The sequence below is a fragment of the Capricornis sumatraensis genome, chromosome 7 (assembly GCF_032405125.1).
Source record: "Capricornis sumatraensis isolate serow.1 chromosome 7, serow.2, whole genome shotgun sequence".
Classification (NCBI taxonomy): Eukaryota; Metazoa; Chordata; class Mammalia; order Artiodactyla; family Bovidae; genus Capricornis; species Capricornis sumatraensis.
In genome coordinates this window covers 73948572-74020660 of record NC_091075.1, presented here as the reverse complement: position 1 = coordinate 74020660, position 72089 = coordinate 73948572, and the positions used below count along the sequence as shown (strand labels likewise).

At 39.3% G+C, this 72089-nt stretch overlaps 1 protein-coding gene across 2 annotated transcripts; it reads left to right on the top strand.

Annotated features, from left to right (window-relative positions):
• The first annotated feature begins 38731 nt into the window (after positions 1-38731).
• NMU (neuromedin U) lies at positions 38732-64087 on the top strand. 2 transcript variants are annotated; one of them, XM_068975678.1, is made up of 9 exons: positions 38732-38840; positions 46105-46163; positions 52926-52973; positions 56780-56839; positions 58228-58257; positions 58352-58402; positions 60172-60246; positions 63250-63303; positions 64052-64087. In XM_068975678.1, the coding sequence occupies exons 1-9, from the start codon at positions 38732-38734 to the stop codon at positions 64085-64087; spliced, it is 522 nt and encodes a 173-aa protein (XP_068831779.1). The 2 variants fall into 2 exon arrangements, with proteins under 2 accessions (XP_068831779.1, XP_068831780.1); XM_068975679.1 differs by lacking the exon at positions 52926-52973.
• Positions 64088-72089: the final 8002 nt, after the last annotated feature.

Sequence of the window (72089 nt, the reverse complement as noted above, 5' to 3'; positions counted from 1 at the left end):
ATGCACTAAAAAACAATAAACAATTGCCTTACTTGAACATAGGACCTACATTTGGAATTTGGGGCTACATGCTCATGCTCATGGTCATGAAGTAGTTTTAATGTCATCTTCCAATTGGTGGGAGTTTTAGCATCTGTAAAACAACTCAGAAAATGTGTATCAGGTATTGTGAGCTAGGTGCTTCAGAGGGGAGCTACAACCGAGGACACGGGGCGGAGGGTGGAGGAGGGGTCTCTGTCCTGGGAAGGTCCCATAGATCCTGCTCAAGCCTGCACTGGGAACACTTATGAGGTGCTGAAGTGAAGGAGCGGAAAGGTGTTTTCTCTCTCTTATCTGAGTTATAAAGTACAAAGCTCTGGCCTCTCCCTGTTTCCTAAGCTGTCTCCTCCTGGTCCTGTAATGTTCTGCTTCTGCCCCATTAAACGGGTCTGAGCCTCAGTGCCCACCCTTCCCAGTAATATTAGGATGATTAATCTGATATTAACAGTCACGACAGGACTTGAATGTTTAACAGAACATTTGTGAACCCAAGGGGACTGCTGACTGGTAGGATTTCTGACTAGATGATCAGATTAAAATGTAAAGATCCAGGCAGTGAGGGAGAAAGAGTTGGAGGTTTGGCAGACTGCCTTGTTGGCTGTTCCTCACCCTGTCATGGTTTATCATTGCTCCTTCTTTCCTCCCCCTTCAACTGCGTAGTTTATCTGATATCATTAAGATCATCCCCACTGACACAGAAGAGACGTTTGGGTGAGGAGCAGAGGGTGGACATAGCGATATGACCTCTCATGTGCACTGGGAGTCAGAGGTGCCACATTTCTGTGGACTTCCATGCTTTTTAAAGGCTCAAAACTGCTATCTTTAGGAGAAAATTTTTTTACGATCTTATTTTTTAATATTAATTTCCTCAGTAAGTCTTGCCTCCCTCCTCCTTCCCTCCCTTTGTTTCTTTTTTAGTAGATAGGGCTGAGTAAACTTGTACTCAGCAAGTATCTTCATCACAAATTCCAAACTAGTCTGAAATAATGAGCAATCACAAAACATGGGCAAGTAGGACAAAATGAATAAGCAGCAGTTTCTCAGGTGCTTAAGGATTAAATGAAAAAAATGAGTTTGACCACATGGATGAGCAAATACACACACACTCCTCTGTGCCGCTCTGTTGTTCTCATGTTACTTTGCCCTAATCACTCTGAATATCAAGAAAAATAGATTCTGTTGAACAGTTGCATCCATCTCACCCTCTCCACACCCACTGCCTGAGTCAGTCCTGAATGTGCACGGTAGCCCTGATCTCCTGGCCTACTCCTCTCGCATCCAGCCTCCCACACTGCATTAGCATGGTTTATCTAAAACAGAGATCTGACTGTGGCATCTACCATTTGAAGCTCTTGATGTATCCTCACTTCTCTCTGAATAAAGCCTGTACATCTTAGCGCAGTAAACAAAGGCCCTTTCCAACCTCACTAAGCCTATCTCTCCAGGGGCTTAGTGCCTCCATCCACTCTCTGCCACAGTGAGATTTCTCAGTGTCTTTTATCTGACCATGCTGTGTACTTTCCTACCTCTGAAGACTTTTCTCCTGCTTTTCCCTCTGCCTGGACTTCCTCTTTTACTTTGCTTGTCTAAGCTGCCTTCTCAAAGGCAGAAATAATCATTCCCTCCATTCCCTTATACTTTATATTGCAATTTATTGTAACATCTATTGTCATCATTTTGGTTGCTTTTCTGCACTCCAGTGTAAAAAGTGATCTCTATCAAGACAGGGACCTCATTGTTTCTGGAGCTTTAAAAGATGCACAAATGTCAAGATCAAATACTAAGAAATGATGAAAGCAGTATAAACGAAGCAGAACAGGCAGAAGTAGCCATCCAGAAATACCTTACTAAAACCTTAATGAATTAAACTACTTACAACACACACATAAAACTTCTTTCCCCAATCCCACATCTTCTTATTAATTAAAAATAACATCTTGTCTTGTGGTTGCCAGTTTTGAAGTTTCTGGTTTATGTCATGCTCAACTTGCATTTTGACAAAGAACAAGCCTAAAGGAAAAATTTTAAGTCTTGAATAAAAATAAAGAGAACAACTAGAAATTCATGAAATTGGAGAACGTGTCCACTCTCAAAGAAAGATCCCATGATAGAAAACAACATTTTTTAAAGATTTATTTTCTCATTTATTTTTATTGAGTTATTTTCTGCTGCACTGAATCTTGAGTGTTGCATGTGGGCTCTCTCTAGTTGTGGCGAGAGAGAGTTACTCTTCACTGCAATGCACGGGCTTCTCGTTCTGGTGACTTCCCTTCTTGTGGAGCACAGGCTCTAGGAGTGAGGCCTTCGGGAGTAGTGGTGCATGGGCTTAGTTGCCCCGCGGCACGTGGGATCTTTCTGGCCCTTGGATCGAACCCATGTCCCCTCTACTGGCAGGTGGATTCTCAACCATTGAACCACCAAGGAAGCCAGCAATGAAAATGACAAAAGTATGATCTGTATAATACTTGTTCGCCATGACACTTCTTACATGACATAGCATTGACATATGCAACCTATCGTCGAGCTTCCACTATGCAAGAAAACTTGGGTTGGCATTGCCATGTGAAAAGAAATTAATAACCTGTCTTTGCCCTTAATAGACTTAAGCAGGCTCTGATGTGGACAATATCCCCAATATTAGAACTGCTGTGTACCCCCAAATATTGCTGCTAGTAAAAAGACTCCTTGTCCTGACCCAGGTCTTCATTCTTTCATTTTGTCTCTTTTTGAAAGAAACATTGAAAAGATCTACAGAAATATCAGGTCAGATCCCAACTCTGGTGCCAAGTAGTTACTGTTTTTTAGATCCTGACAGTAAAAGTCCAAGAAATAAGCTTTAGTCTATTTGTGAAAAGTTTCCAGTGTAGCAGCATGCATCCTATATCTTTAGCCTGGCAAACCTCCACTGAGCACCTCCTTGCACAAGGGAGAGTGTTGGGAGCTCAAGGGAGGGTGGACCCAGTTCCTGCTCTCCAGGAGATGATAATTAGCAGGGCTGCCAGATGTAATTGCTGCAGGAAAGCAGTGACACACTTAGTGGAAATAGTCATGTCTTTAGGGTGAGGTTTATGCTGGCCTTGGAAAGCCAGAAAAATGGCATTATGGCTTTTTAGGAAGAGTCACAAGCATGAGCAAAATCAAAGGGCATTAAGCTGAATGTCTGAGGAAAAGGAAAAAGTCCAACATGACCAGATCATAAGTTAAAGCAACCAAAAGAGCTAAGGTGAATAACCAGGCTGGAAAGGGAGGCACCAGCATCAAAAAGTAGGTTAATGAAGGCTCTGCGGAACCAGAGAAGTTGTTTATTAAGATAAAGTACATAACTAGAAATGAAGGAACTGGGATAGATACTAAAATTTTGTGCACTGAAGTTAGATTTTCGATCCTTGCTCTATCACTCCTTATGAGTATGAATTTAGGCAAGTTACTTTAACTTTCAAGTTCTCACTTTCCCCATCTATAAACCAGAGAGATATGAGGACCTTATTTTAAGGGTTGTGTAAGTAAAAATTAACATGGTGCCTGATATTCAATAAGTGTTGAATAAAAGTTAGTGATGATGATAATGATGATGATAGTATTTTTGAAAGAATTCTGAGTAGAAAAGGGTGAGAAGGATGGGTTGGAATATTGAAAGAATGACAGCATAGAGAGCAATGAGGAGAATATTGGTGATATCTGGATGAGATATGAGAAGGGCCTGAGTCACACAAATGTATTTTATGTGAGTGGTTTCCGTCCCCCCCGCCCCCCAAACACCCTACCAGGTAAATGGTGTCCCTGAGAATTCAGCCCTTTGGGACAAGCAGAAATGCACCGGCAGATTGCATTTTCTGAGACAAGTGCAACAAGATCTCCCATGCTTCTCTTAGAATGTGAAAGTGATGCCGTTCCATCCAAAGGTGGGGTCTGTGTTCCTTCCCCTACATTCTGGAGGCAGGGAGCGCTGTGAATACCAGAGGTGACATTATGTGACTTCCCAAGCCAGGTCATAAAAGCAGTACAGCTTCTGCCTGGTCCCTTTAGATATTCATTCTTGGAACTAAGTTACGAAGCTGTGAGGAAGAAGACTCGCTACATGGAAGGAGACATATAGGTACTCCAGCTGACAGCCCAGGCTGAGATTCCTACTGACAGCCAGTGTCAGTCACCAGACATGTGATCTACTGATACTCCTGTAGATCAGTTTGATGTTTCTTTCAAAAAGAGACGAAATGAATGGAAGGGTAAAGGATCTGCTGAACCTCAGCCACCATTGTTCACCAGCCATGTAAATGATCAAGCCTTCTGTAGATTCCAGACTTTGCCATCGGGTCACTCCCACCCTTCAAGTCTTCCCAGATAAAACTCCAGACGTCATGGACCAGAGATAAGTAAGTAGTCACCGCTGAGCCTTTACCAAATTCCCGAGTCATGGGAAATTTGAGAGAAAACAAAATGATTGTTGTTTAAAAGACTAAGTTTTGGGGTGATGCAGCAACCAATAACTAGAACAAGTAATGATGCATTTTCAAGATATTTTGTAGGTAGAATTAATGGTGTTTGCTTGGTGAGTGTAAAAGTGAGATTAAATATGACTATGTGGAGAAACCACATAGTTCCTCAGAGAAAGCACATAGTCTTGTATAATCTCACTATTACACCCAACCAAGCAAGTATCATTAATACTATCTACAAAATAGTAGGTTGCAGGTGCAACCAACTCATTGGAAAAGACCCTGATGTTGGGAAAGATTGAGGGCAGAAGGAGAAGGGGGCAAAAGAGGATGAGATGGTTTGATGGCATCACCAATTCAATGGACATGCGTTTGAGCAAACTCCAAGAGATAGCGAAGGACAGGGAAGCCTGGAGTGCTGTAGTTCACAGAGTCGCAAAGAGTCCAACACAACCTATCAATTGAACAATAGGTGGTTTCTGATTGAGATACTGGCTGATAAACTGTCCTATAATTGAATGAAAAACAAAACAAAACCACTGTCCTATAATTGAGTGCAAGGAGGATTAGGTCTGGGTAGAGAGATGAGAGAATAGATTTAGATTTTGACACAGGGTATTTGAAATATCTAAGGACAACTGCATGTAGATGTCCAGCAAGCCAACGACTATCAAATCCAGAAGAGAAATTAGGCCTACAGAGGTTGATTCAAGAGAAAACTCTGTTCATTAATTAACAGAGAAATCCAAATTGAAACCTGGATGAGGTACCACCTCACACCTATCAGAATGGCCATCATCACAAAGAACAAAAATAACAAATGAGGTCAACTCTGCCAATTTTAGTTGTTCTGGTCCCCATTTCTGTATTTCCATGTAGACCACCCTCTCCTGTTGTAACATTCTTTATTAAGAGATGTTACTATCACACAGATGAATTCTCTCTTTCTGTTTTTGAACCAGAATCCTTAAAATAAAAATGTTGGCTACCTTTGACATATGTGTGGATTTTCTCAGTCAAGTCAGTTCTTGATCTTCTTTCCCTACCTACACTGTACTGCTCACACAAACCTGAAAAGGTAACTCACACAGCTCCTTGCAGGAAGTTACTTTTAAAACTTGTGTTTTGCTTACTAAGATAGCTGTTAAAACACTGCTTGGGGAAATTAAAGAAATAACATAATGCTATTCCCCATAAGCTATTATCAGAGATTCTAGCCATTTGTACTTTTCTCTTATATTGGTTTGCTCTCCATAAAATTCCCTTATGAAAACCCAGAGATCTTTGGACCACAAGCCCAATGGCATCATGTGGCTATTCAGGTTCTTAATACATTTTTCTTTTTCCCTTTGAGGTATACTTTCCTAAATCCTATCTGCTGACTTTTTTATTAACTTGATTTTTAAATGTCTTTATATTTATCTGGCTTCTCCATGACTGAAGGCCGTGCTCTTCACGTGACGTTTGTGCTCATCCTCTTTTGACTAGAACATTTAAAAAATTTCTTGATGTATTGTGAATATTCACCTATTCCTTGAAGTTATAGCCTCATCTATAGTGCAAAGTCCTGGTGCCAATTTATACTAGATTTTATCCATGAGTTCAGTCTCATATTACTTTTAGGCTTCCAATCACCTATGTTCTTTAATGCTAAAGACAGGGAATTGGGGTTGTGTTTTAGGCGTTATGAAATTCTACTATCAAGTGAGAATGACTGGAAATCTTCCAAAATTCTAACTCATATTCTTCCTCTACAAGCCTGGGGGATTCTTTTTCTTTTTAATTTTAATACTATTTTTTTCAAGTTATACTCCATTTATAGTTATTGTAAAATATTGGCAATATTCCCCATGATATATAATATATCCTTGTAGCCTATCTTACATCCAATAATTTGCACCTCTCACTTCCCCCTAGTCTAGTAAACACCAGTCTGCTTTCTATATATGTGAGTCTGCTTCTTTTTTGTTATATACACTAAATTGTTTTTTTTTTTTTAGATTCCACATATAAGTGATATATAGACTTTCTGTCTAACTTATTTCACTTAGCATAATGCCCTGCAAGTCCATCCATGTTGCAGCAAACAGAAAATGTATTTTTATTTTAATGGCCAAGTAGTATTCCATTGGGTTTCCCTGGTGGCTCAGATAATAAAGAATCTACCTGCAATTCAGGAGCCCCGGGTTCGATCTCTGGGTCAGGAAGAGCACCTGGAGAAGAAAATAGCTACCCACTCCAGTATTCTTGCCTGGAGAATTCCATGAACAGAGGAGCCTGGCAGGCTACAGTCCATGGGGCCGAGAAGAGTAGGACACCACTGAGCCACTAACACTTTCATTTTCAGTACCATTATATATATAATGGAAGATGGATCTTTATCCATTCATCTATTGATGGACACAGGTTACTTAACATGTCTTAGAACTTGTAAATATTGCTGCTAGGAGCCCTGGGATGCATTTATCTTTTTGAATTTGTTTTTGTTTTGGATATATACCTGGGAGTAGAATTGCTGGGTCATGTGGTACTTCTCCTTTCAGTTTTTTGAGAAACCTTCATACTGTTTTGCACAGTGGCTGTACTGATTTACATTCCTACCAACAGGGTACAAAAGTTCCCGTTTCTCTACATCTCAACCCCAGAGTATTTCAGAGTGGATTCCTAGCGGATGCTGTCAGTGCCTCACCCAGATTCCTTCCTGCCACCCCAGCACGCTCCAGCCCACTTCCAACTGCCAGGATCTGCACCTGCTTGCTTGAGGGCTTTTCCAGAGCCATGGGCTTTCCTTAGACATAAAGGGTGGGCTAGAAGGAAGGAGTGGGGAATTCATATCCCTGAGAACCCTCAACCAAGAACTGATGAGACTGTGTGCTTAGTCACTCAATTGTGTCTGACTCTTAGTGACCCCATGAAATGTAGCCCACCAGGGTGCTCTGTCCATGGGGATTCTCCAGGCCAGAATACTGGAGTGGGTTGCCAGGACTTCCTCCAGGGGATTTTCCCAACACAGGGATGGAACCCGGGTCTCCTGCATTGTGGTAGATACTTTACTATCTGAGCCCCCAGGGAAGCCTGACATGGAATACAAATATCCAGCAACCCTTCCTCGAGTTTGAGATATGTTTTACACCGTTGCCCCACATTTCTAGCACACTAAGCTCCATTTGCCAATATGCCAGCAAATTTGGAAAACTCAGCGGTGGCCACAGGACTGGAAAAGGTCAGTTTTCATTCCAATCCCAAAGAAAGGCAATGACAAAGAATGCTCAAACTACCCCACAATTGCACTCATCTCACACACTAGTAAAGTAATGCTCAAAATTCTCCAAGCCAGGCTTCAGCAATACATGAACCATGAACTTCCAGATGTTCAAGGTGCTTTTGGAAAAGGCAGAGGAACCAGAGATCAAATTGCCAGCATCTGCTGGATCATCGAAAAAGCAAGAGAGTTCCAGAAAAACATCTATTTCTGCTTTATTGACTATGCCAAAGCCTTTGACTGTGTGGATCACAATCAACTGTAGAAAATTCTGAAAGAGATGGAAATACCAGACTACCTGACCTACCTCTTGAGAAACCTGTATGCAGCTCAGGAGGCAACAGTTAGAACTGGACATGGAACAACAGACTGGTTCCAAATAGGAAAAGGAGTACATCAAGGCTGTATATTGTCACCTGCTTATTTACCTTATATGCAGAGTACATCATGAGAAATGCTGGGCTGGAAGAAGCACAAGCTGGAATCAAGATTGCCGGGAGAAACATCAATAATGTCAGATATGCAGATGACACCACTCTTATGGCAGAAAGTGAAGAAGAACTAAAGAGCCTCTTGATGAAAGTGAAAGAGGAGGTGAAAAGGTTGGCTTAAAGCTCAATATTCAGAAAACGAAGATCATGGCATCTGGTCCCATCACTTCATAGCAAATAGATGGGGAAACAGTGGACACAGTGGCTGAGTTAATTTTTCTGGGCTCCAAAATTACTGCAGATGGAGACTGCAGCCATGAAATTAAAAGATGCTTGCTCTTTGGAAGGAAAGTTATGACCAACCTGGTTCAGTTCAGTTCAGTCGCTCAGTCATGTCCATCTCTTTGTGACCCCATGAATTGCAGTATGCCAGGCCTCCCTGTCCATCACCAACTCCCAGAGTTCACTCAGACTCATGTCCATCGAGTTAGTAATGCCATCCAGCCATCCCATCCTCTGTCGTTCCTTTCTCCTCCTGCCTCCAATCCCTCCCAGCAGCAGAGTCTTTTCCAATGAGTCAACTCTTCGCATGAGGTGGCCAAAGTACTGGAGTTTCAGCTTTAGCATCATTCCTTCCAAAGAAATCCCAGGGCTGATCTCCTTCAGAATGGACTGGTTGGATCTCCTTGCAGTCCAAGAGAGTCTCAAGAGACTTCTCCAACACAACAGTTCAAAAGCATCAATTCTTTGGCACTCAGCCTTCTTCACAGTCCAACTCTCACATCCATACATGACCACAGGAAAAACTATAGCCTTAACTAGACGGACCTTAGTCAGCAAAGTAATGTCTACGCTTTTGAATATGCTATCTAGGTTGGTCATAACTTTCCTTCCAAGGAGTAAGCGTCTTTTAATTTCATGGCTGCAGTCACCATCTGCAGTGATTTTGGAGCCCAGAAAAATAAAGTCTGACACTGTTTGCACTGTTTCCCCATCTATTTCCCATGAAGTGATGGGACTAGATGCCATGATCTTCGTTTTCTGAATGTTGAGCTTTAGGCCAACTTTTTCACTCTCCTCTTTCACTTTCATCAAGAAGCTTTTGAGTTCCTCTTCACTTTCTGCCATAAGAGTGGTGTCATCTGCATATCTGAGGTTATTGATATTTCTCCTGGCAATCTTGATTCCAGCTTGTGCTTCTTCCAGCCCAGCGTTTCTTATGATGTACTCTGCATATAAGTTAAATAAGCAGGGTGACAATATACAGCCTTGATGTACTCCTTTTCCTATTTGGAACCAGTCTGTTGTTCCATGTCCAGTTCTAACTGTTGCTTCTTGACCTGCATACAGATTTCTCAAGAGGCAGGTCAGGTGGTCTGGTATTCCCATCTCTTTCAGAATTTTCCACAGTTGATTGTGATCCACACAGTCAAAGGCTTTGGCATAGTCAATAAAGCAGAAATAGATGTTTTCCTGGAACTCTCTTGCTTTTTCCATGACCCAGCAGATGTTGGCAATTTGATCTCTGGTTCCTCTGCCTTTTCTAAAACCAGCTTCAACATCTGGAAGTTCATGGTTCATGTATTGCTGAAGCCTGGCTTGGAGAATTTTGAGCATTACTTTACTACCGTGTTAGATGAGTGCAATTTTGCAGTAGTTTGAGCATTCTTCGGCATTGCCTTTCTTTGGATTGGAATGAAAACTGACCTTTTCCAGTCCTGTGGCCACTGCTGAGTTTTTCAAATTTGCTGGCATATTGAGTGGAGCACTTTCATAGCATCATATTTCAGGATTTTAGACAGCATATTAAAAAGCAGAGACATTACTTTTCCAACAAGGTCCATCTAGTCAAAGATATGGTTTTTCCAGTGGTCATGTATGGATGTGAGAGTTGGACTATAAAGAAGGCTGAGCACGAAAGAATTGATGCGTTTGAACTGTGGTGTTGGAGAAGACTCTTGAGAGTCCCTTGGACTGCATGGAGAACCAACCAGTCCATCCTAAAGGAGATCAGTCCTGGGTGTTCATTAGAGGTACTGATGTTGAAGCTGAAACTCCAATACTTTGGCCACCTGGTGAGAAGAGCTGGAGATGGGGACGACAGAGGATGAGATGGTTAGATGGCATCACCGACTTGATGGACATGAGTCTGGGTGGACTCCAGGAGTTGGTGATGGACAGGAGGCCTGGTGTGCTGTGGTTCATGGGATCGCAAAGAGTCGGACACGACTGAGTGACTGAACTGAACTGAAGCTCCATTTGTCCATGATGATGACTGGCTTGATAACTCACCCTTTATGGCTTTCTTTCTTTCCCTGCCACTTTCTCATCCCCTGCCAGTGCTTCCTATACCTCACAAATAAACTACGTTCATTGCAATCCTTAACTCATTTGTTCCTGCGGCCACATTGAGGTGTGAGATATAATGGTAAAGAGGAAACCTCCTAGCCAAAGGATCAATCAAATCAAGATGCAGAAGTTACAGCCGATGAACTATAATGGACATAGGGCTTGATAATAGTTGTTCTACGAATGCTTTTCAAATAATCATTGCTTGTGGTCCTCCTCTCAAGAAGTGCCCAATCCAATGGGAAAGGCAGGCATATAAAGCATGAGACTCTAGTATTACGTAGTCAGTGGTACAGGGAGATGTGAGAAACTTCCTATGGGAGAAGATGTTAAGTGGTTCCGCAGGATGGGGTAGGAGTGAAGGAGAGGGTTCAGGAGAAGCTTTCTTTATGGGGTGATATGACGTAGGGAAGGTTTATAGGAGCACTTCAAAAGGAGAAGCATGAACACAGAGAGATTTGAAGAAGCCAGAAATACTGCCATGGTGAGGGAACAATGGGCTGGAACATGGGGTGTTGGGGAGCAGTGACTGGGATGAGATGGTGAGAAGATTCAAATGCCAGTCTAAGTAGAGAGTTGGCCTCATCCTACAAGTGATGAGTAACATGATCATATTTATATATTAGAAAATCTTGTTTCCAGATATGTATGGAGTAACTATGGGCTACTTGAGGCTTTCTCCGAGCTCAGTTTACAGAGATGGGGCTATAGAATGTGAACGTGTGGGATGCCTTTATTTGAATCCCAACCCTGCCACTTACTAATTGTGTTATTAAAATAAGTTTCATTTTTAAAATTATTGAAATATAGTTGGCATGGTGGTGGTAATTTAATTGCTAAACCACTGACTCTTGCAGCTCCATGGACTGTAGCCCACCAGGCTCCTCTGTCCGTGGAACTCTCCAGACAAGAATACTGGAGTGGGTTGCCATTTCCTTCTCCAGGGGATCTTCCCAACCCAAGGATTGAGCCTGCCTCCTACATTGCAGGCAGACTCTTTACCAACAAAGCCACCAGGGAAACCCATATTAGGCATACAGTATTATGTTAGTTTCAGCTGTACAACATAATGACATGATGATACAACATTTGTGTACATTGCAAAATGATCATCACAATAAGTCTAGTTTCCATCTGTCACCATACAAAGTTCATACAATATTATTGACCGTATTACCCATGTTGTACATTACATCCCCATGACTTATTTTACAACTGGAAGCTTGTACCTCTTGATCCCTTTCACCCATTTGTCCCCCTCCCCTCCCCTCTGCTCTAGCAATTCGCCAATCTGTGTTCTGTATGAGTCTGCATTATGTTTTGGTTTTCTTTTTAGAATCCACATATAATTGAAATCATGTGGTATTTTTCTTTCTCTGTCTGACCTATTCCCTTAGCATGGTAGCCTCAAGATTTGTTCACATTGTAAATGGCAAGATTTCTTTCTTTTTTTTTTTTGACTGAGTAGAATTTCTCTCTCTCTCTCTCTCCCCACTCTTCCCCCCATATTTTCTTTATCCATTTACCTATCAATGGATACTTAAATTGTTTTCATATCTTGACTGTAGTGCTGTACTAAACATAGGATTGCATATATCTTTTTGAACTAATGTTTTTGTTTTCTCCAAATAGATACCAAGAAATGGAATTGCTGTATTGTACAGTAGTTATGCTTTTAATTTTTTGAGGAAACTTCATGCTCTTCTTCATAGTAGTTGCACCAGTTTACATTCCCACCAACAGTGCATGAAGATTCCCCTTGCTCCACATCCTACCAACATTTGTTATTTTTTGTCTTTTTGATAATATCTATCCTGAAGAACATTCCATGGGCACTTGAAAAGAATGTGTATTCTGCTACTTTTAGATGGAATATTCTACATATATCAATTAAGTTCATTTGACCTCAGTTCAGTTCAGTTCAGTTGCTCAGTCGTGTCCGACTCTTTGCGACCCCATGAATTGCAGCACGCCAGGCCTCCCTGTCCATCACCAACTCCCGGAGTTCACTCAGACTCATGTCCATCGAGTCAGTGATGCCATCCAGCCATCTCATCCTCTGTTGTCCCCTTCTTCTCCTGCCCCCAATCCCTCCCAGCATCAGTCTTTTCCAATGAGTCAACTCTTCACATGAGGTGGCCAAAGTACTGGAGTTTCAGCTTTAGCATCATTCCTTCGAAAGAAATCCCAGGGTTGATCTCCTTCAGAATGGACTGGTTGGATCTCCTTGCAGTTCAAGGGACTATTGTTTAAGGCCAATGTTTTCTTATTGATTTTCTGTCTAGACGATCTATCCATTGATGTAAGTGAGGTGTTAAATTCCCTACTATTATTCCTGTCAATTTATTCCTTTAAATCTGATAATATTTGGTGCTCTCATTTCGGGTGCATGTACGTTTATAAGTATAATATCTTCTTGCTGCATTGATCCCTGTGTCATTATATAATGCCCTTTGTCTTTTATTACAGTCTTTGTTTGAAAGTCTATTTTGTCTGAGATGAATATACCTACCCCAGCTCTCTGTTTATTTGCATGGAACATCTTTCTCCAGCCCGGCTCTTTCAGTCTGTGTGTGTCTTCACTTCTGAAGTCAGTTTCTTGTAGGCAGCATATAGATGTTTTGCTTGTTTGCTTTTATTCATTCAGTCACTCAGTGAATTTTATTGGAGAATTTTATCTAGTTACATGTAAAGTAATTATTGATAGGTATGAACTTATTGCCATTTTATTAATTGTTTTCTGAACGTTTTTATAATTCTTCTCTCTTCCTTCCTTCTTCCTTTCTCCCTTCTCTTGTGCTTTGGTGACTTTCTTTATTGAAAAATAGCTAAGATTTTTTGTCTACTATGTGACTGGCATAGTTTTAAGTGCTTTTTACATGTTCTCAATTATTAAGTCATTTGCCCTGTCATTTTACATCCAGAAGATAGTACTTTGTGACAATATTTTATGTAGCTGCCCTGAAGGATAGTTTGTATAAGCTTCTTGTAATGGTGTCTTATACACAGGAGGTGGCAAGTGCTGGATAAATGCTATTGTTTCCATTATCCTGTCCCTCTGCTTTCAGAAGAGCTCATATAAGGTAGAATCTATGGATTTGCCTAATTTCCGTATATCTGAGTTCAGACATTACTGAACAGCATCTCTGGAAGGTACTTGCCCTTGTTGAAAGACAGATAGGAGCTGATATGGTATAATACTCCATAACCTTCCTTTTCTTTTACAGCCTTAAGAATTTTCATCCACCGAGAAAGCTGCTCAACCGAGACCAGAGCCTGTAGAGAGCTGTCCTTTGGTGGAGGTGCTGAAGGAGTTAGGATAAGTTGTTCAGCTGTCAAAGCACCTGAGCAGTGTTCTTAGAATATAGGAGGACAAAACAAAACAAAGAGCACAAAGCCAGCAGTGAGTGTCAGGATCAGGGTTTGGAGCAGCTCCTGTCTGATGTACCTGGCTCCCAGGAAGTCCCGCCCTCCTACCTGTGGGACTGTCTGCTGAGCCTCCAGTGAGCACAGCACAGGGAGGAGGTTCACGCAGCTTTGGATTGCCTGTGAAAAGGGCTGGGTTTCCTTCCTGAAAGCCCTTCCTCCTGAAGCTTCAAGTGCTAGTTCTGAATGTCGCAAGTAAAGCTATGACAACCTGAGGGACAGTGGGGACTGTGGAGCAAAAAGTTGCTAAGCTTCTTGTCCAGGTATATGATGAAACTGCAGGTTCAGAATTGGGAATGTGGGCTATAGGCATCCATGACAATTTTGGATTAGAATTCAACTTTCATGTTTCTGGAAACAAATGAGTTCTGGAAAGAGCAGTGCACTGATATCATGATTTAAGTTTTACATTAAAAAATTAAAATAATTGTAACTTTTTTCAGGAAAGCTTTGCATGACTGTACTGTTTGCTTCTGTGTATCCTCCCAGATTTTTGTCCTTTTCACTGAGACTTCTACTCTGAGGCAAGCAGAAAAGGTGGAACTCAACTTTTTCAATAAAACACGATGAACTTGAGTCTTAAGAAGCTTCTTGTTCACAAGGAACTGCTGGGCTTTTTTCCAGTTACTTTATAACAGTAGAAGGGAGAAGACTACCTACCATTTGTTGTGCCCATGCCTGACTATTGATAATCTCAGGACACATTCTTGTCTCCTTCTTGTGAGTGTGTGTTTATACATCTGTCTGTACTGTTGACATCAAATTATATATGCTGGCCTGAAAACTACTTTCCTTTCTGAATGATACATCATCTTATAAAAATGCCTTTGACATTTACCTCACTTTAGAATTTAAAAAGATAGGTGGAGATACCATTTTTTCAATTTGTGCTCCCTTGTGCATTGTAGGCACTAAATGACATTTTTGATTTACCTTCTGTAGCCAACTTGTCAAACCCAAGGTTCAGCATCTTTTCAAAATAATATATATAAAACATTTTTATTGGTTGTTTCACTATGGCAGACTGCAATAAAAGAGAATTCACTTGTGTCTACAGTCTGGAAATTAAATTACTATTTTTTACTATCCATTTGGTTAATGTGTTAATTATTTTAGGTAAAATCTGGAACATCAAGCAGGTTAAGTATCAACCAAGGAAATAAGATTAGTAACTGTTATTATCAGTGAGGTAGAAAAACATACTTTAGAATACCTTCATGCTAAACTTATCAGTGATACCAAATTGCAAGAGTAAAAGAAAGTTTCAGATTCTCAGCAGGGAGCATTGGAAAGCATTGACTCTCTGCCCCTCTGGAAGCATGTCTAAGTCCTACAAAGAATTAGATAAGAGTAGCCTCACAGACTTTTAGAGTGAAATGCTTGCTACATAATCTATTTAGCAAGAGGTGAGACTGTGATTTTATGCATTTATATATATAATATTATATATATATATAATTATATATATAATACATATATGTATGGGCTTCCCAGGTGGCACTAGTGGTAAAGAATCCACCTGTCAGTCCAGGAGACATAAGAGAAGTGGGTTTGATCCCCGGGTTGGGAAGATTCCCTGGAGGAGGGCATCACAATCCACTCCAGTATTCTTGCCTGGAGAATTCCATGGACAGAGGAGCCTGGTGGGCTACATAGTCCATGGCGTTGCACAGAGCATAGAATTGAACAAAACTGAAGTGACGTAGCAGCACTTTTTTTTTTTTTCTTTTGCTACTCAAAGTGTGGACCCTGGACTAGCAACGTTGACATTATCTTGGAGCTTGTTAGAAATGCAAAATCTTGGGCCCTACTCTAGATATTCAGAATCAGAATCTGCATTTTAAAAAATATCCTTGACTCATGTTGCATTGGAGAGAGAAAATATTGCTGAAGGAAGATTTTGAAGTCTGCATCTATGTAATCATTTGTAGAACTCAGAAATACTCCCCAAATGAGCAAAAGAATCGAAGCATCTCTTTCCCTTTTTGATTATGTATTGATTCTCCATATAGTGAGGTCTACTGCCTTGTGTTGGAGGCTGCCTTGGTTTGAATCCTGCTTTACCGTTTGCATAACTTCTCTTTATCTTGGTTTCCCCACCTGTACAAAAGGAAAAATAATAGTGTATCAAATAGTTGTGAAGATTAAGTGAATTAATACTTTTCAGGCTCTTAGTGCTTAGCACATAGCATGTGTTCAAAAATGATTCATTACCATTATTATCAAGGTCTGTTTTATAAGCCATTATCTTAAAACCTCAAATCTTCCTCTAAGGCTGCTGCTGGCAGAATGGTCCAGAGACAAGGCTAGTCAACTCAGAGCACCTGGGCTGGATGGATTTGGCTAAAATTCCTTTAAGGCAGGTCTAGGCCTGGCATGCTGCAGTCCATGAGGTCACAAAGAGTCAGACATGACTGGGCGACTGAACAACAGCAAGGCCTGGCATAGGACTGCCATGTAGTAGCTTATTGCCCAAGTGTAATGACCATGGGATCTTAATCGCTGATTTCTCTTTCCCCAAATTCCACTCATTAAAAGTCACAGTAGATTTTTAGCCAATTCCCTGAACCTTATTATCTTTACTTTGTGAAATAAGCCTCTTGAGTATAGTGGAAACCTGCTCTTAATATATCTCCTTTTTACATAAGCTGATATCATTGACGGAGTAGATTCTGCCATCTTCTCATTCTTCTCTTTACCCCCTACTGATAACTGTAAGTAAAGTTAAGATGATAGATTGAGTGATACTGAAATGGAAGGAACCTGTTTCCATCCTTCACCAACTATTCTTCTTCAACCACAGGAAGAAATGTGCCAGACTTCCCAGCTAGAGGTTTCATCTCTGGTTCCAGTGTGGGGCCCTGGGGAACAAGGAGGAGTCTTGTTGCCTAGGTCAGTGCTTCTGAAATTCTAAATATACTTGTGTTACCTATTTTATTAAAATGCAGATTCTGAGTTAATCAAGCTGAGTAGGACCTGAGATTCTGCATTTCTAACAAGCTCGCGGCTAGTATCAATGTTGCTGATCCATAAACCACAATTTTAGTGAGGCCTAGAAGGCAATGGCACCCCACTCCAATACTCTTGCCTGGAAAATCCCATGGATGGAGAAGCCTGGTAGGCTGCAGTCCATGGGGCCTCGAAGAGTTGGACACGACTGAGCGAATACACATTCATTTTTCACTTTCATGCATTGGAGCAGGAAATGGCAACCCACTCCAGTGTTCTTGCCTGGAAAATCCCAGGGACAGGGGAGCCTGGTGGGCTTTCATCTATGGGGTCGCAGAGTCGGACATGACTGAAGCAACTTAGCAGCAGCAGCAGCAGGCTGGAACCAGCCTAAGTAGGTCAGAAAGGATTCTTCTGCATCTGCTTGCCTGAGCCATCACCTGGATCTTGGCACTCTATGCAACTGGTTCTTGGCCCTAGCTTCACGTTACAATTGCCTGGAGCTCCTGGTCCCAAACTCCAGATATTCTGATGTAATTGGTTTGGAGTTTATGGAAAAGAGCCAAAAAGAAAGGATCAGAAAGAAATGATTCTGGGAAGTCTTGGACATTTCACTCCTCTGTATTAGCAATGAAATTCCTTCTTGGCACTGTGATCCAACAAAATAAACTTGCCCTTGATCCTGATCGAGATTTGGAATAGAAAGCCAAAAAGAATGGGGATTCTTGAGCTTTTCATAGTGGCAAATTAAAAAAAAATTATTTATTTATGGCTGCGCTGGGTCTTTGATATGGTGCACAGGCTCCTCGTTGCTGTGAGCAAGCTTTCTCTAGTTTCGGTGAGTGGGAGCTACTCTCTTGTTGTGATGCACAGACTTCTCATCGCAATAGCTTCTCTAGTTGTGGACCATGGGTGTGCAGGCTTCAGTAGTTGTGGCACACAGGCTTAGTTGACCTGTGGCATGTGGGATCCTAGTTCCCAGGCCAGGGATTGAACCTGTGCCCTTTGCATTGGCAGGTGGATCCTTATCCACTGCACTGCCAGGGTAGTACCCATGGTGGTAAATTATAATTGCATGTAATCAACGTGGGGGCTTCCCAGGTGGCGCTAGTGATAAAGAACCTGCCTGCCTGTGCAGGAGACATAAGAGACATGAGTTCGATCCCTGGGTCAGGAAAATCCCCTGGAGAGGGAAATGGCAACCCACTCCAGTATTCTTGCCTGGAGAATCCCATGGACAGAGGAGCCTGGGGTACTACAGTCCATGGGATCACAAAGAGTCAGACACGACTGAAGCAACTGAGCATGCACACATGTGATCAACATGGGTGTCAAAGCATTTTTATAGAGCAATTCCAGAGTATTTTTCAAATGTAATGCTAAAACATGTTCTTAAGGGAAAGCTGAGTTCAGGAATTTTGAAATGCTGATTTCCTCTGACTCTGGCAAAGATATAGTCAAGTGGGTATTGGCTTCAGGTAAAACTGTATAAATATATGATCCTTTTCTTTGAGGACCTTATATTCTCGTTAGGAAGATAAGACCAATACAAGGGTGTGGTAAAAGGTTAACTCAGCAGGTCTGGGGTTCCTAAAACTTGTACATTCCAAAGAGAAGCCTTTCGCTATAGGACTGGTCCATGGCTAGTTCCTAGGAGTTACCTCTGATCCCTTAGAATACCCTGCTTGATAAGAGTATTTTTATATGCTTGAGCCCCAGTCCTACACTGAGTCTAAACATAGCTCTCAAGATGGTGGCTGGCCACAATCTCTACAAAAAACTCATCAGAACAGTTAATGGAACAAGCCACAGTCCCTACTGTTTCAAATGATCTCAAGGTTATGTTGTAGTTATTTAGTCACTAAGTCATGTCAGACTTTGTGATCCCTATGGACTGTATCCCCCCAGGCTTCTTTGTCCATGGGAATTCCCAGGCAAGAATCCTGGAGAAGGTAGCCATCCCTTCTCCAGGGGATCGTCCCGACCCATGGATCGAACCTGTATCTCCCTCATTGCAGGCGGATTCTTTACCACTGAGCCACCTGGGAAGCCTCCTTCAGGCTACAGTTGATTATTTATTATCTAATTCCTTTGTCATCCATTCCAGATTCCCCTCACCCTAGACCTGCTACCTAGGCCAGCAAAATGCAGTCTGTAAGAAATTAGCATCTAGAACATATAAAAATATATGAAATGTGTTGAATGTTTAATAAAACTCAAACTGATACACTGTATGGGTCTGCTGGACTCCAGGTATGGGAATTATTGCTGGCTGTGTAATTGATACTTTGTGGATTGCTGTTGTGGAAGGGAATATGCTGTATTCCTGTGTTTTGAGGCAGAAAAGGAGATTGAAAACTACTGATCTAGAAAACAGCTAATATTTGAAAACTCGATTTAAATTTAAAATTGTCTACAGAGTGAAGAGGTATCTTGATTGAATATGTACAATGATCATCCATAATTTATGAGACAAAGAAACATTTTTTATACTAACATGAGAATTATATCTTGCCATTTCCTTAGCATCTGCTGAAATCCTATTTCACAACACTGGTCACTAAACCTCTTAATTTATTACTGTGGTCAAAAAACAGACAATTAAATAAAAATGTAGTATCATTCCTCTTCAAGTAAAGTCACCAGAGAGGCTTATATTTAAGAAAAGCTTAGAAAAAAGAAACATACACACAGCAGCATTCTCTATTTCTGATTCAAATTAATTTCTGTTTCAAGAAGTCAAAAGTCAGTTTGATGTCAGGTCTCCATTTGACCAAGAGACTTCATGGCATCAAGAGTTTAATCCTGTGTTTTCTTCCCTCTAAAGAGATAATCAGGGCAAAATTTATTCAAAGTAATTAGGAAACTTTTACATTATAATGACAAATGCAATAAATATGTAGGAAATTATTTTATAAAAATTAAAGATGAGATAAAACTATAAAACTCAGCTTTTACTATCATTGTTATTGTTGCTGCTGTTATTCAGATTTCTTATTCCTTGCCTAAATCTCTTGGAGCTGTGTGTCAGAATTCAGGATTTTTTTTGTTTTTGTAAAATAATACCATATGTTTACTATGTATTACAAAACAGCTTCCATTTTGCCTGGGGAAGAACCCTGTAATGAACAGATAAATATTTATACCTCAAAATGTTGAATATTCAAAGTAAATGGTATAAATATGGGCTATGAAAAGTCTTTACATTTTAGGCCAACTTTTGCCATCAGGTTAGTTCAGGTCATGTCAGACTTCACTGCCAAATGAGTTATAAAACCTAGTTTTGGCTTTTGTGATTTAAAACTGCAGTTATGTGTTTGTAGACTCTATTATTATTATCATTACAACATCAAAGTTGGATGAAAAAGGGCAAATATTATCTGTACCCAGAATGTTTGCTCAGTGTCACTGCTTAGAAGGTGCTATTCATGGTGGAAGGAAATAGGCTTTCTTGTTAGACAGACCTGGGTTTGAATAAAACTTGAGAAAATTGCTTACTGTCCTTGAACTTTTTTTTTCTCATCTGTAAAATATGTACAATAACTGTGAACTCTTGGCTTCCTCCCAGGATATATCTTGAGAGCTTATGAAGCTACAAACTTAAGTATCTCTAGATAATACAAATTTTCTCTCAAAGTTTAGTATACTTTTACTAAACCCAGTTGCCTATCCTCTAGTTAATCTGTTGGAACTCACAGTAGTGAGAAGGTCTGGATGGTGGAGCTCCTATGTATGCTGTGTTGCTCAGTCGTGTCTCTCTTTGTGACCATTTGGACTGTAGCCCACCAGATTCCACTGTCCATGGGATTTTTCAGGCAAGAATACTACAATGGGTTGCCATGCCCTCTTCCAGGGGATCTTCCTGACCCAGGAATCGAACCCATGTCTCCTGTGTCTCCTACATTGCAGGCAGATTCTTTACCCACTGAGCCATAGGGAAAGCCCAGGGTGGAGTTCATAAGAAATGATTTTTCAAATAGCAGTTGTAACAAAAATGACTTGTTGGTTTGTTTGGTTGCCTCAAATACAACATCTGTTCGTCACTTATGTGGATACGTACTTTGTTCTTTATGTGCCACTAAATCTTGCCTTGGGCATGACACATCCATGAGAAACATCCAAATATGAAAAGAAAACAAGAGGTTTAGCCTGGACTTTCTTTTATAATCATGAAAGAAAATGCTCTTTCAAGGTCTCTACTTGAAACACATGTGCAAGGAAAGTGTTGAAAAGAGTAGTCATTTACATTGGATAACTCAATAATTTGAACTGGAAGCTTCTCCAAGAGATTGAGGAAAAATAGTAAATGTATTTTTGATAATGGGTGCTAAAGCTAGGGCACTTTAAATACTTACATTGGCAGAAAGTTTGTTCATAAAACAAACTTTTATGAACTTCAAATTTTCACTTTTCTGTTACTTGCATGTCTATACAAAAGAAGACTTTTGGAAACAGACATTTGCTGATGTTGTTTTTAATGCATGAAAGGCATATAATTTTCAGGTACTTTTGTGATGTTTAAGAATCCTTCACTTGGGACTTCCGTGGAGGTCCAGTGGTTGAGACTTTGCCTTCCAGTTCAGAGAGTGTGGGTTTGAAGCCTGGTCAGAGAGCTAGGATCCCACATACCTTGCAGCCAAGGGACCAAAACACAGAAGCAGAAGAAATATTGTAACAGATTCAATAGAGACTTTAAAAACATGGTCCACATGAAAAAAAAAAAATTTAGAAAACAGATTCCTTCACTTGAGGAGACATGGGATTTAGAGCCATTTTACATTTACCATAAGCACTTACAATCCTGTCCAGCTTAAGTATGACTCATGAATCTAGACTCGTACATGATAAAGTTAAATAATTCAGGATGCCTGGAATGTATCCCTTTTTGGTATATAAGATTCAAAAGTGAGTCAAATGAATTTTAAGATTTCACAATTAATAACAAAAAAAATAACACTTCAGTTCTATCTTGGGGAATTAAAGGACTCTCATGAAATCATATCCTCACAGAGTAGAAAGTCACAGAATGAAATCATCAATCAAAACTTAGAGAAGGAAGCAGACGTTATCCACTTGATCTCTTTATAAGTTCTAAATGAGTGCTATGTGTGCTTGGAAATGAAAGTCTGGCTGTCAAAGCTACTGACAGGCAATGGGAGCCTTCTTGCTCTGTCCTGAGAGAATATTAATGCTTAGGGATGATGTTTAGAATGAGCTGTTTTCTCTGAGCTGTCCTTTGACATAGAGTGATCAGTTATTTTGTGTGACTAGATCTAGATGGTACGTTTTTTTGGAATGTCCTTACTGCATTAAAAAAAAATGGCAACCTCTATACATGAGAATGCTAATGTTTGGTGGTTTTTACATCACCAATAAATATAACAACTAACTTTTAACAAATAAGAACAAAAATAGTACATTAGAAATCTATATCCAAAGATAATTTTCTTCAGGGAACTATATCCTATCACCTGGGATAAATCATAAAGGAAAAAATGTTAAAAAAGACTGTATAAAAAATTCATGGATTTGAACATTGATAATCTATGGGAACTAACATTACAAAAAGAGCTGCAGACAGACATTAGAAATAGTCTCACTAAAATGATCTTACCAAGTTTCTTGTTTAACAAGACAGAAATACAAAAGAGGAGTGCTAAAAGGTATCATGAGGCTTAAGTGAGTAAAATTCAGATAATGGTAATAACTACCTGATTTGTTCAACAAAATCTTGCAAGAAAGTAAAAAATCATAGATGAGGCTAAGAATTATAGTCCATAGCATTCATTTTATTGTATGTAAATTATATATTCATTTGAATCATAATTCCCTTAATAGTATAAAATACCCAGTTCTGAATCCTCTTTTTATTTGTGTATACTTGATTTGTTTGCATTAGTATCTAAACAAATTCCATACATTGCCCTTAATTAGTATATTTCTAGATTCTTTCTTCTCTCCTCAAAAAAAAATAAAATTTATAGTGTGTTTTGCATATACATTTCCTTCACACCATTTTCCAGTACTTTTTTGAGAATATATATATATAATAAAATGCAAAGTGTTCAGTATATAGCTTGATGACCTTTTGAATATGAACATGTATTCCTAGTTTAAAAGGGAATTTAACCACATTGTAAAACATGTGAAAATGAGAGAATATGAAAATAATCACAATCACAATTTTGGTATATTTCTTTTTATCTCTTTTTGCAGCTGCCTCAGTGAAACATACCTGTGAATTTATATATTGTTGTTGTTGATCAGTCACTCAGTCATGTCCAATTCTTTGTGACCCCATGGGCTGCAGAAGGCCAGGGTTCCCATCCTTCACCATCTCCCGAAGCTTGTTCAAACTCATGTCCATTGAGTCAGTGATGCCATCCAATTATCTCATCCTCTGTCATCACCTTCTCCTCCTGCCTTCAATCTTTCCCAGCATCAGGGTCTTTTCTAATGAGTCAGCTCTTCACATCAGGTGGCCAGAGTATTGGAGCTTCAGCTTCAGCATCAGTCCTTCCAATGACTATTCAGGGTTGATTTCCTTTAGGATTGACTGGTTGGATCTCCTTGCAGTCCAAGGGAGTCTCAAGAGTCTTCTCCAACACAATTAGAAAGCGTCAATTCTTTGGCACTACGCCTTCTTTATGGCCCAATTCTCACATCCATACATGACTACTGGAAAAACCATAGCCTTGACTAGACAGACTTTAGTTGGCAAAGTGATATCTCTGTTTTTTAATATGCTGTCTAGGTTTGTCATAGCTTTTCTTCCAAGGAGCAAGCATCTTTAAATTTCATGGCTGCAGTCACTATCTGCAGTGATTTTGGAGCCCAAGAAAATAAAGTCTGTCACTGGTTCCACTATTTCCCCATCTATTTGCCATGAAGTGATGGGACTTGAAGCCATGGTCTTCTTTTTTTGAAGGTTGAGTTTTAAGCCAGCTTCTTCACTCTTTTCTTTCACCTTCATCTAGAGGTTCTTTAGTTCCTCTTCACTTTTCTGCCATAAGGGTGGTGTCATCTGCATATCTAAGGTTATTGATATATCTCCCGGCAATCTTGATTCTGGCTTGTGCTTCATCCAGCCCAGTGTTTCTCATCATGTACTCTGCATATAAGTTAAATAAGCAGGGTGACAATATACAGCCTCGATGTATTCCTTTCCCAATTTTGAACCAGCCAGTTGTTCCATGTCTGGTTCTAACCTGTGAATAATTCATGGATTTGAGCATTGATAATCTATGGGCACTAACATTACAAAAACAAAGGAAGACAGACATTAGAAATAGTCTCACTAAAATCATTAAATATGAATCTTACCAAGTATCTTGTTAAACAGGAGAGAAATACAGAGGAAAAATGCTAAAGGATATCATGAGACTTAGGTGAGTAAAATTCAGATAGTGGTAGTAACAACCTGATTTAAATATAATACATGTATAGTGCCATTATTATTATTATTCACAGTTAAATATTGCTAAGGAAGTGGTCAAGTTTGCAGCTGTAAATTTTAGTAAATTGATCATATTGAATTTGAAGCCATAAGCATACTATCGCATGTTATTCTATCATGTTCATATCTAAGCCTGGGTAGGTAAAGGACATATGTGTGTGTAGCTGCTGCTGCTGCTGCTGCTAAGTCACTTCAGTCCGTGTCCGACTCTGTGTGACCCCATAGACAGCAGCCCACCAGGCTCCCCGGTCCCTGGGATTCTCCAGGCAAGAACACTGGAGTGGGTTGCCATTTCCTTCTCCAATGCATGAAAGTGAAAAGTGAAAGGGAAGTCGCTCAGTCGTGTCCGACCCTCAGCAGTAGTGTGTAATTTGCCTGTCTTCTGATGGAGTGGTTTCTTCCCCTAGGGAATTCTGCACAATCCTGCACAAATTTTCCAGAGAACTGTAAATGTTCTTGTGTTGGATACAGGGCAAAAGACAGTATTATTCCATCCATTCACAGACCCATACTCAATTTCCAGTATAGTTTTCAGTTGACAGAAGGGTTACGCAGCACTTTCCTTTGACATTTTCAAGTTCTAAACTGTGTATATTTTCTTGAAAATGAAGTCGTGTCCCGGCATATGTTTGGATCTATACTTACCATAAACTGACTTACTCCTAACTTCCCTGGTGGCTCAAATGGTAAAGAATCTGCCTGCAATGTGGGAGACCTGGGTTTGATCCCTGGATTGGAGATACCCTGGAGAAGGGAAAGGCTACCCACTCCCATACTCTGGCCTGGGGAATTCCATGGACAGAGGAGCCTGGCAGGCTACAGTCCTTGGGGTTGAAAAGAGTCAAACATGACTGAGGGACTTTCACTTTTCAATCCTTACATGGGCTTTCTGAAAACAGTTTTTATGTAATGCTTGAGGTGTTGATTTTTCTTGCAATCTCATTAATTCCCATGTAAATGCCAAATTTTGTTGAGGAAGAAGAAACTATGTTTAATGATGGGAATGTTGGGGCCTGGATATTATTTTTATAAGCAGCATTTTTCTCCAGTCTGGAAAAGGTCACAGCATTTCTGTTTTTTTGGGGAGGGGGGGGCGGTTACTCTTCCCTTTCCTGAGTTGTAATGAGATGCAATGGATCTATTAGCAAAAATGGCTTCCAGAGGCTGCAGATACAGTAAAATCAAGTCAAAGCAAACAGGATTATCCTAAAGTAACTTTTTAAAAAAAATAAAAAGTGGTTATCCCACTTTCTGACTGGCTTTTAAAATAATGCCAATAGGATGAAAATACAATCAAAGATGTTATTACTCTTAAAATTTTTTGAGAGCCTTTTCAAAAAATATTGGGGCTTTCCAGGTGCTGAATGGTAAAGAACCACCTGCCAATGCAGGAGACATAAGAGACCTGGGTTTGATCCCTTGATCAGGAAGATCCTCTGGAGGAGGGCATGAAAACCCACTACAGTATTCTTGCTGCTGGAGCCATCAGACATTCATAGGCAACGAAAACAAATCAAAACAAAGAACCTTGAGTTACACTTTATACTTTGTGTGAAAATTAACTTAAAAATAATCACAGACTTGGTTAAATATAAAATTGCAAACTTTTATATTTGAGAATAAAACTTCAGAAGCCAGGACTGGATGAAAAACTTCCAGATCTTTCACCAAAAGCATGATTCATAAAAGGGAAATTGTGATAAATAGGATTTCATCAAAATTAAAAATTTTGCACCATATAATATCACTTGTATCTAAAGAATAAACTAGTGAATATAGCAATAACAACAACAAGACTAGACTCACAGATAGGACTAACTAGTGGTTACCAGAGTGAAGAGAAGAGGGGAGGGCCAAAGTGGGGTAGAGGATTACGAGGTACAAACTACTATGTATAAAGTACATAGTACACAGATATATGGTACAGCGCAGGGTAGATAGCCAATATTTTATTGCAACTCTAAGTGAAGTATAACCTTTGAAAATTGTGAACCAATAAGTTATATATCTGAAACTTATATAATATTGTCCATCAACTATATGTCAATAAAATTTTTAATAAAAATTAAAGTATTCTGCATGTGTGCTCAATCACTCAGTCATGTCTGACTCTGTGAGACCCCACGGACTGTAGCCTGCCAGGCTCCTCTGTCCATGGGATTCTCCAGGAAAAAAAAAATTTTTTTTGATTTGCTCTTTATGAGAAGGATGAAAAGCCAAGCTCCAAACAAAGAAAATATTTCTGAATTATGTACTCAATGTATGGCCTTGTATCTAGAATACAGAAAGAGCTCTTAAAACTCAATCTAATTAGAAAATGGTTATATTAAAAAGAGAGAGAGAGAGGAAAAGAAAAAGATCCCTCATGATGCAACAAAGATTCCTGTGCCACAGCTAAGACCCGAAACAGCCAAATAAATAAATATTTTAAAAACCCTAAAAAAAAGGGGGGGTATAAGACATTAACATACATTTAATTGCCAAGAACATACAGATGGCAAATAAGCAAATGAAAAGATCCACAACTTTAATAGCTACTAAGGGAGTGCAAATTAAACCCTCAAGTTATCATCATGCACCCATCAGAAGGGCTAAGATAAAAAAAGTAATGATAACATCAGATGCTGAAAAGAATACACAGAAACTGGATCACTATTTGCTGAAGGGGAAGTAATATAGTACCACCATGCTGGGAAATAGTCAGTCTCTTATAAAATTAAATAAACACTTACCATATGACTCAGCAATTGCACTCCAAGGCATGTATCCCACAGAAGTGAAAACTTCTGTCAACACAAAAACTGTACACAAATAGTCATAAGAGCTTTTTTCACAATAGCCAAAACTTAGATGCTCTTCTGCTGGTGAATGTAATATAACGAAAGGGAACAACCTACTGATGCATATAACAATGTGAGTGGATCTCAAGGAAATTATGCTGAGTGGGAAAAAAAAGTCATTCTCAAAAGGTAACATAGTATATGATTCCATTCATATAACATTCCTAAAATAACAAAAGAGTAGGAAAAACAGATGACTGCTGGGGTTAGAGATGAGGGGGTGAATATGGATAAAAAAGGGTAGAACAGGGAGCTTTGTGATGATGGAATTGTTCTGCGTCTTGACTGTGGTGGTGGTTACAAGATTCTGTGCATTTGATAAAATTGCATAGAACTACACACACAGACATGCACAAATGCATGTAAAACTGATGAAATCTGAATAAGCTCTATGGATCGTACCAATGTCACTTGCCTGATTTTGATATTGATCTATTGGCTTCCCAGGTGGCTCAACAGTAAAGAATCTGCCTGCCAATGCAGGAGATGCAAGAGACATGGGTTCAATCCCTGGGTCAGGAAGATCTCCTGGAGAAGGGAATGACAACTCACTCCAGTATTCTTGCCTGGAAAATTCCATGGACAGAGGAGCCTGGCAGGCTGTAGCCCATGGGGTCACAAAGAGTTGGATACAACTGAGCACACACACACACATATACATACACTCCTACTACAAGGTACTACTTTTGGGAGAAATAAGCAAAGAACACATAGCACTTCTCTGTAAACTGTAAATCATACTTCTGTGAAGCTATAATTATTTCAAAATAAAAATGTTTATGAGAGCTTGAGTTGTATGCTAAGTAAAAAGTCTGGGTGGTAAAAAAAAAATTAAAAATTAAAAAAAAAAACATTGTAATGATAATAATTTGTCCTGTCTCCTCCTTCCACCTTCCTGAAAAATTGGTGGGTCTAGATCTTGGAAGTTTCATGTGTAAATTAGTTCTCATCTTTCTTGTGTCTGTTCTTCCTATTCTAGGCATTGCCACTATTCATTATGGAATACACAAAAATGCAGTAAAACTTGAAAGTTTTCAAAATTGTCTCTTCTATTAAATGGTTTTTGTTTCACCTCCACTTGTCAATCATTGCCAGCATAGTAAAACTTCTTGTGCACTATTTTGTGCCTCTCCTGTTGCAAATGTAAGAATCCCAACTTAAAAGAAAAATGGAAATTTTTGATATACTTAACTCCATCAAAGGCTGGACCCGGCTTCAGGCCTAGCCAAATGTCAATATGTATAACAATTTTCATCTCTCTCTCTGCCCCTGGCTCTCCACTTCTCATCGCTTTTGTTGTCAGTCGCTCAGTCATGTCTGACTCTTTGAGACCCTGTAGCCTGCAGCATGCCAGGCTTCCCTGTCCTTTACTATCTCCCGGAGTTTGCTCAAACTCATGTCCATTGAGTTGGTGATGCCATCCTCTGTCATCCCCTTCTCCTCCTGTTGCCCTCAGTCTTTCCCAGCATCAGAGTTGTTTCCAGTCAGTCAACTCTTTGCATCAGGTTGCCAAAGTATTGGAGCTACAGCTTCAGCATCAGTCCTTTCAGTGAATATTCAGGGTTGATTTCCTTTAGGATTGACTGGTTGGATCTCCTTGCAGTCCAAGGGACTCTCAAGAGTCTTCTCCAACACCACAATTAGAAAGCATCAATTCTTTGGTGCTCCGCCTTCTTTATGGTCCAATTCTCACATCCATGCATGACTACTGGAAAAACCATAGCCTTGACTAGACAGACTTTAGTTGGCAAAGTGATATCTCTGTTTTTTAATATGCTGTCTAGGTTTGTCATAGCTTTTCCTCCAAGGAGCAAGCATCTTTAAATTTCATGGCTGCAGTCACCATCTGCAGTGATTTTGGAGCCCAAGAAAATGAAGTATGTTTCACTGTTTCCATTGTTTCCCCATCTATTTGCCATGAAGTGATGGGACCAGATGCCATGATCTTAGTTTTCTGAATCTTGAGTTTTAAGCACTCTCCTCTTTCATCTTCATCTAGAGGCTCTTTAGTTCCTCTAGGCTTTCTGCCATTAGTGTGGTATCGTCTGCATATCTGAGGTTATTCATATTTCTCCCGGCAATCTTGATTCCAACTTGTGCTTCATCCAGCCCAACATTTCTCATGATGTACTCATAAGTTAAATAGGCAAGGTGACAATAAATAGCCTCGACTCACTTCTTTCCCAATTTGGAACCAGGCCATTGTTTCATGTCTGGTTCTAACTGTTGCTTCTTGATCTGCATACAGGTTTCTCAGGAGGCAGGTAAGATGGTCTGGTGTTCCCATCTCTTGAAGAATTTTCCAGTTTGTTGTGATCTAGTCAAAGGCTTTAGCATAGTCAATGAAGCAAGAGTAGATGTTTTCCTAGAATTTCCTTCCTTTCTCTATGAGACAGCAGAATTTCTCAATTTGATCTCTGGTTCCTCTGCCTTTTCTAAATCCAACTTGTACATCTGGAAGTTCTCAGTTCATGTACTGCTGAAGTCTAACTTGAAGGATTTTGAGCATTACCTTGCTAGCATGTGAAATGAGCACAGTTCTGGGGTAGTTTTTTGGCATTGTCCTTCTTTGGGCTTGGAATGAAAACTGAATAGCTTCTCTGCGTGTGGTAACCCACATGATCCTCATATGCCAGACTCACAGAGAAAGACAGAGCTTTTGCTGTAGCTCTGAGGCAAAGGCAGGGATAAATCCTTGAATCATGTGAGATTCTTACAGCAAAAGGAGTGGTTTTGACATTATGCAGAAAAAAAAATTATACACTCCTATTTTACAAATAGGCTTCCCTTGTGGCTCAGCTGGTAAAGAATCCGCCTGCAATGTGGGAGACCTGGGTTCGATCCCTGGGTTGGGAAGATCCCCTGGAGAAGGGAAAGGCTACCCACTCCAGTATTCTGGCCTGGAGAATTCCATGGACTGCATAGCCTATGGGGTTGCAAAGAGTCAGACACAACTGAGTGACTTTCACCTCACATTTTACAAATAATCAAAACTGAATCTTTCAAAGGTTGATAATTACCCTATCTTTCAGCTAGTAAGTGGTACTCCCTGACTCAGAGCCAGACTGTCCAGCTCCACTGCTCAAGTTCTCAGTCATGAGGTCCTACTACCCCTAAGAACTCTTGCTCTCCTCATTAGATAATACCAGTTTTCAACAGCATTTCTATATTTATTTTTATTTTCTACCATATATTTATTGACTCTTTTCTTTATAAATTCCAGATTCTTGAGTCTCCCACACTAACTAGGACAGAATAGGAAATACAACCCAGGAAGGGTCTAAGCAATGCCTTATGCAGAGAAAGATCGCTTTCTCACTCTGATATTGTTATAAGGGATATCACCGTTTATACCACATCAAGTGTTGGTAGTTAAACCATTAAACATATAGATGTCGTGATGAGAATATCAGGGTTGATTTGCTTGGGAACACACCAAGTTAAGGCAATGATTGCCCTAATTTTGTTTGGCCTAATTTTCAGTTTTCTCTAAACTTAACTTGTCTACTTCTGCGTTTTCCTTTTAAGCTGTTTAGAAGCTCAAATTTGGGCTGAAATTCAAGATTGAAAGTAGCTTACATATTTAATGAGTGAAAATATAGAAAAAAAGACCTGTGATATATTTTTGAGGAAAAGGGTATTTGATCACCTCACAGATGAACAAGGAGAATAAACTACTCAACAATGACTCATTTTATTCTTCTCAGAAATATCTTAAATTTCTCAAAATAATATCATCTAGTATTTAATTTAGAGCAACATGACATACATCCATATACAACTTTGAGAATTTCATATCTCTGTGGTCCACTTAAAAAATCAGAGCTAAAATTATTTGAGACACTAGAGATAAAATGAGTAGTGACTACTCCTTTTATGATACTAACTGAAATGTCACTTGTTTTTATATTCAGAAACCCATTCCAGGCCTCTTTTGATTATTTTATTTTAGCATTTTTCGGAAGATCGAATAATATCAATTTTTCTTTTCATTTTTTCCAATTACCTCTGATGAAATATGGTAAAAAAATAATTTATCTATGTAGAGAAATTCTGTATTTTTCATAAATAAAGATGTCTTTAGAAAATGTAATATTTTGATTCCTTTTAAAATAGATTGAAAAGCCAGTCTATGATAAGAAATGGATGTACAACTTATTGTGTAGAAATAATAAATTTTACTTTAGCTATCCTTATATTTTTATGGCTGTCATTTGTGTTTTCATTTGTATACAGCTTCATATGTCAGGAAGTATTTGTTTGCTGCCAGCTTTGCCATGATGCGATTCATAAACACATCAAGAAAATCTAATAGATCTTTCATTAGTATGTATTAATATCGTAATTGCAATTTAAGGAACAAAGAATGATTCTGCCTTCCACGGACTGGAATTTTTTTTTTTTAACATCATGTTTCAAATTAGCAATAACGGTGCTGCCTTTCTATGATGGCTTTCCCCTCGGAACACCTATCATGTGAAAATCTAGCCTTGTAGGTGTCAATGTAACTGCAAAAAGTTATTGACTTTTTGCTTTTTAAAACATTCTCTTATAACTTTTCTCAAAAGGGATTTATCTCTAAAGGATCTCTGAGAAAAACCTATGCTGCTTTCAGGCTGCACATCAACCTTCTCTGGCCTGTACTGAGAGAATTCACCGACTGTGTCTCCAGCCACATCCTCCTAAATGTAGGAGATAGGAAATATGAAATTGAGCTCCTTTTGCAAAGACATTAGCAAGAATGTCTCTTGGACATACAAAGCTATTATTCACCACTAGTCTACATCACAGTCACTATGTGCATTGGAAGAACCTGAAAAACAACCTTGGGTGAACGGACTTTTATTAATGTTGCCCATTATTTCTATAAACTGTTTAAAATAAATTTTATCAAATAATTTGACAAAAGAAGAAGAGTTTCCCTCCCCTGTAAAGGATCATGTTGTGTTTCTTAAATTTTCTGATCTGCTACATCTTTATCAGGGTAAAGTTAATAATCCTACAACCGAAAGTCTTAAGAAATGTGGATGTATTTGATCTGTGGTCCTCCATTTATTGTATTCATTATTCTTTTGTTATCTTTTGGAAGCATGTTTCTTCTGGGTTGATTTCTCAGTACAGTGTTGTTCATTGAAAAGTAACTCTGAATCAGGAGATTTTCCTGAAAGCAGAGAGGTTGATAGCTACCTAGTTTGAAGACATAGATGGGAAAAAGAATAGTTGGGATTATTGGAGTTACCATAAAATCTATGAAATATTATTGTTCAAAGCGAAGGCAAATGCAGTTGTAAACTGGAAGTTTCATCCAGATACCAAAGCTGTTTGTAGAAAAAGCTGAGAAGTATCCTTGTCACTAAGTAATAGATACTCATCTTCAGAAGCAAACAGATCCCCAATCATTTGGTCTGTTTTCCTGCAGTTGCCACTAATGACTACTCCCTTTGAACCCAAGCTCTGTAGCTCCACAATTGGCTTCTGCCCAGAATTCTACTTAAGAGACCATAGGCTGAACTGAGTCCTTGAAGTCTTAATAGCTTGCTTTTCATACGGACCATTTTAAAAGTCTTTATTGAACTTGTTATAATATCGCTTATGATTTATGTTTTGGTGTTTTGGCCTCAAGGCACGCAAGATCTTAGGTTCCCAACCAGGGATGGAATCAGCACCACCTATGCTGGAGGCGAAGTACTAACCACTGGACCTCCAGGGAAGTCCCTGGAGTAATTTGCTTTTAACCACTATAATCTCAGCAGAACTTTACTTTTCAGATTAGATACCCTTAAGCAAAAACTTTTTTTTAAATTTCAAATTTGGAATCAGGGTGGTATTTCTAAATAGATCATCCTGCATGCACATAAGAAATAAATAACAGAAAATTGGGAAGATGCATGACAGGGTACAGGTGGTCTTAGAAGAGCTAAAACAGGATACAGAATTTTTAATATTTTGTTAGTCTATAAATCTTACAGTGGACACTGGCTTAATAAATACTTGCTGAATGAATGAGTGAGTATCCTGCTAATCACTGAGAACAGGTTATCATTATTTCACAAATAGTATCCACTTGCCATTATTTATATAATGATTCTATTCATAGTTAACAGTTATATTAAAGTGACTATAAAGACCAACATTTTCCATCTGGGGTTTATGAAGTATTTTCTGCCCTGAAAGAAGTTATAGTTAGTGACTATAGCATGGTCATTGATACAGATATGTCTTAGGTGAATGGCTTCACAAAGTTTAAGGGGAGGTGGTGTCATAGTTATCAAGAACATCCAGGTATTAAATAGCAAATTTTGGATATTTCATGCCAAAAATAGACAAATATTTCTTTTGCTAAATTGCAAAGACTGCCACCAACATTGTTTCTGATCTGGACTTCTTCCTTTAAAAAAAAAAATTTAGATGTAATTAACATACCATAAAATGCACCCCTTTAAAGTACAAATTCAATGATTTTTAGTATATTCACATCGCCACTGTCTTACTCCAGAACATTTTCATCATCTTTAAAAGGAAACTTCTTGCAAAAGGAATCCTCCATACTTATTAGCAGTCCCTCTTTTCTCTCCCCAGGCCCCAGAAACGTGTCTATTTTCTGTCTGTATGGAGTTACCTCTTCTGGATATTATGTATAAATGGACTCATACCGTATGTAGTCTTTTGTGTCTTTCTCCACTGAGCATATCCCACTCCAGTACTCTTGCCTGGAAAATCCCATGGACGGAAAAGCCTGGTAGACTGCAGTCCATGGGGTTGCGAAGAGTCGGACATGACTGAGCAATTTCACTTTCACTTTTCACTTTCATGCACTGGAGAAGGAAATGGCAACCCACTCCAGTGTTCTCGCCTGGAGAATCCCAGGGACGGGGGAGCCTGGTGGGCTGTCGTCTATGGGGTCGCACAGAGTCGGACACGACTGAAGCGACTTAGCAGCAGCAGCAACAGCCACTGAGCATAATCTTTTCAGTGTTCATCCATGGTGTAGTACACATCAGTACTGCATCCAGTTTTCTGGCTCTGGTGTGGATTTCCACAGTGTTCTCCCTGCCTCTCCTGGGATCCCCTACAGCCTACAGTTTTCCAGGAAAGCCAGGATGATGCTCTTCAAATGTAAATCAAATCACCTCACTCCTCTACTTAGAATCCTCCAAAGGCTTTCTATTTTACTTAGAGAACAATTTGAACTCGTTCTCACAGTCTCCAAAACCGTTCACTGATCAGGACCCTGCCTTGCCTACTTCAAATATCAGCCCCCCATACTGTACTTACTCTGTAACAGTTCTGTACCAGTTCCATTGGCTTCCTTCTGCTCCTGGATCATTTCAGGCTTGGCTTTTCTTTCCGTTTCTGCCTTAGGGCCTTTGCACGTGACAGTCCCTTTGCCTGGAACTCTTTTTTTCATAGATCGTTCCATGATTGGTTTCTTAACTTTCAGGCCTCCCATATCATCCCCTCAAATGGCTACCCTAGATGATCCTGTGTCAAGTGTCTTTTTCCCAGCTCCCAGTCACCATCTATCATATAATTGCTCTGTTTTAATTTCTCTATAGCCTTCACTACCATCTGAAATTGTTTCATTTATTTATTTGCTTATTATCTGCCTCTCTTTGAAAGCCTGTAACTCCATGAAGGCGAAGACTTTAACTTAGCTACCGCTGTATCCCAAGCATCTAAAATGGAGCCTAGAAGGTGCTCAAGTAATATTTGAAGGAATGCATGGCTATTTTGCCTAGAACTCCTAAATCTTCCAGATCGTGCCCCTTTTCTCAGTTCCTAAAGCTGGATCTCTTTACCTGTTACTAGACTCTGCCAGCTCCTTCCTGCCTGAGTTTCCATCTGTTGTTGACTCTCCCATTCTCTTGACATTCAGCCATCCTCCCCTTCCTAATGCTCTCCATGATGACTTTTCTAGATACCCGAGTCACAAGCTAGCAGGTCTCAGTAGTTTGTAGGGCTGTGATCTAATCAAGCCTTCATTCTTATAGATTATAAACAAAAAAAAAGCAAAATCCAGTTGCCAATTTGCAAGAGAGGAATCAGCATGGAACCAAGAATCAAACTTTCAGTCTTGAGCAGAGTAAAGAGGAATGCTTTAGATGCTGCACTATACCTGGTGGTATATACTGATGTATAAGCTCAATATAAATAAAGATCAGAATGCTGAGAAAATTCTTAAGCCCCTACTGTAGAGATCTGGAATCTAGCTTCTTTAGAATACTTGGACAAAAGAGGACCTTGGGAATCAGCTTTCTTCCATTTAGTCATTTGTGGAATGCCCCCCAGCCCCCGGCCCGTACCTTTGCTCTTAGGAAAGTGTCTGTTTTCCTTCATTCCCCCATCTGTCTTCTCTTATCATCCAAGTCATACAATAGCATGTTCATTTAACTACAAGACTTTTAAAAAGCATTTCTTCAAAAATAACAACTCATATATACTGAGTAAAGGAAAAGTCATAAGTAGGGAGGAAAGAGTTGCCACACAATTAACCAACAAATGCTCCAGATGCATAAAGCATTTCTATAATGGGTAAGAAAAACCTAACAACCCAAAGGGGAAGAATGGAAAAGAGATAAATGACATTTCGCTGAAGAGAAAACAATGATGGCCAATACCTTTGTGAAAAGATATTCAACCTCATTAGTAGTGGAATTTGCAAATTAAATCCACAATGAGATGCCACCTCCACCTGTATGGCAAAGGTTTTTACAAGAATGTGCAGCAATGGAAGCTTCATGCACTACTGGTGGGGTGTTGTTCTCGTTCAGTTGCTCAGTCATGTCTGACTCTTTGCAACCCCATCAACTGCAGCACACCAGGCTTCCCTGTCCTTCACCATCTCCCAGAGCTTGCTCAAACTCATGTTCACTGGGTCAGTGATGCCCCAACCATCTTGTCCTCTTTTGATGTATAAATTGGTACAACGCATTGGAAAACAATCCATAGTTTAACTGGACCTATGACCTAATAACACTATTGCTAGGTTATTATTATTATTATTATTACTACTATAATTCAGAAAAGTCTTGCATACATGTACCAAGGGCCATGTATCAGAACATCCAGAGCAGCCTGATTCATGCAGAAAAAACTTGTCATACATGAGTCATTTCTTTTCCTGACTTCTAGAAGTATTGAAAAGCATCAAGCCCCCTATTTCAGGCTCCTCTGTTTTCATTGACATCTCACCCACGAAGGCGGCCAAAACTAGTGATCTTTCAGTGTGCTTCCAGGAGATACAAGCAAGGCAGTGGGAAACCAGAGCCCCTCCACCCACCCACGTCCTTACTTCATTTACATCCTCTGTGCTCAGTGTTTTCTCACTACTTTGGGAATAAATAAAAGCACATGCAATCTTAAATCTATTCTCATCCATCTTTGAACCTGGACCAGACTCCATATAATATGGCCTTGCTCATGTGTTTCATGGATATAAAGAACTTTAAAGTGTAGGCATTACTTTTTCACTCTATCGGGGTTACTCTCTTGCCTCTCTGTATTTATGATAGAGCATTATCCCATTGGCCTTGTAATACAGCTATTTGAGTATAGATTTGGGGTCCTTTATCAAACTGTAATATCCTTTAGGAAGACTAGTAAATGTATCTTTAAGGACATGCCTTGCCTGTAGTGGACTGTACAGTGCATGTCTGATACATTAAAATCCCTGATTTAGAGGAGAAGCATCTTTACAGAGTAGAATGACCAGTAGCTCCCTCACATGCTGATATCTATATATATATATATATATATATATATGTATATAAAGTCACTCAGTCGTATCTGACTCTTTGTGACCCCATGGACTATACAGTCTATGGAATTCTCCAGGCCAGAATACTGGAGTGGGTAACCTTTCCCCTCTCCAGGGGATTTTCCCAACCCAGGGATCAAACCCAGTTCTCCCACATTGCAGGCAGATTCTTTACCAGTTGAGCCACAAGGGAAGCCTGATATCCTTGGGTGGATTGTTTAATATCTCTAAGCTCATCAAGTGAGAATCATAATAAAGTACTTTCACATCCCCGAGATGCCATGAATATTAAATGCATAGCATGGGAAGGTGCCTGACATAAAGATGTCCCTTAAGAAATGTTAGTGTATTTCCTTTTCTACCCTTCCCTCAGCGTTCCTTTCAAAAGGAGGTCAAATAAGATACCTCTTCCTTGTTTCTGGAAGAGGAAATTAAGGCCACATCAGCTAGTGTGCTGGAGAAGTCTGTTTCATGGATATTTCCCCCTAGGAAGGAAACTGCGGAGAGGGATAGTAGAAGTCAGGTCACTCTGGAAATCAGAATGCAACTGCTAGGAAGTGACAGCAGGAGAAATGCACAGAAAGGGAGGTGTTACCTTAAGGCTTGCAATTCCACAGGAGAGTCAAGACCTTCCAGAACTTAGAAAGGTCTATGTGGTCAAGCCTCAGCAGTCCTTTTTTTTTTTAACTGTCTTTAACAGACAACTGCTTTCCCCTAAAAGATCTCAGACCTGATAGGAATTTGGGGAACACCATCCCTGGTGCCTTAGAGGGTAAAGAATCTGCCAGCAATGTGGGAGACCTGGGTTTGATCCTTGGGTTGGCAAGATCCCCTGGAGGAGGGCATGGCAACCCACTCCAGTATTCTTGCCTAGAGAATTCCCATGGACAGAGGAGCCTGCCAAGCTACAGTCCATGGGGTCGTAAAGAGTCGTGATTGAACGACTAAGCACAGCACCACCTTCCCTTGGTGGCTCAGTCGGTAAACAATCTGCCTGCAGTGCAGGAGGCCCAGTTTCGATCCCTGAGTCGGGAAGATGCCCTGGAGAAGGAAATGGCAACCGACTCTGGTATTCTTGTCTGGAAAATTCCATGGACAGAGGAGACAGGTGGGCTGCAGTCCATGAGGTCGCAAAGATCGGACATGACTGAGCGACTAACACTAACTATCCACCATGAGCCAGTACTGCTCTAAGATTCCCTGGGCGTGTACCAGGAGCTGGGGATGAACAGGGCAACAGAACAGAGGTGCTTGCACCGAGGTGGCTCCTGGAGCTCTGGACAAGAGGTGCCGCACAGTCGGGTGGGGCAGAGAAGGCTTTCCGGGGAGGGTGCAGACGGGTCGTCTCTGGCAGAGCATCGCCAACACCAAGTGTAAAAGCCGGGATACCAGCCTCTGCTGGCCGCCTGGTTTGCATTCCCCTCCGGCTCCCCTTCAGTGCTTCCAAAGAAGGGAATGGACATGCTTCGTTTTAATTCTATGACCCTCCATTCCAGAGACCCTAGGGCGAGGAGGGTGAAAGATGCGTGGTACCCTGAGTCAGAAACTCGTGCATGGGGTGCGGGGTGGGGCGGGTTGGGAGTGACGCGAGGAAGGCCGGAGGCGGGAGGTGACGCGCGCGCGGGGACCTAGTCGCCTCAGCTCACGTGTCCGCGAGATTTAAAAGTTGGCAGCGCGTGGGGCGGTCTGTCTGGACGCGGAGCCGGGAGAACAGCGCGCCGGGGACGCGGAAGCTCAACCGGAGCACTGCTCGGAGCGCGCGGCAGGTGCAGCGCAGGGTCCCGGGATGCTGCGAGCCGCGAGCCGTCGCCCCGAGCCGCCGGCGGGGCATGTGGCCGCCGGGTCCCCGCTCCTGCTGCTGCTACTGCTGTCTTGTTGCGCGGACGACTGCGGAGGTAAGAGGACGGGGCGCCCCCTGGGACACCCGCGCCGCGTCCAGTCCAGTGCCTCCTCTCCCCGCTCCGTTCCCCGATCTCTTATCTCCTTTTCTCGTCTTTACTCTTGGCTGGTGGGATTTGCCACACCCTCGTGCCGCGGCGCACGGGTCGCCACCTCAGGGTAGCCAGGGCGCACGTGTCTGTGGCCCGGCTCGAGCCTGGACCTGGGCCTGGGGGAATCTCCCAAGCCGGGCAGCCCCCTCAGACTCGGGATGTCCAGCCCGCTTGATTTATGGGTAACGGGAGTTAAAATAGTGAAAATTAAAATGCTTTTCCTTTGATTACAATTACTGGAGGGATTGACAATGAAGCAAAACTAGAGTGGGTGTGATGCGAGGTCGACTTGGAAAGTGCTCACCTTTCTTGGTGAGTGAGCTCCCGGACTGTTCAGGTAACCCTGAGCAGTAACAAGCCCCTTTCTAGCAGAATGCAAAGGGAGAGCATGGGCTCTGTGCCTCATAGGTTATTCCGCACCGGATCAAGATTGTAGAATTGGAGAAGCAAGGGTGCAAGCCCGCCTTTCCGTCACTGCTGCAGCTAAAGCCATTGGAGGCAGCTACGATTCGATAGTAACAAGGACTTCTGTGCCTCGCTTAGAGGAAGTGAAAGTGTTAGTTGCTCGGTCGTGTCCGACTCTTTGAGACCCCACGGAGCGTAGCCCGCCAGGCTCCTCTGTCCTTGGGATTCTCCAGGCAAGAATACTGGAGTGGGTTTGCTATTTCCTCCTCCAGGGGATCTTCCCGACCCAGGGATCGAACCTGGGTCTCCTGCATTGGCAGGGAGAATTCTTTACCATCTGAACCACCAGTGAAGCCGTGGCCTAGAGGGAAGATGGGGGGAAAGCAAAAGCAAGGTCTGGAAGGGGTGTCCGAAGCTTGGGACTTGGGGTAGGGTAGATATAACCTGTTCCAGTGGAAAAGATCACTTCCCTGCTCCCTTAAGGTTACCTTTCCAAGTAGCCTGAGGGGACCATCCCTCATCTCCCAGCTTTGAGCTAGGGCCCTCCTGGGCCAGCGGTAGCCCTACTAAGATCTTGAATTGTCTAGATCCGCAACGGGTCCCCTTAGTTTCCCTCTGCTCTCCTCTCAGTCCTGTAAGGGAGGGCCGTTTCATCATTGTCCGTAATGTTAGGACTTGAAGCGATTAGTGTGGGAACCTTCCCTAACCTGTAGCCCAGCCCCCTTTTAGAGGTGGGGGAACTGACACACCATTCTTTTCCTAATAGAGCTATTTTTATTGCTGTCCTTTCATTGTTTTCCCCCTTTCCTTGGGGCGTTTGAGGTTCAGAGAGGTGGGGACTCCTCGGCTTGAAAAGCAGGGTAATTTGGTTGTGAAATGTAAGCAGTAGAAGCTAGGAGACCTAAACCTTCTCCATCGCATATTCAGCAGCGATACAGCATGCCTTTTGCAAAGTCACGTTAATCTTTTTCCGTTTTAAATTTGTTATTGGTAAAATTAGGATGGTCGCTTTTATCTACCTTATTCAGAAAGCAGATGGTCACAGTTTAATTTTTTCTCTGCGAAGCAAATATACTTTCCATGCATGCTAAGTACTATATGCTTGCAGTGAATTTTGCATCAGTGAGAGAGAACTTTTAGCAGTGGGATACAGGGGAATTTTCAGGCTACTGGTGATTGGGCAGAAACTACAGGAAGCAGCAGCCATTTTCTAAAAACAGCAAGTTTTGGGTGTTGTTTCCAAAAGAAGGTATCTGCTGGTTGACCAGTCACCTCTTAAATATCCCCACTGTTTCTCAAGTTAAGGGATGAGATACCTCTTTCCCTACACAGAAATCCCCCTAGACTACTCTTTTGTGTCTTCTTTCCCCTTCAGACCTGCTGTTAATACTAAAAAATTAATTTTATCTCTCTAAAAATGTGATGAGAAGGGAAGAGGGTGCATTTACTCTCATCTGATCTGCCCTGGTGATCTGCTATATTCCTGAGCCCTGACAATTAGCACTGGAGGGGAAGCTTGACATACATAAGCCAAGCTGGGAGACAATCCACCAAGGTTAATCATTATGCAAGGTGCAAGTGGATGTATCAAAAAACAAAGCAAATGCCACAAAGCCGGGACGGGGTGGGCGGGGTGGGGGGGGAGCCGGAATTGTGTCAATAAGTGTAGCATCCTCAGCAAAAATGTGTTAGCAGAGCTGCAATGGCAATAAAAAGGTACAGGGCCAGCCACAGAGTTGGTGGCTGGAAACAGTTTACCATTTAAAGAACATTAAAATGAAGACAGAAATTTCCTAAAAGAGAGGTACCTTTGGATATCTGCAACAAACTATCTCGACACGGCCTCTGACAAGAAGTGATGAAGTGCTCAAGACTAAATTAAGAAGTGTCTTTTCCTACTCATGAAATAGTTCTTGAAATTCAGTCAGCAGTAATGATTTCTGATTTCCAAATCCTACACTGGCTAAGTACTAGCAATGAGAAAAGAAAATGGACACTACTTTTAGAATAGCAGGATCTGCTTTTCTTTCTGTTACACATGGTGTATTTACAGATGCACAAGCTGTTGATCCATATTATTTGCATTAGTTATATTGTTCAGTATAAAACTAAAGATTTCCCTTTATGAGATAGTGTTAAGTATAAATATCTTGAAATTGATCAAAAATAGTGCAGTTGTTAATACAACATTGTAAGTCAACTGTGTGTGTGCACTTAGTTGTGTCCAACTCTTGGTGACCCCATGGATTGTAGCCCACCAGGCTCCTGTCTATGGAATTTTCCAGCCAATAAAACTGGAGGGGGTTGCCATTTACTACTCCAGGGGATCTTTTGGACCCAGGGATCAAACCCAACATTGGCAGGCAGATTCTTTACCACTGTGCCACCTGGGAAGCTCTACTGTTAATAAAAGTCCTACTTTTAATAAAAATTAAAAGCAAAAACAAAAAAAAAATCCAATGCTGTTTTCAGCATATAGAAGAGAGTGGCACTGTCCTGACAGTATTTGGGAAAGTGTCTAGCACTACTATTTGATAATGTAAAGCCCACATCCTGGGTATGTTGAGAGGAGAAGCGCATCAACTTTAGTTAACAAATAGACAAAGGGGACGTTTTTTTCCTCTTATGTTTGGATTCAGCCATAGGATAGTAATGCTTTTCTACAAATTATAGGTAAACATTTAAAAATTCTGGTTTCTCTAACCTTTCTACCCTGAGACTGTGCTTATGTGTTTTGTGTAAGAGCCACAAAGTATCCCTTTTTTATTATAGAAATACTTGGGACTAAGTTAGACAGTGGCAGTTTTGTTATGGCCCGGGCCAGCTTGGGGACATGGAAGGAGACAAAGTCTCAAAGGTCTTGGTAAGGCTGTAGGTAGGGGGTGCTTCTGCTTTTACTGGAGGGTGGAGGATAGTCAAGCAAAGAAAGAATATGAAAATGTGTTCTTTAAACAGAAATGCCCTGTCAAACAGAGATTAACCCTGGTATGATGAGTGGAGAAATCAAAAGTACAGGCAGGTGAAGACTGCATCCAACAAGTGAAATTCCTTGTGTATTTCCTTGATCATACTTGACTCTGGTTCTCTTCAATCAAATACTGCTCTCTCCCTTTATCGCCCTTTCTTTCACCTTCCTATTTTTCAAAGTTGTGTACGCTTAGTAACAACAGGTGAGTAATGCATTCAAGCTGTAAGGAATGGTCCGATGGCCTGTTAGATTTTTTTCATGAGAATATTTATATCCCTCTTTTGGAATTATTCAGACTTGTTAAAAAGCTTACACCTAAAACGTTTCTTTGAGCTGCCTAGTTCTGTCAAATAAGAGGCATCCTGTTTCTTTCTGCAATGCAGTGCTCACTGCCTCTGGCTGTTCACTGTTATCCATGGACTAGCCACATCAGTTTATCACCAGGAAGCTTGCTAGAAATGCAGACTCTTGGACTTGTACCCAGATCACTGAATCAGAATCTCATTTAGTCAGATCACCAGATGTTTTGTCTAAAAATTTGAGAAGCACAGCTTTATCCGTTTCTGAAAACAGAATCAACTTAGAATAACAGTCACCAGATAATAGTGACTTTGAGATATACCTTTGGGCTAGGATAAGAAATATATAATTGAGAAGTGCGTAAGACTGTTTGTGTACTTAGAATAGCTGTCCCATGAAAGGGGATTCAAATAAATGAACTCTTGACTAGGGACTACATGATCCATGTAAGTTACTTCTAATGCTGGGTACAGAAAATGTAGTTAAATACTGTTACTTTTATTAGAACTTAGCTTCAATAACAGTATAAATTTGAGTGACCTCAAAGCAAGACTTGACTGAAAAGTGGTAGAATTAGGGGGAAAAATCTGTTAGGATTTGGAATCGGTCATACCTGGTTTGAGGGCTTCCCAGGTGGCTCAAGTGGTAAAGAATCTGCCTGCTAATGCAGGAGCCACAGAAGACCCAGGTTGGATCCCTGGATTAGATCCTCTAGAGGAGGAAATGGCAACTCACTCCAATATTCTTGCCTGAGAAATCCCATGTGCAGAGGAGCCCGGCGGGCTACAGTCCATCGGGTCACGAAAAGTCAGACATGACCGAGCCTGGACGCAGAACTGATTTGAAATCTGCTTCTGCTACGTATATATTTTGGTGACCTGAGACAAATTATTTAATCTTTCCTTCCTTCAGTTTCCTCATCTTAAAATGGGAATAAGGAGAATGGCTACCTTAAAAGGTTGGTTTAAAGGTTTAAGGACATGACATGTTTTGATGCTTAACATAGTGCCTGTGGATTCCCTGGTGGCTCAAATGCTAAAGAATCCACCTGCGACGCATGAGACCCAGGTTCCGTCCCTGGATCAGGAGGATCCCCTGGAGAAGGGAATGACAACCCACTCCAGAAGTCTTGCCTGGAGAATTCCATGGACAGAGGAGCCTGCTGGGCTACAGTCCATGGAGTTGCAAAGAGTTGGGCATGACTGAGAGACTAACACTTTCATTTTCACAAAAGGGTATTTTCTTAATTTTAGTAAGAATAAATGTATATATATATAATAAACAATAATTGCATTTAATATTTATAATTTATACAGCATGAATTAGAAAATTAAACCTGTGAAGAAAATATTACTTTAGAGGCTATAAGCTAGTTAACATTTTATTTCAACAATAATTAAGGCCTTAACAAGTAATTCTTTTTTTAAAAGACCTTTACTGAGATACAGTTTATGTACCATAAAATTTATCTGTTTTAATTATGTAACTCAGTGATTTTTAAGTGGACTTAAAGAGTTGGGCCAGAGAAGGCAATGGCGACCCACTCTAGTATTCTTGCCTGGAGAATCCCATGGATGGAGGAGCCTGATAGGCTGCAGTCCATGGGGTCGCTAAGAGTCGGATATGACTGAGTGACTTCACTTTCACGCATTGGAGAAGGACATGGCAACCCACTCTGGTGTTCTTGCCTGGAGAATCCCAGGGACGGAGGAGCCTGGTAGGCTGCTGTCTATGGGGTCACACGGAGTTGGACACGACTGAAGCGACTTAGCAGTAGCAAAGAGTTGAGCAGCCATTTGCCTATTCATGTTTCCTTTTTTTTCTATTGATTTGAAAGAGTTCTATCCTATAAGGATATCTGCCATCACCTTTTTTAAAATATGTTTCATATATTTTGAGAGTTTTTGTTTGTTTTTTAAATTAATTTGTGATTTATGGTATAAATAAGTTTTCATAAAGGTGGTCAAAAGGTACAGACTTCCAGTTAAAGTGTTAGTCACTCAATTGTGTCCAATTCTTTGCGACCCCATGGACTATATAGCCCACCAGGCTCCTCTGTCCATGGAATTCTCCAGGCAAGAATATTGGAGAGGGTAGCCATTCCCTTTTCCAAGGGACGTTCCTGACCCAGGGACTGAACCCTGATCTCCTGCATTGCAGGCAGATTCTTTATCATCTGAGCCACCAGGGAAGCCCCACTAGTTATAGCAAGTACTAGTGATTTACATACAAATAAACGTAAAGTTTACATAAAGTTGTGCTATAACATTGTATTCATGCATTTACATGGATTTTCTGTGATACTTCATCATCTAAGTTCTCTTTCATAATCACATTAGGAATACCCTGGAGGCATTGTCTTACTTGAAAAATGTTATTTCAATTGGTTGAATATCTTTCTTTATAATATTTAGGTCAAGCCAGCATTAAACCCAAACTAAAAAAAAAATGTGTCTGTAATAAATTTTTCTTCCTGCATTATGATACATAGGGGCATAAGTGACTCTTCAAGCATTCTGAATTAAGTAGAATGGATTTCTTACTTTTTTTGCTCTGTTTTACAAAACTTTTAGTAATTTTACTTCTCCTTAACAAATGAAGTATTGATTCATCTCTACCAAAAAGAAGAGAGAGAGAGAGAAAAGAAAGAGTTGTGTGGCTATCACAACAATAGAATTTTCCATCACCCTCCAAAGATCTGTTATGTCCATTTGCAGTCAGTCCCCATTCCTACCTCAGCCCTAAGCAGCCAGTGATCTAGCGCTATAGATTTGCCTTCTCTGGATGTTCCATATTAATGGATTCATACATTTATATGTATGAATATAATCTTTTGCATTTGCTTATTTGATTTAGCACAATCTGTTTGAGATTCATCTCTGTTGCAGCATATGTCAATAGTTCATTCTTTTCTATGGACCACAATTTTCCATTGTATGGATGTCCTACATTTTATTACTTCACCAGGTGATGGACAGTTGGAGTGTTTACACTTCGGGGCTATTACGAATAATGCTACTGTGCATGTTCCTGTACAAGTTTTTGTGTGGACATATAAGTCTTTCACTCTTGAGAGTAATGTCTTTGTAATGTTGTTAAAGTTTCTTTAATAATTATGTCTCCTTGGTTGCTGGTGGTTTAGTCGCTAAGTCATGTCCGACTCTTTTGGGACTCCATGGACTGTAGCCCTCCCGGCTCCTTTGTCTGTGGGATTTCCCAAGCAAGAACACTGGAGTGGATTGCCATGTTCTTCTCCAGAGGATCTTCCCCACTCAGGGATTGAACCCCAGTCTCCTGCATTGCAGGGGGATCTTTACCAACTAAAACACCAGGGAATCCTTATACTAAGTCAAATCCGGAGATACCTAATTGAACTAGGAGAATGATGATATACAGTGAAAAATGAGAAATATCATCCAAAAATGAATTATATATAATGCTTAGTTTTAGGAGAAATATTGTAACATTAACTTGTGAGTGTAACTTTATTTTTAGGTGCTCCAGTATTGCCTCAAGGATTACAGCCTGAACAAGAATTACGGTTGTGGAATGAGGTAAAGAATTATCAGTACACAAATTAGTGGAAATTTACCCTTTTAAAAATTATCATGGTAAAGTAAAATAATGTAATTGAGCTTTGTGATTTTAGCAACATTCTGAATTCATAATTTTTTTATTAAATGAAAGAAAGAAAGATGAAAAGAAACCAAAAATACTGTAAATGGTGAAGATGGCAGAAATAAATCCTAATAATAGAATAATGAGAATAAATATGAATATGCTAAAATACACCATTTAAAGAGATTATCAGACCAGATGTTAAAAACAGATTCAGCAATATGGTCTATGTAAAAGTCACACTTGAAGTAGAAAACCAAAAGTGGGTGAGAATGGAAAATGACACACCAAATAAATATGAACTGCACAAAAATTGGAGTAGCAGTCTTAACATCTGATAAAAAAGAATTCAAGTACATGAACCATTTTAACAGATAAACATATGTTGATAAAAGAGCAACAGAGCAAAAAGATACAGCCATCATTAATATGTATTAACAGCAGTGAAAGTGAAAGTGACCCCATGGACTGTAGTCCATGGAATTCTCCAGGTCAAAATACTGGAATGGGTAGCCTTTCCCTTCTCCAGGGGATCTTCCCAACCCAGGGATCAAACCCAGGTCTCCTGCATTATAGGTGGATTCTTTACCAGCTGAGCTACAAGGGAAGTCCAAGAATACTGGAATGAGAAGCCCACCCCTTCTCCAGGGATCTTCCTGACCCAGGAATCAAACCAGAGTCTCCTGCATTGCAGATAGATTCTTTACTAACTGAGCTATCAGGGAAGCCTGTATTAACAGAAGAATCTCCAAACTTTTTTAAGAATTGATAGAAATTCAGGGAAAAATAGATAAATGAACATTTGTAGTTGGAGATTTTAATATACCTCTCTCAAAACTGATAGTTAAAGGAAATAGCACATAAGTAAATACATCAAAGACCTAACAACACAATTCATGAATTTGAGCTATTAGAAATATTTCAAAAAACATGTACTAAATAGTATACACATTCTTTCTGAAGATAATAGGGGCATTTAAAAATGTAGTCTGTGTCTTAGAAGACAAGAAAGTTCCCATAAGTTAGAAAGGATCCATTTAAAATGGATCTCCAGGGGATCTTCCCAACCCAGCAATCAAACCCAGGTCACCTGCATTGCAGGCAAATTCTTTACCATCTGAACCACCAGGAAAGCCTCTTCCAAGCAATGGCCAGAGTCCTCCAGTACTATGTTTACATACAGAAAATGTAGCTAAAGGATCTCTGTAAAGTATAAATTTTTTCTAGAATTCTGCTATATAATGTTCACTTAGTTAAGGAATTTCTCTTCTCCTTTCTTAAGAGTTTTGTTAATCCTAAATAAAATGTGAACTTAATCAAATATTTTACCTGCACCAACACTGAGATAAGCAACATGCCTGTCAACCACAAATTGGCACTTGTGTGGGTGCTTGCCATCTACCTCTACAAGGTTTAAATCGTGTGCAGCTGTAGCTGCTGACCTTCAACACTTCCTGAAAAAGTTCAGGGTGGAGAGCAGAAATGAGGCACTCTGTGCTTCAGGAAACTGGCAGGACAAGTCTTCAGATAGTTAGATAGTCTCAGGAACTGGTTTTATGATCTGAATTTTTATATCTCCTCTTCTCTAGAAAAGCGCTAAAACCCTTCATGATGACGATTGTCTCTTGTGACTAGCAGAAGCTTCAAAAGACCAGCAGAAACTCTCCTCAAAAAAACATGCACTTGATTGCATGTACTCTCCTTTTACCAAAATCACATATAAATTGTCCTTTCCCAGTACCTCTTTGGAGCAGTTTCTCAGAGCTAACTGGGGTGCTGTCTCCCAGGCTACAGTCCTCATGCTGCTGCTGCTGCTGCTAAGTCGCTTCAGTCGTGTCCGACTCTGTGTGACCACAGAGACGGCAGCCCACCAGGCTGCCCTGTCCCTGGGATTCTCCAGGCAAGAACACTGGAGTGGGTTGCCATTTCCTTTTCCAATGCATGAAAGTGAAAAGTGAAAATGAAGTCGCTCAGTCATGTGTGACTGTTAGCGACCCCATGGACTGCAGCCCACCGGGCTCCTCTGTCCATGGGATTTTCCAGGCAAGAGTACTGGAGTGGGGTGCCATTGCCTTCTACTGCCCCAAATAAAACTTAACTTGCAGCTTTCACTTTGTGCATTTTTTTAAGTTGACATGCCTTTTCTCCTTTAATCTATAATCATGATGAATTACATTAACGAATTTCTCACTTGAAACTATTAGAGCTAGGATGAGAATTCAGCAGAGTTTTGGATATAATACCAATATACAAGAATCACTAACATTTCTTTTCACTAAGAAAAAGTAATATGAAAATACTACATCATTCACAATGGCAACAAAAGCTATAAGTATTTAGGAATTAACCAAAAATACACAATAGCTTATATGAAAAAATCAAATTTTAATAAAGGAATTAGAAAATAATGCAAATATTTGGAGAGACATTCTTTGCTGTTGGATGGAACAATTAATTTAATGTAAGAAAAATATTGATTCTCCCCAAATAGTTTATGTAGATTCCATAAAATCAATGTAACCCCAATCAGAATTCCACTTAACTTTTGTTTGGAAAATTTATAAATTTAACCTACAATTGATACAGAAAAATAAAGGTCTGCCAGTAGCTAAGGAACTTTCCCTACCAGATATCAAAAAATACTATACTGTACTAATAAAAAAAGCATAATGACGGTGTAAGAACAGACAAATGAACTGGTAGAAGTGAGACTAAAGCTTGGAGAGTTTAGCTGACATTGTCAGTATGCTGTCATTGTCCTTTGTCATTCACCATTCAAGCACACTCAAAACTTAGTATTTCTAACTGCAATCACCTGTGACTCTGCCTCTTTGACCTGTGCTCAGGACAGACCAGAACTGCCTGGAACCACATGCCTCCAGCACTGAGAACAGCCATCTGGAAAGCCACCTAGATATCCCCATGCTCTAGAATATCCCTCTCCTGGGTATGCAGCCCAAACATATTCTCCTACAGAACCGTATATGGGGACAGACACAAGGAGGTAATGGGGTGGGTGGAGGGAACAGGCTATCCATCACTGGGAAGTAGGTAGGCAACATGAGTTGCGTGCATGTTATAAAGGACTCTGTGGTAGTTAGGAGCAACACACTAGAGGCATCCAGGAACAGAGAGTGATCTCATAGTATTAACAAAAAAAAAGTAAGAGAATATTATACACACACACCAAACAACAGTACAGATTTTATAAGAACATAAACAAACAAAGGATACACATCAGAGTAGGCAAGGGAAATATAAAAGAATAAATAAATAAAGCATATCCAATGATGATGGCAAGCTATAAAGTGAGGAGAATACGTTTATACCTAAGCCACCCCTAACAAAATACACGATGGAAAAGGTTGATGGTAAGGACCGAGTACTAGAGTCTTAAATAGCATGAGTGAGTGAGTGAGTGAAGTCACTCAGTCATGTCCGACTCTTTGCTTAAATAGCATAGAAACTCATAAAATCTCTTTTAAGGGCCTCTGCCTTGGTATATCATGATGTATGCTTGTTGTTGTTTAGTCGCTAAGTCATGTCCGACTCTTTTGTGACCCCATGGACTGTAGCCCACCAGGCTCCCCTGTCCCTGGGATTTCCTAGGCAGGAATACTGGAGTGGGTTGCCATTTCCTTCTCCAGGGGATCTTCCCTACCCAGGGATGGAACCCAAGTCTCCTGCATTGGCAGGCAGATTCTTTTCCACTGAGCCACCAGGGAATCCCCAATAACACATGCTAGAAATATATTAATAAGATGACAAATTAGATAATAGATATTAACGTAGAATATAAAAACATGTATTTTAGCTTGAAATTATATTTCTGTGAAAAATCTTTGAAAAAACTTTTAGATGATAACGCTGGGGGCAAAATCAAATGGAGTTGTAAACCTCTATAAATTCTTTTATAAAAAATATTTTAAAAAGTAAAATGTTTAGAAAATATAGTTAAGCTTTCTACCAGAGGTTTTCAAAATTACAAAGCTATTCAGACACTAGAAATACGTACTTTTCAAACCAAATACAGAGACCTAACCATTTTCAAAGGGATTAATCAATGGACTCCACAGAGTTTTCAAAAGCAATTAGTGGTCCTTAAAACCATCAGGCCCATAAACTGAGTAAAATGAACAAGTGCTTTCCCAAAGGGAAAGACAGCAGGTAGTACAGCTCTGCCTTTTAAAGAAAGGAGTACAAAGACTGAAAAGCTTTGTAATTATCTACTAATTGGATTAACTGGAGTTTTTTCTTATTCTGATGGTTTTATTCAAGCAATATTGATGCACTGATTAGTGAACCCTGAGTTTCAAGGGTCTTTGGACTTGACTACTTCACACAGATGGGCTGCCTGGGCTGGGGGTGGACAGCTCTCTCTTGAGCAAATAACATATTCAGATACCTAAACATCACTATTTGGGGGAGGGACTACTTCCTCCTACCCTGCTAAGGCAGATTTAATTGCATTTGGGGATGATACACTAAGCATTGGTCACAATTCAAAGCTGAAAAAAACCTTTTAAAGCTTAAAAACTCTTTTGGTTTTCCTCTCTCAACTGACTTCTTTTTATGTCCTACAAGCTCAATACAATTTAATTAAAGAACATTTATTGATCACTTATTTGAGCACGTTAAATAGCCCCTGACCTCAAGAAGTTTACCGTGTGTGTGTGTGTGTGTGTGTGTGTGTGTGTGTGTGTGTGTGTGTGTGAGAGAGAGAGAGAGAGAGAGAGAGAGAGAGAGAGAGAGAGAGATTCTGAAAAGAATCTTCAGAAGCGGGAGCAGGTGACTGGACACAAGGGACAAATAGAATAAAACAATTCTCCCAATACAAGTTTTGTGAACATAAAAAGGAGACACAAACATATGCTTTTCTGTAATGCTACCTGTTACCACATATACTTTTGTTATCCTCTAAGTTAGAGAAGTGGATGTTTTAGTTCATGTTTAGTTTACTTCATATTTATTGGAAACAATAAGGAGCTTAAGAAATTATGGTTAAAGGATATAATTATCCTCCCTTCAGTTAAGTGTGAGAAATTAAATTCAACAAACAATTCTAGAATTAAAAGGCGACCCCTGAGATGTTATGTCATAAATAGGACTCAACCTAAATCATCTCAGACAGACAAGAATCAGTCACATTTTTTCCAGTCCCATTTTAAAAGGCCACTAAACCACTCTTACGGCAGAAAGTGAAGAGGAACTAAAAAGCCTCTTGATGAAAGTGAAAGAGGAGAGGGAAAAAGTTGGCTTAAAACTCAACATTCAGAAAACGAAGATCATGGCATCTGGTCCCATCATTTCATGGGAAATAGATGGGGAAACAGTGGAAACAGTGTCAGACTTTATTTTTGGGGGCTCCAAAATCACTGCAGATGGTGAGTGCAGCCATGAAATTAAAAGACACTTACTCCTAACCAATACAGTATTGTAAAGTAAAATAAAGTAAAAATAAAAATTAAAAAAAAAAGACACTTACTCCTTGGAAGGAAAGTTATGACCAACCTAGATAGCATATTGAAAAGCAGAGACATTAAAAGGTCCATCTAGTCAAGGCTATGGTTTTTCCAGTGGTCATGTATGGATGTGAGAGTTGGACTGTGAAGAAAGCTGAGCACTGAAGAATTGATGCTTTTGAACTGTGGTGTTGGAGAAGACTCTTGAGAGTCCCTTGGACTGCAAGGAGATCCAACCAGTCCATCCTTAAGAAGATCAGTCCTGGGTGTTCATTGGAAGGACTGATGCTAAAGCTGAAATTCCAATACTTTGGCCACCTCATGCAAAGAGTTGACTCATTGGAAAAGACCCTGATGCTGGGAGGGATTGGAGGCAGGAGAAGAAGGAGATGAAAGAGGATGAGATGGCTGGATGACATCACCGACTCGATGGACATGAGTTTGAGTAAACTCTGGGAGTTGGTGATTGTCAGGGAAGCCTGGCATGCTGTGATTCATGGGGTCGCAAAGAGTCAGACACGACTGAGTGACTGAACTGAACTGAAAATAATAAATACCAGTAATTACTCTAGACACCCAGCTTAGTGCTTATCAGCACAGTTTTTAATGATTAATATAAATCTCTTATACTACAGTTTAAAATCTTTCAAAGTTTCTTTTGAGGATAAAAGCTGAGGACAGCTAGTTGCCAGGCATAGTCAATAAACCTTCATTGTAAAATAGAATCATTTTCTAATGCTGGCTTCTTGATAGAAAACTAAAAGATGGCTCGTGTTGTGTAAGAAAAAGTTTTTAGTGTATACTCTTTATCATTTAGGACATATGCTATTTTCCTGTTAGTTTAGATGATGTGATTAGATTTATATGTAGTAAAGAACCACGTAACAGGATGCTCCTTAATTTTGAGGCCATTCTTTAGTCACCACACACATTTCTCAGGCTGAATAACACTAAAAGTTTTTCCCCTCAATGTTTGAAGCATCTCTATCTCTGATGATCCCTCTGACTAGAAATGGGGATGTATACCCCTGTGCCTGGGGTCAGATCTTGGGGAAATTCCAATTCCAGGACTTCTTTAGATAGTTTAAAAGGCTCCTCCCTCTCAAATCCAGAGTCCTGAACAGTCAGGGCTGTTTTAATGTTTTATAAGTAACCTGACTATACAATCTGCTTTCTCTTTTTTGCTATCGTCTGTCTGTTTCCAGGAGGTAACTGGAATTTTCATTTCTTTTACAGATAAATGATGCTTGTTTGTCTTTGTTATCCATGCATCCACAGCCTCAGGTAATTCCAAATGGAGTTGCTTCAGAGTGATGTAAGCATTTGTGTCATGCTGAAATGCTGCATTTCTCCCTCTGGACCTGTCATGATTTTATGGACTTATTAAAACATGTCAACATATTAGAAATTATTATATCATCGGCAGGTAATAATGAGTGACAAGAGTTTATGTAAGGTGCTAGGCTTTATCTCTAAGAAAAATAGATATGCAGATAAAATACCCATATTTCGAAAATAAAATGCTAATTTCAAAATGAAATTCTGTGTTAAAATGTGTCTATTGCTATATTAAGGGACTAATATCCTGGTCCCTCAATTGAGTTTTCAACCCATGGAGAGATGAACTTACAGAGTCAGATTTAGGAGATAAAAATATCATTGTAACTGAAAAGTCAGTTTGTGAATGGGCCTTAGATATGCTGACCTTGCTAAAACTACCCCCAGAATTAAACCAAGGTTAGTCAGTGACTCAAACCTTCAGCCAGAATCAAGTTTTGTGCCACAGGGCAGTGACAAGGCAAGAACAACGGGCCAGAGAACTGGCTACCTAGAAGGAAACGGCTGAACAGAACGTGCCCAGTTTCTTGCTGCCAATCATCAGGTTAACTCATTCCTTTTCCCACAAGAAACACCTAAGAGAGGGCTAGGGAGAGAGGAGTATTAGTCTAGCTCCTATACCTGGAAGTGATACCACCCAGGGTTCCTGGCCTCCCCTAATAAGTAGAATTGACTAGAGGCCAGGCAAGAAATTCAAAGGCTTTTTGGGGCTCCTGTTGCAGCAGAGGGGGCAAGAACAGGTAAAGGTTCCCTTGCTCGCGCTCCCTGGGTGTTGGGATGGAGACTGGTTCCTTATATGGAGTGGGCGTAGGGGTGTGTCCAGGGGTTGGGCTGGATGGATGGCTGAGGTGTTTTGCCCACCTCTCTGGTGGTGTCCAGTGCAGACTCAGTACTCCTGCTTTTGCTCCTGGCTCTTCAGAAGCAGTGGTTGGGTTTTTTGGTCTATTGGTATCTTTTTGTCCATAAATTGCCCCAACTGCCCAAACATCAGTTAGTTCCATATAGTTTCTTTGTATTTGGTTGCTCAAGGAGAGCTTTGTTCAGGTACAAGCATTACAGCAAAAGGTCCTGGGTCCCTGCCTATCTCAAAAACATGGGGAGGAGTGGGAAGTAAGTGTGTCCTTACACGTCTCTGCTGGATGCTGCTCCTTCTGTCTTCAGTTCTGTCTCTCAGTGCCGGTGTAGCAGAGTTAGCCTTAGTGTCTTACCTTTCTGAATCAGCATCACAGTCTCCTGATCAGAGGAGAGGGCTCAGCAGAGGCTCTTGGCTCAGTCTCTCTCAGTGCAGTCAGCTGTGTGCCTGGGGTGACTCCACTGCAGGGTCTGGCCAGGGTGCAGTGCCTGTCCTTTATGCAGTCCTTCCAGAATGTCATCCTGGCCCGTGTGGAGTAGCAGCCTTGTAAAGTGCTGCATTTCTGCTGCTGCACTGGTTCCTCAGCCTGCAGAGGACCACTTGCAGCAAGTTACAGGCATTAGGTGGTAAAGAGAAATCAGAATCACAATAGGTTGACGTTTACGAATGATATTTCAAATTGCTTGAGGAACCTTGGTGGATATATAACATGGGATGGATATTAGTCAGCGCACAAGCTTTTGCATTATATATAAAATCCAGGAGCACCCTCAGAATCACTTTTATGTCTGCAAAATTAAAAGGATGAATTTTAAAGCACTCATCTAAAAACCATAAAAGTAAATTAGGCTTTTATTGGCTTTGGAGACTGTGTGCCTTTTGAGGAGATCTTGGTAAATTTACTATGAAATCTTTTACACTAATTGATACCATTAAAAAAAATAATTTTCACATTAGCTATTATGTGTATGATTCTCTGAAGAGTTCTTCAAAACATTTTTACCAAATAGAAAATAAAGGTTCTTTCAAAAGGTCCATGATAAAAAAATAAAATATTAAAAATCCCATATGAGAAAAATCCTTAAACAGTTGCAGCTCAGTGAATATTGGCTTCATGTGAAAAGTTGCTGGAGGAAATATAATTTGTTTGGAAACTTTTTCTGTCAGACTTCAGTCTTGTTGCCACACCTCATCTGACTTAGAAGCTGTTTTCTAAGGAAACACCCATATATCTGAATTTATTCTTCTTTGAGCTGAGACACATGATATCACTAGACTTTTTTATTGTTTTGCATTTTGCAGCATTTCTAGATGGGCCATAAAATGAAGTTTCAGGAATTTATTTCTAGATTTTTCTGGGCGACCTGCATACCCAACCATGAAGGGAAAAAGTGAAAGATATATCAGTGTTCACACTCTATTTTTTCTCTCATCTAACTCCTAATCATAGGCTTATCAGTCAATACCAGTGCAAAACTAGGTCAGACAACCTAGCTGTGTGTGGTACTAGGCAAGTAAGTCACAGTCTCTTAGAATCTCACTTGCTTTATATGTGAGAATAATAATTCCCATCCTGTATATATCAAGCTGTGCTTTAAGGACAAAGTGTGGATTATGTGTTTGAAAATGTTTTATAATTTACTGAAATACTATATACATATGAACCATTTAATATAGTTAATAAATATCCCAACAATTTGCACTGGGCAGGCAAACAGAACAAAGCAGGCCTCTGACGTGCTAGGAAGGGTGTTCAGAGAAGCTGCTTCATGACTCCACCTGTATCCCTAAGCTATAGCCTACCCTGTTAAACATGCGTGTGCCAAGGGCAAGGGTCTTGGTGGCCCTGAACAGTCCTTCATGACACATCTTCTGAATTAGCAGTAACTGCAGCTGTAAATAAAGCTTTACAGATCACACATTTTTTTTAATGCTACTGCTGTTAACTAATTGCTCTGTCTATGGCACTATGCCAAGAGCTTTACCTCATGTAATCCTTCCAAGAATTCTGCATTGATGTTGCCATCCTTGATTTATGATGGCAGGAACTGAAGTTGAGATAGGTTAGGCAACCAGCCTAAGGTTACACAACTAATAAAGAGGAGAAATGGAAGTTGCACTGCTCTTGAGTTGCAAGCTGCTCAACTCCACAGATGCCCCCCACCCCATTTCACCTTATTTCCAATACATATTTATTAAATAATCAATTGTTTCTGATGTGGCTATGCTGAATTCTATGCAAAGCAGGTTTTGTCCCTGCTTGTCCCTCTGTGCTCCTCCTAACCACACCCCGCTGGCTGTGAGCCACAGGAGCCCTGCCCTGCTTCTATGCTCAGATACTTTGAAAAACCTGATCCTGGGGTGTGCAGTCAGCAGCCTGGAAGGGTGGGAACTCAGCTTAGGTGCGCTGTGCATGGCCTGGGCTTCCTCCCATCCAAACTCCCATTGTTTGCAAACAATTGCAGGATTCTCAAATTAGCCAATAATGAGTAAATTCAGCAAGGTTCACAGCTTTGGCATGTAGATTCAGACTTTGCAGCAAGCTGGGAAGAATAACCCCTCTTTTTGCACTTCCCTCTTTACTCTCAGTCATAGAATTTTAGCAAATACTGAGAAGTTTTGAATCTGGACTCACAATGGAAGACTTAATCAGTGCATATGTGCAATATATAGCTTTTTTTTTTTTCCTTGTTAGAAAGACGGTTTTATTTTTTAGGAGCCAAATTTTTTGTCATGAGAGAAATTGAAGAATTTAAAAAGTTTCAATAGGCCACAAGAATAATTCTATTTAGGGTATTGAAATATATATCCTCACGATCCTGACATTTTATGGTTATTTCTTCTGTGCAAATATTGTTAAAGCAGAAGCATCGTCTGTGTATCTTCTTATTTATATTAGGCATCCAATGCATTGGAGGAGATTTGCCTCACAATTATGCGGACTCTACCAAAGCCCCAGGTAAGGTTCAAATGGTGTTTAATTTGTAGGCAAAAAACAATTGCTCAGAAATATCTCGGAATTCCTCCTGGAAGAAAATACACTCAATTTAGGCAGCATGCTAAGAGGAGCTATAAGAATGAACATAAGTTGATTTTGTATAAGAAACAAATACTTCAGTTTTTTGATGCCTGAGAATTTAGGGTCATATTAGTGGAGTTTGCAATCATCCAATTGGAAAATCACATGTCCCCCTCAAGTATAAGATGTGTTCTAGTTCTGATTAGAGAAATTTGGGGTCATTTTGGCTCTTTCTCTCTCCCTGAATCATACTACAGATGGAGAACAGATGCATTTTTCTAAGCTTGGAGGTTAGGACAGTGTACTTGTCAGAGAGGACATTAATAATGAAAAAAAAAGCAAACTATATTGTCCATGTCGGTTTGAAAATTATATTCTTACTGTGATGTCTTGGTTTCTTATTAAAATTATTATTTGATTCTTCTGTGAGAACTTTTTGTCCTGAAGTGAGGCAATGGAAACTTGAAAAATGGCATAATGTGCCATACCTCAGTTGATGTTCTGTATCTTGTAGGTGAACTAATTTTAAAACTACCTTATTAAGGATAAAAGCCTCAGGTTTAGAAAATATTTTTCATTAGTAGTTTAACCTATTATCGCTGGTATGTTCTGACTTCCATACCTCACACATGCAGTAATTCAAAGAAAACTTGATATTTTAGAAGCATAAATATTTTTGGAAACTAAGTGTTTACAACTGTATTTTTTTCTGGTGTTTTTAATGGTGACATTTTCCAAACCACTTAATTGACTTTTTATCTAATTAACAGAAAATATATGACAATGGTGTTTACCCATGAGTTTCTATTTATATTAAAAGCAAACAAGAACAGAAAAGAACAACAAAAAGGGAATGATATGTCTCACTCTTAAATTTTTGGAATGAGAGAGGACTCTAGAAAAGTTTATGGAAGGAAGCAAAAATAACTGATAAGTCTTACTATGCAGTGACAATTACAAATAATTTGATGTGATTCCTTCTAGTCTTCTTCTCTGCATATTCTATCATGTGATCATATCAGAATTTCCCATTCCACCATTACAGAACACTCAGGATGTTTCCAATTTTTTGCTCTTATGAATAATGCTGTAGTAGAGACCTTTTTTCATACTCTTATCTCTAAACAGTTTTTAGTTAATTGCCCGTTTATTTTTAGAACAATATGTATTAACTAATTTCAGTCTTATATTTTATGTAAACATATGTAGCACGTTTTAAGAATTATAATCTTATATAAATTGTATACTCTACATTTATAATATTTTATACATATTTCTTATTATTTTCTAATATAATATAGTGATATTTATAAATCTCTTTTCAACAGGAAACAGATGAAAAAGATAACACCAAAAGGGTAAGGTGATTTCACAAGTATATACATTTAAAAATAATCAGGAAACCTCTGATCATTCATAGTAAAGCTCACTACTTTTTTTTTTTTTTAACAGTTCTTATTTCATTATTCGAAGACTCGAAAGTTGGGCAATTCAAATGTTGTGGTAAGTTGTAGAATTACCTATTAGTGATCACTTGTATTTTTTTAAAAAAACTGTTTTTGCAATTTATCTCCTAGAGCTAGATCAAGATTCATGTTTTTTTTCTTTAAACATGTATATATAAATGAACAAATGGAATTCAGTATTTATTATACATTTATTTTATATCTCAATAGCTACAAGTACTTTAAATCTATTCATTTATTCATTCAACAATTATTTACTGCGTATCTTCTATGTACCAAGCCAAGGACAATTCTAGGTACTAGAAATAATGGCAGTAAGTGTCATGTAACTTACATTTTAGAGGCCAAAAAAAAGCAAATATGATTAAGTAAATCATGTTGGTTTAGATGTTGATTACTTCAATGGAAAAAGACTTATGCAAAGTCATTTTAAGAAATATTTTAAAAGATGATTGTCAAAAATGTAATTATTACCTGCAATGTGGGAGACCCGGGTTCGATCCCTGGGTCAGGAAGATCCCCTGGAGAAGGGAATGGTAACCCACTCCAGTATTCTTGCCTGGAGAATCCCTTGGACAGAAGAGCCAGGTGGGCTACAGCCCATGGGATCGCAGAGTTGGACATGACTGAGTTACCAACACTTTTACTTTTTCAGAAATATTGACTTATATTCCTAAGAGCTCCTTATTTATAACTAGGCATTTAATTTGAGAATTTACTCTCTCAGATTAGCCAGATACCAATAACTTTAATTCATTTCACTTCTAAATTGTAGTGGTTATAGTGGTGGTTTTCTAATTGTAGTGGCTGTAGTGGTGGTTTTCTTTTTGTATGCATGGATTTATAAAGTGCTAACCAACCTATTTCAGTGTTTTGATCTAGAATACTTAAAAATTACTTGACTATAATATTCTTTCTAAGCTTGTGACTCACTATCATGGACCATTTTATGGAATGAGGAACATAGTGTACTTTAAACATATGTTTACCTGTAGGAACGTGATTGTAAACTTAGTTTTAAATATTTATCTCATTGAATACAACTTCTCTTATGTGTGAGGAGTTGAAAGTTAGGTTATATGGGCTTTAAACCAAATACACATTGAACTGATTAACAGGTAACCATTATAGACAGCTTAAAGTAATCCGTTTGATGAATGAATTCAATGTTTGTGAGAAGGTTCCATTGAATGAAACCGTATCAAGTAGCCACATGTCTCAAATGTGCTTTCATTTTCTTCTGCTTGGCATCTTGACGTCTTGGGAACATGTATCTTAGTCACATTTTTCACTATCAATGACACATTGCCATTTTTTGTGTCTCCTGTTGTCTTGTTCCACGTGTTCAGTTTTACATGAAATATATATTTTATAAAGAAGATTACTAGATGTGTGTATAGTATAATCTTCCAGATGAACATGTTCATGATGAAAAACTGATTCTCACAGAGTTGGTTTCATTTATCCCAGACCATTCTTAGTAAGTCTGGAAGCAGATAGGCGGCTTTTTGCTTTTCAAAGATACAGGCAGGTGTTTCCCTTAGTTCAGGCCCTCAGGAAAGAGCTTCATCAATGGAATGATTGAGATTCCCAGCACAGAACTGCCAAATTTTATTTCATCTCTTGGCTTATTATCCACGGCTCTTTGAAATGCTCACAGAGGACTGTCTTAGGTCACATCTCTCTTGTTCTTTTTTGGCTGGAGCGAGGATAGTGGGTAAAAACAAAAACAGATAGGAAGCCGTCTTTATGCCCAATGCTGAGGAGCCTCTGTGCTCATCACGTGTGTGTGTTCGTGTCTCTCAGTCTTCTGTCCTGCATCCGCTGCTGCAGCTCGTCCCACAACTGCATGAGAGAAGAATGAAGAGGTTCAGATTGGACGTATGTAACTCACTGCACACTTGCTTCGCCACTCTGTGTGGGGCAGCCCTTTCTGCTTATTCCTAGGGGTGGTGGTTTATAAGATCTTCTCCTGGATAAGCCTCATGTAACAGCCAGGTAGCCTACAGAAGAGCACTTGTTTGCAGGAGTATTTTCCCACTCAGGAAGAGGAGAACTGTCCCCCTCCCCATAATATGTCCCTTCTAACTCAGGCTGTGGGCAGTGAGGAGAGCCTGGATTAGACTTCCTTTCAAGGACTGGCCCCTCCCAGTGAGGAAATCTATTCATTCTTGGTTTGAGAAAGGACATGGCAGAGAAAGGACATTCCTATCAAGTCATTAGATAGGAATAGGAGAAAAGATCAAGGACCTTTACTGACCCCTCTGTGTACATGTGGCTTGAATGACAAGCTTTCTATCCAGGTAGTAAAGCATTAGTAAGAATAATGTTTATGAAGTAAATATATCAGAAATTAAATGTAGGTATTTTGTTTTTTTCCACAATTAGCAAAAATATGGCCCCAATTCAGTGTCTTATGTTTAAGGTAAATATAACTGAATTAACATATTTTTAAACTGGAAATTTTGACATTTTTACTGCCCTTTGAAAAGAATCCTAATTCTCTCAATGATGGAAGTTTGTACACATTGTTCTTATGTAATGCCTTCCATTGTTGGAATACATTATAGTTTTCAGTCTTACGGGATCTCATTTTATTCTTTTGACAATTCTGTTGATACTTACATAAGTATTGTTATGCCTGGTTTACAAAAAGAAAAACAACTCAGAATAGTTAAAGGAGTTTCCCAAGATCACAGTAGTGAGTGGGATTAGAGACTACAACAATTTCTTGCCTTCTAGTTTAGGGAAATATTTTTTTCCACTATGCTATTCCCTTGGTAGTCTAATCTTGAATATTTCTATTATTTTACTGTTAAATTTTTCTTAAGTATCATATTAATTTTATTCTTCTACTACCAAAAGTTTTCAAATACTTTAAAAAATGCATACAGTTTAGGCAAATAAATTCCTCCAAATTTATTTTTGTGATCACTATCTCCTCCATAAATTCTTCACATGGTTGGACTAAGCTTCCATCATGGAAGACAATACTGCTGCCAACTTTAATGAGAAATGGAAGAGGAACTGTAGTAGCCCCTTAAAATTTTAGAATTTCCAACATGAAAAAATCAAATCAGTTGTCAACTTTCTAGAGATAATATATGCTTTTTGAATTAACTTTTACTTTCTGAAGAGTCTTCTTGACTTATGAATAGTGTAAGATTGCAATTTAAAAATCCAGTTTCTTAAAATACAGCAGCAAAATTGTTAGTTTACTACAACATTTCAGTGTTATTATTTGCAAAATCAAAACTACTCAGTAGTGTGGCCAGTGTGGTACTTTGTCTCAATGTTCCACCTTGAGTGAGACTATATTTTCACTTTCATGCACTGGAGAAGGAAATAGCAACCCACTCCAGTGTTCTTGCCTGGAGAATCCCAGGGATGGGGGAGCCTGGTGGGCTGCCATCTATGGGATCGCACAGAGTTGGACACGGCTGAAGCGGTGAACTCTAACTTGGTAGTAATATCTTATTGGATAAACGATAGCTCCTAAAAGTATTTCACAGCAGGCTAGGTTTCCTAGGAATCTATGAGAAAAGAAAGTAAAACACGAATTTAAAAAAAAATTACATTTAAGTATTTTTTCTGGGCCTAAATCGCCGAATTTTAAACCATATTTTTGATAGTGAAATATTTTGGGTTCTTAAATGAATTTTCAGTTTTTAGTAGAGTCAAACACTTTCCTTACATTTTCTTTGCTGGACATCCTTTCCTCCATCCCAACATGGTTTTTAGCGTTACCTCCCAAATTCTTTTATATACTGTTCTGTTGCCAATGATAAGACTAAAAAGAACTGCGTGTTTGAGTTTGAAAACTTTAAATTTGGGCACATTTTAACTTATATGTTATCCTATCTTTCTTTTTCTCTGCTTAATATAAAATACATAGCTGTTCTTATATAACCAGATAAATATATAGTTTTTATATTTATATTTTTAAATATTAAAATTTTCCATCTTTAAAGTAATTTGAGGGGGATTTATAGTCAGGATGAGAACTAGGTACAGAATGTTCAGAATTTAATATACATTTGTTATGAAGCAAGGATTTCAAAATTTTAATAGCTGTCAGGGACATTTCTTAAAATCTAAAAATATGATTATGTTTATGGAATATTTGAAAAGGGTCTTGGTGACAAATTTCATAGTGATTACTGTCCTGATACTTATATAAGTAGTTTTTGAAAACAGGAAGCTACAAGAACCAACTCTATAGAAATCATAAAATGTTACATATTTTTCTATTAAGTTTGAAATGAAATGTTTGAAAAAAGAAACAGTTCAAAATATATCCACAGTCAATAATCAGTTTGTTCCTACTTTTTTTTAAATTACCATTTCAGTGAATATAAGTATATGGGGAAAATTTCCTCTGAAGTTTCAATGAATAAATATAGTTTACCAAAGTTATCCCTCAATTTCAATTTAAATTCCTATATTTGTATATTTTAGCTATGACACAGTTCTATTTTGTATTTTTTGCCTGTTCATTTGTTAGCACATACAACATGTACTATAAAGAATTTATTTTATTCTAACAAAATGCTGAAAGGAGATTATAAATATAGTTACTTATCTATGAAATGTCTTCTGCCTACTTGTTGATGAATATACATACAATTGACAAATTTCCTGAATATAGAATCTGTTAGACTGTTAAGGAAATTAGATTAAAATACAACACTCTGATCTTACTGCTAGTATCACTGAAGATTCTTCAGGTGTAAATACAAAAATTACTTAATGATATGAATTATATACCCAAATCCTTGATTCCCTCTTTATTTAATTATGGTTGTTGAAAATAACTATATCCTCAAGAAGCATTTGCACTTACTTTTACTGTTTGATTTTTAATATCCTCATTTTCTCTTCCAGGAAGAATTCCAAGGTCCTATTGCAAGCCAAAATAGAAGATACTTTTTATTCAGGGTATGCATGTACTATAATTCTTCAAAAATTCAATCAATATCAGCATTGAAAAGTATTTTCACTGTGTATTTATTTATATTGACTTGTAAGTTTTAATTGTTTTTAAGTTTATCCCAAGATATTTGATATCAAGTTTACAGTCTGAGATTCACTTCTGTTACCACGTTATTGCTCTAATATTATGGTATCTCTGATCTATTCTCTAATCCAGTATTCATGTTAGTAAATACCCCAAATGGCATTCACTTGTTTCATAGTTTAGTTCCATAATGTTTCATGTGCAGGAAATAAGTGTCTCAAAGGTATATTACTCCTGAAGTTTTTTTTTTTTGGCTGCACCATGTAGTATTCAGGATCTTAGTTCTGTGAACAGGGATTGAACCCATGCCTTCAGCTGTGGAAGCACAGAATCTTAACCACTAGACCACTAGGGAAGTCCTGATATTATTCCTTAAGTTCTAATGAAATATTGAGCTAAAGAAATATTAGCCAATGGAATATTTAGCTAAGGAATGTCAACATTATTATAAAGTCTAAGCAGAGCTATGTGGTAAGATTTGTATTTTGGAAACTAATTCTAACAATAAATTGGAGGAGAATGGACTGAAGGAAGAAGGAAAATAATAGATAAGGAAAACATAGATAAGGAAGAAATAATACCACTCATTGAGATCATTAGTCTGCTTTCTATGAAAATTAACTTCCCTCCTCAGTTACATTGCTTTGTTTCTAACTTACTATTTTCCAGCCACGCAATGGAAGAAGATCAGAAGGTTACATTTAACATGGTATGTATATCGCAATTCAGCTCAGTTTGAAAATTTCTGTGATTTTCACATCTTCACAAATTAACCTATGCTCAGTATATTTCTATTATTTGATTAATGTATAAGTTAATATTCTATATAAACACTGCAAAGATAGAGGCTGTGAGGACTTAATACAATGGAAAATGCTAGTATTTTGGGACCAGATTTTCTTTGCCCATGTTGTATGCGCCTCACACTATGTCACAATAGTCATCATCAGTTTTGCAGACATTGACCTAATCATCATTTACTGTACATGTAGAATATGTCAGAGGTTGTGTATTTATTTTGGTAATCAGTATCCACATTAGTGTGCCAGAACTTACAGACTGAATGCCTTTCTGTCCTCCAAGTAACCTATATTCAAAAATTCTTTGTAAGAGTTGTGCTTACCATCTTTAGAGAACTAGAAAAACGTGAAAAGACAGGAGAACATGACTCCTGCTTCAGTACTCCCAGAGTTTCCATTTCTGTGTCAGAGATACAATAGACCCTTAGTAGCTATTGAATGGCCCCACACATACTTAATAAATATGTTAATTGTAATGCTTATACTATAAATTTTAAAATTAAATGCACACTGATAGATTTACACCAGAGATATAAAACAATATTCTACTAACTTAAGTGAAGTCACTCAGTCGTGTCCGACTCTTTGTGGCCCCTTGGACTGACTGTAGCCTACCGGGCTCCTCCGTCCATGGGATTCTCCAGGAAAGAGCTGGAGTAGGTTGCCATTTCCTTCTCCAGGGGAACTTCCCGACCCAGGGATCAAACCCAGGTCTTCTGCATTGTAGGCAGATGCTTTACCGTCTGAGCCACAAGGGAAGCTAACTTCAGTACAGTTCAGTTCAGTCACTCAGTCATGTCTGACTCTTTGTGACCCCATGAATCGCAGCATGCCAGGCCTCCCTGTCCATCACCAACTCCCGGAGTTCACTCAGACTGACGTCCATTGAGTCTGTGATGCCATCCAGCCATCTCATCCTCGGTCGTCCCCTTCTGCTCCTGCCCCCAATCCCTCCCAGCATCACAGTCTTTTCCAATGAGTCAACTCTTCGCATGAGATGCCAAAGTACTGGAGTTTCAGCTTTAGCATCATTCCTTCCAAAGAAATCCCAGGGCTGATCTCCTTCAGAATGGACTGGTTGGATCTCCTTGCAGTCCAAGGGACTCTCAAGAGTCTTCTCCAACACCACAGTTCAAATCCATCAATTCTTTGGTGCTCAGCTTTCTTCACAGTCCAACTCTCACATCCATACATGACCACAGGAAAAACCATAGCCTTGACGAGACAGACCTTTGTTGACAAAGTAATGTCTCTGCTTTACAACATGCTATCTAGGTTGGTCCTAACTTTTCTTCCAAGGAGTAAGCGTCTTTTAATTTCATGGCTGCAGTCACCATCTGCAGATTTTGGAGCTCCAAAAAATAAAGCCTGACACTGTTTCCACTGTTTCCCCATCTACTTCCCATCCTAAATGCAGATTCTATGCTGAACATACTTTTGCAAATATTTCATTCATATAATTTAATCTCAACCCTTGAGTACATATTTATCTTAAGAATGTAAAATTCCTAATATTTTTTCATAGAAACAAAAATCAAATCACATGTTTTAACTAAAAAAGATAACACCAAAATTATACAATTTCTAGAAAATGAAGGTAATGAAAACACACATATTAAAACTTATGGACTCTGACAGAACCATATTTTGTGGAAAATTCAAGACTTTAAGCACTATTAAGGAAGAAAGCCATGAAATTAAAAGACGCTTGCTCCTTGGAAGAAAAGTTATGACCAACCTAGACAGCATATTAAAAAGCAGAGACATTACTTTGACAACAAAGTTCCGTCTACTCAAAACTTTGGTTTTTCCAGTAGTCATGTATGGATGTGAGAGTTGGACTGTAAAAAAAGCTGAGCACCGAAGAATTGATGCTTTTGAACTGTGGTGTTGCAGAATACTCTTGAGGGTCCCTTGGACTGCAAGGAGATCCAAAGGAATCCATCCTAAAGGGAATCAGTCCTGAATATTCATTGGAAGGGCTGATGTTGAAGCTGAAACTCCAATACTTTGGCCACCTGATGCGAAAAACTGATTCATTTGAAAAGATCCTGATGCTGGGAAAGATTGAGAGAGGAAAGAGAAGGGGATGACAGAGGATGAAATGGTTGGATGGCATCACCAACTCAAAGGACATGAGTTTGGGTAAACTCCATGAGTTGGTGAAGAACAGGGAGGCCTGGCACACTGCAGTCCATGGGGTTGCAAAGAGTTGGACACGACTGAGCGACTGAACTGAACTGAAGCAAGATAGAGTGATCAAATTAGGAATTTAAGTCAATAAGTCAAAAAGAACAATGAGGTAAACCTCAGGGAAGCAGAGAAAGAATTATAAAATGGAAGATGAAATTAATTGATTATAAAATAGTAAACTACAAGAACTTGTAAATAGACCAAAAATCTGATTTTTTAATAAAATGTGTAATAAATGCTCCTAATTTTCCTAGCCTGATAATCAATGAAAAAGAAATAAGCCATAAATATACAAAAATACAAATAAAAAGAGAGAAATTAAAACAGATATAAAAGTAATGGGAATCATAAAAGTACTTTGCAATCACTGTGGCTATCAGTTTGAAAACCTAGATAAAATGGAGGTTGTATAACAAATTAGCTGCTACCAAAATTGACCTCAGAAAAAAGAAAAAAAAATCCAACTAGACTGATGACATTATGGGGGAAAAATTGAGAACATCATCTGGGAACTCTCCCTTCAAGGTACTAGGTCAAGAAATTTGATTTCCCAGCTCAGGGAAGGAAGAAAAATTTCAAATACTTTTATGAAGTCAGCAAATACTAATACCAAAACCTTACAAAGTTAGTATAAGAAAGGAAACTGTAGGTCAATTTTATTGATTAATATCAATGCAAACATTAAAAAATATAGAAAATAGTATTCAGCAATATATTGAAAGAATTATATAACCCCATGAAGTGAAGTTCATTCCATCAACTAAGATGGTTCAACATTAGGAAGTGTATGAACATATTTTCACCTTTAAAAGAAAAATTATATAATCAATTCAGTACAGGTATACCTCCATTTTATTGCACTTTGCTTTACTGCACCTCACAGATATATTTTTTACAATTTGAAGGTTTGTGGCAACTCTGTGTTGAGCAAGTTTATCAGTGACATTTTTTCCAATGGCGTTTGCTCAATTCATGTGTTATGTCTCATTTTGGTAATTCTTTTAATATTTCAAAGCTTTTTCATTATCACTATATTTTTTGCAGTGATCTTTGATAGTACTATTGTAATTGTTTTGGGGCTGCCATGATCCACATCCATGTAAGGTGGCAAAGTTAATTGACAAATGTGTGTGTTCTAACTGCTCCACTGACCAGCGATTCCATTGCCACTCACCCTTTTGTTGGGCTTCCCTATTCCCTGAGATACAATTCAGTTTTGAAAGAAGTGCTGCTATGAATAAAATGCTGTCAAATAGCATTGTTTGCTACAGAGAAATTGTTCCTGAAAGGAAGAGTCAATCAATGTGGCAAACTTCATTGTTATTTTAAGAAAATGCCACAGCCACCACAGCCTTCAGTGACTTCAGCAGCTATCAACATGGAGGCAAGACCCTCCACCAGCAAAGAGATTATGACTCGGTAAAGGCTCAGATAGTGGTTAGCAACTTCCAGCAATAAAGTATTTTTAAATTGAGGTATGTGCATTGGGTTTTTTTGGACATGATGCTATTGCACACTTAACTATTGTATAGTATAAACATAACTTTTACATGCACCAGGAGACCAAAAAATTTGTGACTTTTTTAATTGAGATAGTCACTGGAACCGAACTAGCAGTGTCTCTGAGGTATGCCTATAGATACTTTGGTAAAGTGCCACATACATTTCTTGTTTTCAAAGAAGATCCTATAGAAAGAAATTAGGAAAAAAATTAACAGTATTTATATAATGGTTTCAAACAAACTCAGTGGAAAGGTTGATAGTAAAACATTTTGGAGTATTTCTATTAACATCAGAAACAAAACAAGGATGCTCTGTCTCCTTTTATTTCATGTAGGTCTTAATGCAATAGCCAATTCAGTTAGACAAGAAAAAAATAAAAGATACAAATATTGGACAAGTGAAGAAAAAATTTCATGTGCTCATGGGACATACATATGAACTTGAATCAACTATATTTGGTATTAACTCATGTTTCAACAAAGGCTTATGTTACATCAAGAATATGAGCAAACATTCCTAATTTTTATTTGTTTCAAGGAACTAGAACAAAGAGTTAACGATAAAGAAATATCTTTTATAATATTATAAATATTGAGACATTATAAAATGTGGACACAAAAATTTAACACTAAGTTGGAAAAGTGTCTGATTTTAACACCAAACTAAGTGCAAAAATGAGTGAAGTTGCTCAGTCATGTCTGACTCTTTGCGACCCCATGAACTGTAGCCTACCAGCCTCCTTTATCCATGGAATTTTCCGGGCAAGAGTACTGGAGTGGGTTGCCATTTCCTTCCCCAGGGAATCTTCCCAATCCAGGGATCAAACTTGGGTCTCCTGCATTGCAGGCAGACACATTACCATGTGAGCCACCTGGGAAGCCCATTTATAGAGATGTCTATACTAAAGGAAGTATATATAGACTTGTATATGTATACATTCATATACCCATCTGTACTTAAACTTTTCTTTTCTTTTTTTTTTAGAACAGAATGCCAGCTATATTCTGCAGAATGAACACTATGGGCTATAAAATGTACTGACTTTTATTTCTTTTCTTCTGAAAAGCAATCCTTGCTAAGTTTAACAAGTTCAAGAATCCCTGTGTTGTAAACATTCTTAGTAAAAGTTGACTGAGATTGTAAATGTTTAATTTATTGAAAATTAAAGAAGCATCTTAAAATATTTTTTTCTTAGTGTTTAATGATAAATAGTGTATAATAAAGCTGGAAATAATTATGTTCCCTAGATTCTTGAAGCTGTTGATGCTACTCATATACAGTGCTCTTTAGTTATTTTTATGTAAGACACTTAGTAGAGTTGAGTTTTAAGGAGCTATTTTAATTTTTTCTGTTTGGATTTCAACAGCAACAAAATACCAGCTCTTATAAAATCCCAGAATGTCAAAAAGCTAGAAATCTTAGAATGTGCATGCCAACTAAAACAATTACTAGTTGGAGGATTTGGCCATGATTAATCCAATAGCCCAATATGCAAGTTTTTATTTATACACCATAAAATAGTCTGATTGCTGCAAACATATCAAGAGCCAGCTTTTTCTACCAAGTAGTAATATTAAGTTTATTTGTTTAAATTTTTTTATTGGAATATAGTTGATATACAATGTTGTGTTAATTTCTACTGTACAGCAAAGTAAAGAAGTTATACACATATACATCTATCCACTTTTGTAAAGATTCTTTTCCCATATAGGTCATTACAGAGTATTTGGTAGAGTTCTCTGTGCTATACAGTAGGTCCTTATTAGTTATCTAATTGTTTCACCCTCCAGCATCTAAAAGGCAACGAGCCTTGTCCATTACCAGAAAGAATACACTCTTACTAGTAGAGAATCATGAACACAGTGGGTGAACTTTTTACATCAAATAAGTGTTTAGTGGGCAGAACTAATGTCATGTGGATGTTGAGATTATCTCCCTTCAAGTTTCCCCTGGGTTTCCCCTTCTGATCTGGCCTCTTGGATGACTGTCTTCTCTACCAGCAGGTTGCTAACTGATTAGAGAAGCCTGGCTCTCTGTGTGGGTAGGATTAGGTCTTACATTCTTCAGAGTATCTAATAAACTTTTGTCTTACTAATGATGACCACTGATTATAGCCTAAATTATGCCTTTTACTAACAGAGTCCCTGAATTTCACTTCTTGTCAACCCATGTGAAAAACATAAGAAAGAAGGAGCAGAAGAGAACAAAAAATATCTTCTTTAAAAAAATGAATTGACTTGACAAGATGGGAACTTGAGACCCAGAGTGTTGCCAGAGCTGCTCTAGGTCTTTGCTCAAAACCTGCCAGCCCCCACCTTTAGCAAGAGTTAATATAAATCTTTAAACTAAAGGCTCCAGAGATAATAAAGGAAGGTACAAAAAAAAACCAGATTGAACCAGCTGGGACCAAGATGTTCACAGATCTGACCTCCAAGAGACTCTGCATCTCATTATACATTGATTTTACCATATTATCATATTAAATGACATGACTTCTGATGGCTAAGACCTGACATTAAGAACCAAAATGGATAAAAAGGAGTGGCACTCCATACCCCAGAAGACTAATGCATATGCCTTCCCATCATTAGCCTCACTCCTCCTCCCTTTGTCTTTACACTTTAAAATTAAATCCCTCTCCTTATCTGGGCAAGAAGTTAATCTGTGAACTTAGTTCCCGCTTCTCCATTTGGCCACTGAACAAAGCTTGTGCTCTGTCTATCTCAGCTTTGGCTTCTTTATTGGGCTGGTGGAACTTGAAGGGATAAAGAAACCACTCCCTGCCAAGACAGAGAACCAGTGCCTGTCTAGGGCCTGAGCAGGGTCCACAGGACTTAACTTACTAAGGAATGAGCTCTAAAGCCCCAGATGTACAGGGCAACCTGAGCTAGTGTTATGCACAGTAATTCAACTAGCCTGGATTTGGGAGGGTCAGAATAAGAAAGGGAGTTTAGTTCAGTTCAGTTCAGTCGCTCAGTCGTGTCCGACTCTTTGCGACCCCATGAATCACAGCATGCCAGGCCTCACTGTCCATCACCAACTCCTGGAGTTCACTCAGACTCATGTCCATCGAGTCCATGATGCCATCCAGCCATCTCATCCTCCGTCGTCCCCTTCTCCTCCTGCCCCCAATCCCTCCCAGCATCAGAGTCTTTTCCAATGAGTCAACTCTTCCCATGAGGTGTCCAAAGTACTGGAGCTTCAGCTTTAGCACCATTCCTTCCAAGGAAATCCCAGGGTTGATCTCCTTCAGAATGGACTGGTTGGATCTCCTTGCAGTCCAAGGGACTCTCAAGAGTCTTCTCCAACACCACAGTTCAAAAGCATCAGTTCTTCGGCGCTCAGCCTTCTTCACAGTCCAACTCTCACATCCATACATGACCACAGGAAAAACCATAGCCTTGACTAGACGGACCTTAGTCGGCAAAGTAATGTCTCTGCTTTTGAATATACTATCTAGGTTGGTCATCACTTTTCTTCCAAGGAGTAAGCGTCTTTTATTTTCATGGCTGCAGTCACCATCTGCAGTGATTTTTGAGCCCCCAAAAATAAAGTCTGACACTGTTTCTACTGTTTCCCCATCTATTTCCCATGAAGTGATGGGACCAGATGCCATGATCTTCGTTTTCTGAATGTTGAGCTTTAAGCCAACTTTTTCACTCTCCTCTTTCACTTTCATCAAGAGGCTTTTTAGCTCCTCTTCACTTTCTGCCATAAGGGTGGTGTCATCTGCATATCTGAGGTGATTGATATTTCTCCCGGAAATCTTGATCCCAGCTTGTGTTTCTTCCAGTCCAGCGTTTCTCATGATGTACTCTGCATAGAAGTTAAATAAGCAGGGTGATAATATACAGCCTTGACGTACTCCTTTTGCTCTTTGGAACCAGTCTGTTGTTCCATGTCCAGTTCTAACGGTTGCTTCCTGACCTGCATACAGATTTCTCAAGAGGCAGGTTAGGTGGTCTGGTATTCCCATTTCTTTCAGAATTTTCCACAGTTTATTGTGATCCACACAGTCAAAGGCTTTGGCATAGTCAATAAAGCAGAAGTAGATATTTTTCTGGAACTCTCTTGCTTTTTCCATGATCCAGCAGATGTTGGCAGTTTGATCTCTGGTTCCTCTGCCTTTTCTAAAACCAACTCGAACATCAGGGAGTTCATGGTTCATGTATTGGTGAAGTCTGGCTTGGAGAATTTTGAGCATTACTTTA

Coding starts and splice junctions, on each gene's coding strand:
- NMU (XM_068975678.1), top strand. CDS start 38,732: ATGCTGCGAGCCGCGAGCCGTCGCCCCGAGCCGCCGGCGGGGCATGTG. Junction 38,841..46,104: donor TTGCGCGGACGACTGCGGAG/GTAAGAGGACGG, acceptor CTTTATTTTTAG/GTGCTCCAGTATTGCCTCAA. Junction 63,304..64,051: donor GAAGATACTTTTTATTCAGG/GTATGCATGTAC, acceptor ACTATTTTCCAG/CCACGCAATGGAAGAAGATC.